Source organism: Lontra canadensis, unplaced genomic scaffold (genome assembly GCF_010015895.1).
Source record: "Lontra canadensis isolate GAN:19392208 unplaced genomic scaffold, GSC_riverotter_1.0 scaffold5, whole genome shotgun sequence".
Lineage (NCBI taxonomy): Eukaryota > Metazoa > Chordata > Mammalia > Carnivora > Mustelidae > Lontra > Lontra canadensis.
In genome coordinates, this window is record NW_022630999.1 from 24696678 (window position 1) to 24761005 (window position 64328).

Consider the following 64328-nt stretch of genomic DNA (forward strand, 5'->3'; position numbering starts at 1 on the left):
CATCCCTCCCTTATTTCTTACGGCCTTGAACTCTTCTCTGATACTTCTGTCAGTGTGTACTGTGTGCTTGATACATACCCCTAAACCCTAGTAAAATCCTGGAGCAATTTTGGTGAGATGGGTCTGCTCCTTTTCTGTCTGCCTCCTCTGTGCCACGGTAGTAACAAGCCTAGTCCTTCTGTCACCTTCCTTTCCTTTAAAGGAGGAAGTATATGCCCAGCGAAGAAATCTGTGCCTTCAGGGAACTGTACCAAAAAGGGAGGTGGTAATTTCCGGTTGCTTCCTTCTATCTGTGAAGAGCTGCCCTGAATCCACACTAGACCAAGCCCGTTGACGCTCCTGATAATGAGAAATGGATTACTTGCCACCAGCCAGCCCAAGAGGTGGGGCTAAAATCACCCCAGAGCCTCAGAACAGTTGCTTCAAACCCTTCAAGGGACGATCAGAGAAACCAATGACATGAGTTTATGGCAACTCTGAGGATGGCCTCATATTTCAGAGCACTAAACATTTCAGTCTTCCTGGCTGCAGGCTGGTCATTGGTGAAGCTAGGGGTGGATAACACGGGGTTCGTTGGTTCTACCAGTCTGCCTTTACAAATGTTTGGAGGGGCGCCTGGGTGGCTCAGCGGGATTAAGCCTCTGCCCTTGGCTCGGGTCATGATCCCAGGGTTCTGGGATCAAGCCCCGCATCGGGCTCTCTGCTCAGCAGGGAGCCTGCATCCTCCGCTCTCTGCCTGCTTCTCTGCCTACTTGTGATCTCTGTCAAATAAATAAAATCTTTAAAAAAAAAAAAATGCTTGGAATACTCTGTAATAAGAATATTGCCATCTTCTAATTTTCTAACCTTCTGAGGCCTACAAACTAGGAATCAGCTCCATCACGTAGGAGTTAAGTTCTACCAGCCAGAACTAGAAATACGACTCTACCTTCTTTTCCCACTCACTCAAGGGGAAACTTTGGAAGCTCACATTTCCCTCTCAGCTAAAGCATGGCCCGGCCTGCTCTCCCGCTGCCAAGGAAGCCTATAGCTAACGATTTAGAGCCATGATTCAATCCCAGCTCCTAGAGCTCTAGCTGGCTAATACAGCGCACCCAGGTGGGAATTCTGCCTTAAGCACTTCACCTAGACTCACCAGACTGCCACCTCGTACTGCCTGAGCGTCCCAGGGCCCTCCAACTCCCCAAGCGTGGCAAGTCCGAAATCCACACACAGTCAAGTCTTCAAACAGACTAAAGACAGAAATCCTCAAGGAAGCCAGGAACGGGAAGACCGCAAATGGAGTGAAGTGGGGAGAATGGTTTATATTTTTAAAGAACGTAGGCCTTAGTGCATGGTGTCTGGTAGTTGCTCTCAAGTCCACATTACTTTATAGGGATAGTTTGACTACCCCAAATTAGAACGCACTGTTTGCAACTTTACTTCATAACGTTCAGTGGGAGGAAAGGTCAGGTGCTTTCCTGGGGCTGTGTGACAAGGATGAGACCTTGCCATTGGCAGAGTTGGCATCAGAAACCAAAAGTTAGAGCTTCAGCTCCTGCTACAAAAGTGTTTGCAGCCTGCCTAGTTTTCCACAGGTGTTAAAGAAGCTGCATTTAAACCTGTGCAGGATCCCCTCCCTCCCTGTCTTCTGCAAGGTTGCTTTGTCTTACTAAAGCCCCTGGCCGTGCTTTTCTGGAGCAGTGACACCGCAGGCACGCCTTTACTCAGGGTACTTCACACTGCTGCGAGCGTTCACCTTCTTTGGATCACAGGTCTGAGCTGTCCACTCAGGAGCCACAGGAATTGGGCACTGAGCTTATAGACAGAATTCAGAAACAGAAGATGAGACCATTTCACTTACGGTACAAAAATTCCATCTTCCCTGGCTTGGGCCAGTGTGGCCGTGTGATTGTCAGGAAGGTGACTGGTAGAACTTAGGTTGGAATCCATGCCTGTAGAAGCAGGTCATTTGTATAGGAACATCCTGCTCTTAGTATCAGCAGCTCAACTTGGCTTCCTTTGTGTTAGGTTGCCTGGACAAATGTGCCTCACAAAGAAATCAGGGCTCATCCTCGAAGTATTCTTAAGTACGGTGACCTAGCCACGTTTGGCCAGGTCCTTCTTCCTCTGGCACGGTATTCCTGAAGCATATTCTTTCATTCCAGGTTCATTACCTTCTTGATACCACCAAAGGAGTTGTTAGACCATGAAATCTCATTGTGATGTTCATCACTAGAGAAAGGTGTGCTTAAAGGTAACACAGTATGCTCTGTTCAAAGCACTGAGGGAAGAATCGGTCATTACTTGAAAGAGGAGAAATGAGTTATCGGGTATAAAAGGAAAACAGCTTACTTTTTTCTACAGTCCAGGAACGTACTGGTACACATTCCATACATGATTTCAGGGCATGAATCCAAACTTAGATTTTCTTACATGAAGATAGCACCAAAGATCCCAAGTTGTAGCCATGGGTCTCATCCCTCATTCCCTCTCCTGTTAGGTGTGTCTATCATCATGGGACACACGCATGCAACAACGATCAGGAGTATATTGGGGCAGTGTGGGTGTCCTGTGGAGGCCTTCTGGATAATGTGCACATCATTTACGTTGGTTCTCTCTAGTTCCATTTTCATTACTAGGAAGCCTGAGGGGGAAAAGGATACTAACAGAGCCAGACTCCAATGGCCTCCTTTTTTTTAAATCCTCAGCTTTCTTTGTCTTTCAGGTACAGTAGAGCAGAGGTTTTTGGTTGTTTTTTTTTTTTTTTTTTTTAAGATTTTATTTATTTGACTGACAGAGATCACTGGTAGGCAGAGACGGAGGGGGAAGCAGGCTCCCGGCAGAGCAGAAAGCCCTATGTGGGCTCGATCCCAGGACCCTGAGATCATGACCTGAGCCGAAGGCAGAGGCTTTAACCCACTGATCCACCCAGGCACCTCCCAATGGCCTCCTTTTTATACTCATTTTAAATTAACTGAAACGGGAGAATGTTTGAGAGAATAAAGACTCCATGTATACTCTGGAGTAAGAGGCAGCCTTCGAAAGGACTGCTTTACTCAAATGGGGGTGCAGTGCGGGGAAAGCACACTAACGTTAAGTTTTGGGGTCAGTCTAAAAAAAAATCTCAGCTGTCTGGTAAGTTTTAAGAGGCTCATTTTTTCCTGATAGTAGTGTTTCTGGTCAAACACATCGGACATGCTGGGCTTTTAAAGAAGCAACCATTTATCTGTAAGGGAAGGACATCTTAAAAATTGAAACAAACATACCAATAGATATTTGCTCAATTACATCCAGCTCTGAAGGGTAGCATATCTGTTTCCATCAGAAAACAGTCATGTTGTGCACAAGATCCTAATAAGACTCTTCACCATTCCTCTACTCCTTGATCGTGGAGGGTCCCCTAAAAATCTTCCAAGGATTAAAGAAAAACAGGCTGTTCTCCAAAGGAAGCAATGTTACTTACAGCCGCTCCCTAAAGAACAACTAGTGACTGAAACTTAATAGTTAAAAAATAATAAGCTCTAAAACCTAACACCTAAAAAGTAAACAAAAGTTTTTAAATAACTAAATTTTTAAAAATCAAGACTTTATTGGATAAATGTTACACAACATTCTTTAACATTTAAGTCTTAGCATACTTTAGATGAGAAACAACTTTTGTCATTCAAGTCTACAAAATGAAATAGGCTTGTGAAGATGTGAAATACAGACAAAGGCGGCATGGAGCAAAGCTTAAATATTAAGCAACTAAAGCAATGAAAAGTGAAACAGCAACATGGTATGTCTAGATCTTAAATACCACCAAATTTCATTTATTAAAAAACGAAAACATGGTTTATAACAAAACACCTTTGAGAATTATGTCATGAGAAAAAATATTTAGATAACTTAAAAGAATTGGGAGAGATCAGGTTTTGCCTTTGTATTTTTATTTCTCAGTCATTTCCATCACTGCGCAAAGAATCCTAAAGCTTCGTTATTGTACAGTCACCATGGTGTGGAGTTACATGATTCTTGAAGTGAGCCTGAAAGGTACTGCTGGTGTTCGATCTCAGAAAGAACAAGATGGACTCCAGCCAAAGCCCTAGGGCCATGAAGAGGGGCCACAGAGCTACATGTAATCTTTAGAGCTCCCTGCTGCTCCAGTTCCTGAGCGGACTTTTTCAGATTTGATCAAATGTGTATAATGACTTCATGAAGATTTCCCAAAAGACTTTTGGATGTCCTCCAAACTTTAAATTACTTGCCGTGTAATTAGAATTGTATTAAGCTCACTAGAAGACTGTCTTCCTTTTCTTCTTGAGTTGTAAAAACAAGTCCTAGTCAGGTGTATCAGATGTTCTCCAGCTCTCACTCAGAATCTTTTCTTAATCCTGAGTGCGGATCAAACCTATACAGTAAGATTATGGAAAGTTAACAGATAATTGAGCCAAATGCTCAGTCATCTGTTATGTTGCTTCAAATGAATTTTATATTTTATTTTTTGGCATTTTCCCCCCCTTTTTCGTATTAAGTAGTCAATATGGTCTATCTTTCTGGTTTAAAAAATAAATCCGTATTGCCACTAAAAAACTTCAGTTTTATTAAAAGTACTGCACCATCAAATATAAAATGCCTTAAAAATGTAGTACTAATAGGTCCATCTGTTTTCCTCATGAAAGTTTTTCCATTCATTAAAAAGAAAAATTAAGGTTTTTCATAATATGTATTTTCCAAAGACAAGAAAAACATTATGGTCTCCATTAATAAGAATTCATGTTCCATGCATGAAAGCTCTTTATGGGTCTGTTCCTACTGCTTGTTCCCAGGGTCAAGTCCCACCTGACACCTGGGAGGATATCTTGCAGTTGGAAGGAAGGGCTCTCCATGAGAGAGGTCCACATCAAAATTCAGGAAAAAAGCCTTTCCACCACAGTAGAATTAAGAACTAGCTCTTAGAGTACATATTTTCACTCTAAGGTCAACACTAGCCTATCCACTTTGAGTCAGAATTTAAAAGGTAAGAATGCAGTTATGAAAATGTGCACAAAATGTTAAATACTGGTGGCAAATAAATACATCTTAATATGTTCTAACAAGCAAACGTATATTCAAGATAATACAGCCCTGTTTTATTGAAGAAAGAAAAGATCCAAATTCTCTGCGGGGTGGGGCAGGGCACTTCGCCATCCTTTAATAGGATGTTAGAAAATCTTTCCTGTTGTTTCCACTGGTACCCTGAAGGAGACCTTGGCCTCGCCTGGCAGCTGTGACACTTGCTGCGTTCACAGGAGAGCCATCTTAGAAATGCCTTTGCTCGTATCTAAATGGATTAACAAAACCTTGGAGAAAGCACAAAATTTTAGTTTAAAAAATAATTCATCATCTCTGTCATCATCCCATGCCTTTTAGGCCTGTCTAAACTGTACTGAAAAGAACTTCACATTCAGAAAAAGTTACGGTCAGTGATTCTTGATAAGTAAGATTCAAGTGAGTTCTCTGTGTGTTTCGTATCACTTTTTTCCTCCTCTCATGCATAACTTATTGCAATAGTTTTTTTATAAAATATTCCCCTAATACCTTTTCTTCGGTTTCATATAGCAAAATTTGCAAGTGCCCCTTTATAGACTGTTGGTTTTAACCACTGCCTTAACATTAACTTCTTAGTGCAGCTTTAAAAATCTGAGTCTCCAATGTCATTCAGTCCTGATGCTCTGGTGTGGTGTCATTATGGGACCGGTCCATGAAACCAGCATCCTGCTAATGTCTTTGTGCTGAAATACAGTAAAGAAAAGGAAGAAAATGTAGTTAAGCACAAGTAAATAAGAGAAAAATGATGTCCTCGTTCTTTAAATTCAGCCCTATTTATGGGGTCACACTTGTTTCTTAAAATCAGCTAAACTTAACCAATATTTGAAAAGACAATTTACTTCGACTCTAGACCAGCAGAAGCATTCATTTTATTTCCAAAGTACAACTGGCCAAATTCCACCATAAAACTGTTGTCACCTTCACAGAGTCAAGCTGCACTTGAGGTTTTTAAAAATCCTTGTTGATGAAGATTTGCCTAGTGAGGGTCTCTATGCTGCCCACCCCCTTCCGCCCCGGCACCCACATTCACCTCTGGAAGTCCGCGCCACTGCCAAGGGCCGCTCTGAAGCGCCAGTGGCCTTCCAAGCAGGCTGAAGCCGATTCACATACGAAACCAAGCCAGGCACGGGTCAGCTGCTGACCGTACCGTCTGCATATGTACAAAGAGCAAACGGGGGGGGGGGGGGGGGATAGAGGGTGCCTTCCCCAAGGTAGACACACCAGAAGGCATCCAGAGCACCATGTTGCTACTTGAAGACAACTTCTGTACACTAGACTGACCAATGTTGTCCCTTATTACACCAGCACACCAGATCAGGAACAGAGGCTCTCTTTACCATACCTTCAACAAGAAGGAAGACTAAGCAAAACATTTATAGAGGACAAGGCTTAGAAAAATTACTGCCAGATAGCATGACCGGAATTTCTGCCCAGCATCATCGACTTCCCTTTAATACCAAGTGGTAAGAACCCCACTGCAATCCTCTATCATCCTTGGTTAATGCCTCTCAGACCCAGTAAACTAAGTGCCAATAAGAGTTTAAATTCCAAAAGAAGTGATCGTGGAGAGAATGATGATTATTTTTTTGGTCAAACGTATTTTTAAACCAAAGATCTGTGGCGTGTTCAGTGGAGTAATAACTGACAAAATAAACACAGAATGCAGAAAAAGAAAAACCACCCCCGTCCTTCCCGATATTTAACTTCCAAAGATTTCAAAAGTCTTTGCCATTCTTCGCTAGAACTCTTGATCTTCTATTAGCTTCCTGGGTTGCCTTCCTGACTTACTGGATCAAGGCCTATAAAACACAGTAACGGGGCATTCTGCCATGTTTTTCTCATGCAATAGCTAGCTGTAAATACCCCACACATCAGAAAAGAAGCTGAATAGTCTTTGCCTCTGAAGAAATAGAATGCTTAACACCTTTAAATTTGATATTAAACTAAGAAACATTTACTTTTTAAAACTAGTATTATAATACTCTTTAGACCCACACAGAATTTTGGAAGTAAACTGAAAAAAAAAAAAAAAAAAGGTTAACAACCAATCCCATACATAATTCCATTTCTTTCTATTTATGACTCCGTATTTGGCTTCAACCTTAGTGAGGCCTATTCAAGTGGACAAGAAAGCCCAGGGTTGAAGGAGGTCTTACTATTCCTGTGAGAGGTATAGAGAACTAAAACACCATTCTCTCAAGAAATCATAAGGGTAGCTACCATCCCTACAGTACAGCTCAGAGTCCAGAATCTCCCAGCCTCAATCTCTGATCCCAACTGTGCCATTCTGACCCAGCTTGCAAATTACAGCTCCTGTGTCGTGTCAAGGCCCAATCGTGGCTCTTCGCTAGCTGCAAACACCACAGGGTTAAATAGCTTAATTCAAGGAAGCAAAAAGAGATCATAAGTTCAAAAGCAGCACAACAGAAATCCTTAAACCTTTCCATCAGTGTAAGAGCCCAAAATAAGCCTTTAAGGCACTATCCAAAGAGGTCTCGATAAATGCACTTTATTAAAGAAAAAAATTACAGCCCCTCTGAGTTTTGACTTTTCTAATGTAAATGACAATGGTTTTGAGGTTAATTCACTAAGAAAATATATATGTATATTCATATATGGATATATATATATTCTTATATATACACACATTAAGAATGACTAAGAAGTGGATATAAAAGCGACAAAGAAAGACTGAGATAGTGAAAAGATAAAGAAATCCACTCTCTGACTTCCCAGGGAGACGCAGTTGCTATTTGACATAGTTCTACAATCTGATACCCAACTTTCAGCACCCTAGGAAAAACTGTCATTTCACAGAAGCTCACAGGAGGCTAGCTCTACTATTTTTTTTCTTTTTAGCACAGTTGAAAGTTATTTTCACTCATTACAACTGTCACCTACATGAGGTACACCCAGCTACCAAGGTCAATGAAAACTACAGAAAAAGAACTAATGAATTCTTTTAGGTCTAGCCTCATCTACTTCAGAATGATTAAGTGATGACATGATGCCCTCTTCACTTTGTGGCAGGGCTCAACACAGACAGACCTGCCCGTCTCACTGTTAACTTCAACGCTCCCAGTCTGAATCCACAGTGGTCTGTCAGACACTGTAAGGGAGCAGCAGGACTCGTCACTGTCTGATGTAATAGCTGCCATTTGTTGAGACCTATGGTAGAAAAAACCAAGTTAACGAAAGTAGAGCAGTCATTTGAGTTCTTTTAAATCCATTTACAAAAAAATTTTAAAAATAAGACCAAAATGCAGTTGAAATTTCATAATGAATGTATTCCAGATAACTTGCTGACTTCACAGAAGGTGAAGCTTGGGTTATGAGAGAACAGACTTGAGGTGTGTGCACACCAGCATTGGCCAGGAGAGGGCACTCTCTGGCACAAGTCAGTTCAGCAGCAAAACACCTTGGGGGGTCCACACTAAGATGCTAACTCCCACATGATGTTCCAGCTAAAAAATCCCTTCTAGCCTACCACTGAGCTAGGGTTGGAGTGGTCCTGATCTTCGCAGTACATGGCGACAGCTGAAGTTGTCATCCTTGTCCATGCCAGTCACTTCATCAGTGAGCTCAGAGACCCTATCTTGCAGAATGACCAGAAAATATCTGAATCCTTGTCTGCTTTGCAAATACTCAGGGCCTGACCTTCCTGTGTGAGACAGTACCTGCTTGAAATAAGCTTGACAAGATAAGCTTTCTCACTTGGGCTTTCAGAACAGAGACTTCAAATACAAAGAACAATTCAAATGAAGGATTGCTGTTTTAAGCCTTAATTTTAACATATTTGCTTGTCGCCTTACTCCCTTATTTTAAGTAAAAACAATTCACATCAGAGTAGTCAACTCTGGGATCACTGATTTAGAGGATTTTTAGTCCTTATAATGAAATAATTATTTTTAGAATACTAGGGTACATCAAAAACAGTAACATATAATCATAACTTTTTTAAAAGGCTTTTCTGACGTTGAGAAAGAAATCTCATACACGTGATCTATAAAAATAATTGCTTCTGAATTTTAACTCAGAACAATTTTCTTAAATGAGATTTAATGAGGTTATTCACCCTTTTGTTCATGGAAAAACTTAAATATACTCTGTAAGTATATCTTACATACTTAAATATACAATTAACTGTAACCCAGCAGCAATCACAGAAGGAAAAAAAAGTAATCTGAGTGCATGAAACAATTTAACTTTGAACCTCTCCCTCCATAAGTAAAACTTGCTAGGTTTCAACAATCGTTCTAAATCTCTTCGGGACGGGGGGAGGGGGGGGTGGCCTGCTGGGTGGCTCAGCTGGTTAAGCAGCTGCCTTTGGCTCAGGCAATGATCCTAGAGTCCTGGAATCAAGTTCCACATCAGGTACCCTGCTGAGCAGGGAGTCTGCTTCTCCCTCTGCCTCTCACCCAACTTGTGCTCGCTTGCTCTCTCTCTCGCTCTTAAATGAATAAAATCTTTAAAAACAAATAAATCTTTTAAAAAAAGGAAGAAGGTCATGCTCTTAGAGCAAAGTTCAGCATTAAAAACTAAAAAGATTAAAAGATTACAGACATGTACCTGTTATCTTGCCAAACACTCTTACAAGTTTTCCCTCAATACAATGTAGTATCATGCAACCTGTTCTCATTCTGGTTTTCTAGCCCTCGTGCTATTTTTCTAACCACTTACTCTAATAAGGTTTCAATAGTTCTTCCCAGCCTACCAAGACGCCCCTCCCTGCTGGCTTCCTTGATAAAAGTTAAACTGGGGGTGGCAATCATATGTTTGTAATCAACAGCATCTAAAAATGAGCAATGGGTAAAGAGAACTACCTTCTGGAAAATATGGCCACAATGAACAAAGATCAAAGCCTTGGAATGTGTATTTCCCTCCTAACATGTGAAAACAATCTACTCAATCATACCAGTAGCAATAAACAATAAAAAAGAATGTTCAACTTAATATCCATTTTTTTGCCACTTGGCAAAAAAACACTAAAACACCAGGATCCCAAGGGAATACAGCATTTGTACAAATCAGCTAATTTATGCAACTTAAAGACTGACAGGCATAGCTGTGTGCTTCTGATCCCTTTGTAAAGCTCTCCTAAGAGGACCTCCACTCCACTGAGCCCCACCAGTGCAGATATATCTCCTGCCTCTGAAAGGATATGGGACGAGCCAGGCAGAATTCTGGGATGACAACTGGTCATTAGTACTTAACGGTCTGAACCAGTTACTCTTCCTCATTCATTCACAGGCAGACATCATTTCTCCTTTGTCAGGCCCTGTGCTTGGCATAAGGGAGAATAGAAACAGTAGAGGAATAGATTGGAGTTTATGCAATACATAAACGAATGAGGCAAGAGCTGAAATAGGAGCTGAATATAGTTCTCCCTTCGTTATAATCCTCATGACCTCCAACCCAGTGCCCTCCACAAATGCCGGATAAAGTTAATGCATTCTTCTAGATATTTATGAACAATCATACTACAATTATTGTAATCTCAGATAAGAATACATTATAACACTTTTCATTCATAAGGAGTATATGCCGCACAAAGATAAAAGCTACCAGGATGAAATTCCTATGCCATACACAGAAAGTGGTGGTTGTGGCAACAGTAGCAAGTTATTTCTCTAGGTCTTATGCTAGGCATATACTGCTTTAAATATTTAAGTTCTCACAATTACCTTATGAGCTACTATTATTTTCCCCATGTCACAGAGGATAACATTGAAGTAACCCAAGATCACACAGCTAGCTTGTAAGACACAGATCCAAATCTTCCCTTGAATCTAGGAAGAAATCTGGCTCAAGACCCTGTTCTGTACTTTCAACCATGTACCTAAAAAGTGAGAAAGAATGATTCTTTGCTCAAGGCACCTGGCTGGCTCAGTCGGGAGCATGCGACTCTTGATCTCAGGGTTGTGAGTTTTGAGCCCTATATTGGGTGTAGATTACTTAAAAACAAAATCTAAAAAAAAAAAAAAAAAAAGATTCTTTGTTCAATAAAAGCCTGGTATGGAGTACTGCTGGTCACTGGCAAGTTATATACTCCTAAGTATCCATTTTTATATTTTACACTCAACAGGAGAACCTTGACATTCCTCCAAAAACATTCTCCCCAGGCAAGCAAAAAACTTTGTTTTACTAGGGAATAATTATATCCCTTCTAGGCTCTTTCAGTAGTTGTTTTGTTGTTGTTGTTGTTGTTGTTGTTGTTGTTGTTTTTAAGAATTGGGGTGCCTGGGTGGCTCAGTGGATTACAGCCTCTGCCTTCAGCTCAGGTCATGATCCCAGGGTCCTGGGATCGAGCCCTGAGTCGGGCTTTCTGCTCAGCGGGGAGCCTGCTTTCTCCTCTCTCTCTCTGCCTGCCTCTCTGCCTACTTGTGATTTCTGTCAAATAAATAAATAAATAAATCTTTAAAAAAAAAAGAATATATTTGACACAGGGAGAGAGTACAAACGGGGAAGCAGTAGAGGGAGGGGGAGAAGCAGTTTTCCTGCTGAGCAGGCTGCCTGAGGCAGGACTCAATTCCAGAACCCTGAGATTATGACCTGAGCCAAAGGCAGATGTCTAACTGACTGAGCCATCCAGGCACCCTCTTTTTCAGTAACTTTTAAGTGAACCTTTGCTGGAGAGAACTAATGAGGGACTCTGCAAGTTACAAAGTTATCTTACACATTTCTTTTTAAAATGCCTTTGCTAAAATTTGACACACATTATAAGTTTGTAGTTTAAATGAAAAGGGGAAAAGTGTGATAGTAACAGCTTTAGCTGTGGCATATGTGGTTTTCCTTCTAGATAAAGGCCCTAGGGTAGAAAAAAATTGAGCTTTAAATCATAATTTCTGGTTAAGACTTAGATTTCTAAGTCAGTAGTAAGAAGCTGTCACATTTTTATGATATAGGGACGATTCCATATTTAAAATATGGCTGTGTTTTCATTTTTAATGAGGCCTTACAGAACTATCAGGAATTTGAAGAGCATTTTAATTCACATTTAAACCAAGTTTTAAGGGGCGCCTGGGTAGCTCAGTCAGTTAAGCTTCTCTGCCTTCAGCTCAGGTCATGATCTCAGGTTCCTGGGATGGAGTCCCACATTGGTCTCCCTGCTCAAGGGGAAGCCTGCTCCTCCCTCTGCCTGCCACTCCCCCTGCTTGTGCTCTCTCTGACATATAAACACATAAATCTTTTTAAAAAATAAATAAATAAACCAAGTTAAGACCAGGTATTTTTTAACTGATCTTTTTCAACATCTAAGTTTTAAGAAACTGCTGCACAAATAAAAGTGTCCAAAAGGAGAAAACCCCTAAATTAGACACCAAGGTATTAAAAGCCATCTAATTTATTCAGTGGAAAAATGAGAATCTGACTCAGAAACTCAGCATTCTGATAAATCCTTATAATTTTTGAGTCTATGTTTCTTTTCCTATACACCTTCCACAACCAAACTTAATTTGTGCCAGAATACATCTACAAGAAAATTCAGGTTAAGCAATTACTTTTTTTCCTAGAGATTAGATACATTAAAATTTAACATGATCCATCCCAAGATGGATTTAAAGACATGATATAAAAATAACTTAAGGTACGTGCCTGTGTGGCACAGTCAGTCAAGCTTCTGACTTGGTTTCAGCTCAGCTTGTAATCTCAGGCTCATGAGATCAAGCCCCAAGTTGGGCTCTGTGCTCAGCATGGAGTCTGCTTGAGATTCTCTCTCCTCTTCCTCTGCCCTTCACACTCGTGCTCTAAGTTTAAAAAAATAATAATAATTTAGGGATGCCTGGGTGCCTCAGTCGGTCAGGCGTCGGCCTTTAGTTCAGGTCATGATTTCAGGGTCCTGGGCTCAAGCCCTAAGTCAGCTTCTCTCTCTCTCTGTGTAATCTCTCAAATAAATAAAATCTTTTTAAAAAAACCAATTTAGCATTTCCTACCCAGTGTCATATAAAGATAATCTTAGAATTTTATGTCAAGGAATATTTGTTTTCTATTAACTATACTGACATTAAAAGTGAAAAAAGTGAGAAACAATACACAAACTTGAAAATACGGCAAAAAGTATGATGGTGTGTAGGTAAGTTCTGGAAGCTAATAATTCTATTACTAAAGTAATTTAAGTGGTTTCCGTGTTCATAAAGCTGCCCAAAACAATTGTTTTTGTTACTGGGAGGGGGTGGTTTTAACTTAAAATCCACTCATAAGAGACTTTAATTGGCAAATATAATCACACTAACTCATCTAAAAATTTTACCAAGAGGCAGTTGAAGCAGTTACAGTTCTTAAAAATGGGGTGCCATGGGGCGCCTGGGTGGCTCAGTCTGTTAAGTGTCTGCCTTCAACTCAGGAAGTCATGATCTCAGGGTCTTGGGATCAAGGCCCACCACATTGAGCTCCCTGCTCAGCAGGGAATCTGCTTCTCCCTCTCCCTCTGCCTGTCACTCCGCCTACTTTTGCCCTCTCTGCCAAGTAAATAAAAAAATCTTAAATAAATAAATAAATAAATAAATAAATAAATAAAGAGTGGCGCCTGAATGGCTCAGTGGGTTAAAGCCTCTACCTTCGGCTCGGGTCATGATCCCAGGATCCTGGGATCAAGCCCCGCATCGGGCTCTCTGTTCGGCAGGTAGCCTGTTTCCTCCTCTCTCTCTGCCTACCTCTCTGCCTACTTGTGATTTCTGTCAAATAAATAAATAAATAATCTTTAAAAAAAAAAAAAAGAAAAGAAAAGAAAAGAAAATGGGATGCCATTAGCATTGCATAGGACTGCAAGCTGATTATGAAGGAATCCTGGAAGCCAGGCAGCCCAGGTGCATGTTCCAATCACAGTGCTTCACCAAGAAAAACACTCCTGTGACTTCACTTCCAAATACCTTCTAGAGCAGTATCAGCCCCAATTTTTTTTTTAAAGATTTTATTTATTTATTTGACAGATAGAGATCACAAGTAGGCAGAGAGGCAGGCAGAGAGAGAGAGGAAGGGAAGCAGGCTCCCCGCTGAGCAGAGAGCCCGATGCGGGGCTTGATCCCAGGACTCTGGGATCATGACCTGAGCAAAGGCAGAGGCTTAACCTACTGAGCCACCCAGGCACCCCATCAGCCCAGAATTAAAAGATTCCTATCAAAATCCAAATTACAGACGGAAGGATGATGACAGGTGCATAACATGTCAATGTACTTAATGACACAGAACTATACACTTTGTAAAAAACGGCTGAAATAGTTAAATTGTATATTAGGTGAACTTAACACTTTTTAAAATACAAAAAAAATTTACAGTGTTCTATTAATATGACAGGAAGAAATTTCCACCTAAAGTCACAAGGAAAGGAAAAAAAAATCCTTGAGTCTATAAATATTAAGTCTCTTGAGCAAAGATTAAACAAAAAGAGTTGAGCTGTTTCTCCTCTGATCTTAGTGTCGACTATCCATGGTAGAGCCATCACAATATCCTAGAAAACTGAAAATACAGGAAGCATCTATACCACTAGGACTTTAAACTTTCTATTCCTTTATTCAAAACAGCAAAAGATCATATTAATTGCTAAAGCTTTTTTTTTTTTTTTTTAAGATTTTTATTTGACAGGGAGAGAGCACAGGCAGGCAGGCAAAGAGAAGATCAGCAGACTCCCCACTGAGCAGGGAGCCCAACGTGGGGCCTGATCCCAGGACCCAGAATCGTGACCTGAGCTGAAGGCAGACGCTTAACCAACTGAGCCACCCAGGCACCCCTAAAGCTTTCAGTTTTAATTCTACATAGTCTGTCCAGTGAAGGCATACTGTGAGTATATGCAAACTGTAGATACAGAATATGAAGAGCCTATTAACTCAGAACCAGGTAACAGTAACTGATTCAGCTTCACTGTTTTATTTTCTCCTGGCCATTGGCATGGTACCAGCCTCTTCTTTTCTTTGAACTGCCTATATCAGGCATTTCAATGAGAGACGGTCTTAACAGCCACCATGCTAATACAGTGTCAAGGCAAATGCTAAATATGCCCCAACTCAGAAATAAGGTCTTCAATCTCTCTGGCAAATTCCCTATTGGAGGCCTTCACTGGGCCCAAATCAAAACAATATCCTCAATCAAAACATCTGATCAACTTTTCTAGACTGTCAGTTCCTTCTCTGCTAGGAGTACTAAACAAAAATGAACTGATTAACACAGAAAAATTCACAATTTAAAAGGGAAAAACCTAATTTTAGATCCAAATTATAGATTTAAGGTACAGGCATACCTTGTTTTACTGTGCTTCACTTTACTATGCTTCGCAGATACTGGCCCCCTTTTTTTTTTTTTTAACGAATTGAAGGTTCAAAACTTCAGTGGCGGAAGTAACTGCAGATGTGGTGGAAACAGCGAGAGAACTAGAGTGGGAAGTGGAGCCCGAGGATGGGACTGAAGTGCTGCTCTCTCGTGAGAAAACTTTTAATAGAGGAGGAGCGGCTTCTTACGGATGAGCAAAGAAAGTATTTCTTGAGATGGAATCTACTCCTGATGAAGATGCTGTGAAGATTGTTGAAACAATTTAGATTTAGAATGTTACATCACCTTAGTTGATAAAAAGCAACGGCAGAGTTTGAGAAGACTGACACGAGTTTTGAAAGAAGTTCCTCTGTGGGTAAATGCCATCTAACAACACTGCATGCCAAAGAAACAAACTGTTCATGAAAGGCAGAGTCAATCGATGCAGCAAACTTCACCACCATCTTATTTTAAGAAACTACACAGCCACCCCAAACTTCAGCAAAAACTACCCGGATCCAGCAGCAGCCATCAACATCAAGACAAGACTCTCCATACCAGGAAGAGATTACCACCCACTGAAAGCTCAGTTAGCATTTCTTAGCAGTAAAGTTTTTTTTTTTTTTTAAATAAGGTATATATATCATTTTTTAGACCCAATGCGACTGCACAGAGACTGCAATATAACTTTTACATGCACTGGGAAACCAAAACATTCAGGACTCCCTTTACTGTGGTGGTCTGGAACCAAACCCATAAGATCTCTGAGGTATGCCTGTATTTCCAATACCCAATTCAGCAATTCTATATAAAGGAATCCTGTATGTAGGTGAAGGAATGCAAATGTGTATCTTTCCTTCAACATAACCAATATTAAGTACAACCTGCTCAAAACAAAGGTGCAAGTCAATATTTTGTATTAAACACTCAGAGGCACTAAGATATACATTTTAGTTGCACTTTCATACTGCCTGAAGTCTGTCTTCATATCTATATTCTTGTCTATTCTACTTAGTACTAATTTAAAATTACTGTTTATAGAATTTCCCATCAAAACCACATAGGATATATCAAGTCATGCAAATGGGCTCCAGACTATGAATTTTACTTTCTCCATCTCACTGACCTCTTTTATGTCTAGTTCCACATCTAAAATGAGTCAAAGATATCCCTTTCAAATGAACAGTCAGCATTCTATTCAAAAGATTCTGGGAAACTAAGAGAAAAATACTGATGCTTTAAATTTCTGAGCAATTCTAGAAATAAAGGCCTCTCTGGCTGTTACAGCTCTTACTTTCACTTGGTTGCTCCCCTTGCTAACTTTTTTTTTTTTTTTTTCCTTTTAGATCACTGGATATTTGGCCTAAACCTAGTTTTCTCTCTGCAAAAGGGTAAAAACATATTTGGTTATCACCAAAGAATAAATGCCTCCTTTCACCACTTTAAAGGAAAATAGCTATAACTAGCCAATTCAACTCTATCTCCTCCATCTGCAGTAAATACTGGATAAATTTAGCTGCTTAAGAAATTTCTATTTGGCATTATTATGTAGAGAAATTTGATCACTATGTAGCATATCTGAAATTAATGTAATATCATGTGTCAACTATACTCAAAATTTTTTAAATTTCCATTTTAATAAAACACTAATATGCGGCTATTGGATTAGTGTTTAGAATATGTAGATTTTAAGATTAAGAAATTTTTTGAAATTTTTCCTTAGTGAAACATCAGATGAAATATGCCAGACAGTTTAAAATGGAGGGATCATTTGGCTGATTTAATTAGAGATCATGCACATTTATGATTATGCTTCAACCTTTCCCTTAGTGATATGGACTATATAAAACCGAATGTTATTTTTGTATTCAACAATCATGACTTTATCCCCACGCCCAACCCCACCCCAACCAGGGCTTCCAAAACAAATGAAATTTGGTTTATGCCACCAGAGTGCATTTGCCAAAGCACGCACTTACTAGCGATATCCACTGTCAAACCCACTATGTTAAGATAAAACTCACCTGGATCATTACATGAAGCCTTGGAATTACATTATTTTAACTGACTTTTTGCTCCGCCTTGCTTAAATCTTTCTAAACCTTAGATTTCAAACTCAGAAATATCTGAACAAGTTCATTAATCTGAAAAAATACTCAATCTTTCAAGATACTTCCTTAAAACCCCTCAGTCACACCATGAACATCTTTCAACCTGTTATAATCAAAGAATTTTAAAAATAGTATAGTTGTTTCTGTTTGCAGGAAAGAATATGTTCTACTCAAGTGAAAGACATTGTTTTTTTTTCAATTGTGTGTTTAGTTATAATCAAAAAGCATTGACTGAGTTCCCCAGAAGAAATTCTACTTGCTTTTGCAAAAATCTGTATATAAATCATAAAAGCCTGTTAACTTTAAGGAAGCGGACAGATTATGGGTTTTAATCTCCATTAATCTGTTCATCATTTAATTCCATAGGTAACTAAGACATTTCAAATTGGATTACTTAGAATTACACAGAAAGTTGCTCTCTTTAAAATTTTCAAGTTTCCAAAGTGTCAAACTGATATTCTATCAAAATTCAAAAGGTAAACACAAAAAAATATGAAAACAACTTGAAAAATCTTGGGATAAACTTGCCTTCACGGGCAATCAGATATATTTTTCACTAACAGTAAAAAGCTAAAAATGGAAAATAAGTCAAATCTGAGGGACAGATGGACCATGTAGAAAAAGTGATATAAGTTACTAGCCCCAAAAGCGAGGATACCTGAGGCAGACCAGGCAAGAGAGACTGGTTTTAACTACCCAAATATAAAAAAAGAGCCATGTAATGAAGTAGTAAGGCTAAACATGAGGAAAATTAAACCCACACATTTATGAGAAATTGGCAGGAGGATGGTCTCAAATCTAGAAGCATATCAGACCTCTACACTGTAAAACCTCATTTTCAGAATATATGGGTTAATCACTTACTTGAATTTTATCTATGGTCAGGTAATATATTCTCTGATAGGACAAATAGGAAAATAAAGGTTTGATTTTTTTCATCTCCTCTATAAACTATTACAAAGAGTAACTTTCTACCATCTTGAAATTTTTCAAAGCTTTTTGAGAAACACACACAAATAATTTGGATTTAGTCGATTTTATTTACAGCTTTTTTTTTTTTTACATTTCAAAGCATTACACAATTACATTTTCTCATTTTCTGACCTGCAAACAGATACCTTAAACGAAATACTTTTTTAAAATTATCAAATTAGGTACATCCAAAATGCAACAATTACACATATGACAATTCACAAAGTGTAATTTACCAGGACGTATCCTAAGAATTTAGGAACAGCCAGTCAGGAGAAATCTGACCAAATTTAGCAATCAACTATTTACATATCCAAAGACAAACCTACCTAAACTCCCAAACCAGAAATTTGAAAGTTTTTGTTAAATCCCCATTAAACAAAAGAGTGATGATTCAAACCTTGTCAGCCTTAAAAGTCTTAACCCCAAAGACTGGGCTATTTCCACAGTCGGCAACTGAATAGCAAGCATCTCAGTTTGTCAAACACCTAGCTATCAAACTCTGGCGCCATTGTGCACATAGAAAGGCTAAGTATTCATTAATTAAAAAACAAGTAGTCATTAAATAGCCACACTATTCCCCGCCCCCAGCCCCCAAACCAGCTCATCAGCCCTTACTGCAATCCCAAATACGCAACCTGTGTCACACAGTGACCGGCTCTATGTTATATATATGTATGTATGCATATACACACATATACGTACATGTGCATATATATGAATATACACACATACACACAGTACTAGGTACAAATGGCCATTAACAGTCCCTGCAAAAATTCATTTTCAGTTGAGGCTATGGCTCCTATGCCTTGGGATGGTTTGACTTCAAAACTGAAAAATACTGCTAAAATCTCACTTCCTTAAGACAAAATTTGCTTGTTCTTTAAGCTTCTCAGTCTATTAAAAATGGCTATTAAGGTAAGTATAAAAAAAAGCAGCCAACTGAGTATAATTCCTCTCTCCAATCAGGCCAAGCTATTTCGAAGAAGTTACTCCTGACTAGACTAGAAAATCTGTGGCGCCTTCCAATGGTTCTTGCCTACCTTACTGTCCATGTTCACGTTTCAAACTGTGTCAACAGAGCCCGCACTTCAGGGGTCAGCTGCTTGGCAGCCTTAGCCGCCTCTGTGATAGCCTTGCGATACAGGCCCTTTCTCTTCTTATTAAAGCGTGACTGGAAGTTTTCTAAAAAGGGGGAGAGTTGCGAAAGAGCAAGAAAAGAGGTTGTTGGAGACCCAAACCATGAAATACGGGCCTCCTGTCGGACTAAAAGGCCGTTATCTTTCCGGCTCACAGTTATAGTAAGAATACGGGCTGGCCACCAAGGGAAGCCATAGATCTTGGCCCAAACAATGTCCCCTACACATATGGTCCTGCCATCTGGTGTGACGCATTTAGAGACGTTTTTGGAAAAGACTTTCATTTTCAAGGAATTACTGAGCTTTTTCTCTTCCTTTGAAGAGGAGGAAGTGGAGGAGGTGGAAGGTGCATGCATACTGCCTGGAGGAAAATCAAAGCTTTCAGAAGAACTACACTCAGAGTTGGAGGATTTCAAATCATCTGTGCTATCAATGCTACACACGGAAGCACTGGAAGAGTCAGATTTCTTTTGATTTAGGGTCATGTAAACAGAGAGATTGCTTTTGCTGCCCTTTTTGCCCAGTGTCTGTGGTTCATCCTGCTCACCAGGCACAAGCACTTCATTTGTGTCCTGAACCTCACTGCTGGCCTCTTCAGGGCCTTTTGAGGGACTCTGATTTTCTGAAGGGGCCTCACCTGCTGAGCGGGTAGAGGTGCAGCGAGACTGGGGCTTGGGTGCCATCTTGCCACTCCGCATTTTCTCAAGTCCCGTCTTCAAAGAAGAGTCATTTTCTTCATTCCTGTACCTTTGTGGTTTTAAACGAACCCGGGGTGGAAGGGAACCTGAGCTAGGACTCTGATAGCGACGTGTGAAATGGACTTTTGAATGTGCATTTTTGGATGCAGAGGTTTCACTTTGCTTCTTTTGTGCCTTTTCTTTGGCAATTTTCAACACTTCCCGAGCTTTTGCATGATCCATGTTCTTACTCTGGAGCACTTTTTTAGTACTTAACTGAGCTTTCGATGTATTTGCCTGAGCAGAAACTTTGACTACTCTGCCTCTGCTGTGAGCAATATTGGAAACCTTCACCACAGCATTTCTTTTCTGGCTTTCATTTTGGTTTTTCCCATCCACTTTATGGTCAGTTTTCAGTTTTTTGTTCACAGTAGTTACACTTTCGTTTCTCCGTTTTTTATCTTCATATTTAGAAGAGTCACTTGCACTACTACCTTTTCTAATTTCCTTTTTCTCTGCAACAACACTGGTTTTACACTTGTCACACAGGACTTGCCTGGGTCGCAGTTTAATAGCATTCATTATTGAAGTAGGTTCTTCCCTGTACATTTTTCGTTTGGGTCGCTTAATTTTCCGAGGCGGTGGCTGAGGTATTGACTGGTTATAGGTGTCCCTGATAAACAAAGGGGGAGGGTAAGGTGCTCCTTCATGGAAGAGAGGCGGTGGTTTGGAAGTCCACAGGCTTTCAGCCAAGCCTGGCTCGGGAGGCGAGTTGGGAGAAGGGTCATCGGGAACAGCACCATTCACTTCACGCTTGACTTCTGTCCCTTCTTGGAATGTATTACTTTGGAGCTGCATGGCTTCAGGTTTCTCCTTATATTCCCTTTTGGGAAACACTGTCACAGGGATCCCATGGGGCCCAAACCTTGGAAAGAAATCAAAGAAAAAAAAGAAGCTATTAACTCAAGGTCTATGATTTAATTTCTTACATTGAAACAATACTCGGTGTTTGTACATATGACCTTTCCCGAACTCTTATTTCATACTAAAGAATAAAAACATAAAAATAAAAACCTACTGACCACCTCCCCACCAAAATCGAAAAGCCCCTCATTTCTTATTGGTCCTACATTTTAGGTATAAACAGATTACACATTTAAGTATGAAATCAAATGACCGTTCTAAGCAGCGCCAGAAGAGCTGATATTATTTAAAATGGACCTTTCAGTCTTAGATCAAAAGGCATTCTATGAGACAGTTTAACATTTTATATCATTTGATATTACATTTGCTGGACTTTGGACAAGTCCAGTAAATATAACTATAAATATACAACATACATAACTCCCTCTGGTTCTAAGAGCTTTCAAAAGCTTCACAAAACAAATTTAGCCTTAACTACCCAAAAACACTGAATCAATAAAATCCCATCTCAACTTCACTTAATCACTAAAGATCCAAAGACCAGCTACCAGCTGCTCCCTAACTCTTAAAGCCTTTCATCTACCTCCTTCCCCACAAAACCACAAAAATGTGAAAAATTCAGATGCCCAAATTACCACATGAGCAGACAGGTACAGAGCTGTGGCTAACTTTTTAAAAAATGTATCACACATTAAGAAATATTTTCATATTGTAATCAAGTAATATTTATGTATGTATACAGGCACGCATATATACATATACACACAGACTTAAGCCGAAGTTTCACTAAATGTTTAACCTTATATTATGTGATATATTTTTTCCCTACTACTATTTCATTTATTTTTATGCTAGCCAGACTCAATACATGGATTTTAAAACTGGTCCAGACCCAGTTTGCAAAGCACTAATATAGAAGACAAACCTTCACAATTCTCAGTTTCCAATAAAATAAGGGTCAACTTAACCTTGTTTGTCATGTAGACTTAGCAATCACTGTGATTTAATCCTCCCGGGCTAACCATCTTAAAGCTAAAATGCTACACTGATTCCTTCACATTAAAATAAAATCACACTACCAAATAATTTCACCATGTGCATGTTAACACGTTAACTTTAAGCACAATCTGATGCTGTCTGAAGAGCAGTGAACACAGTTCTGTTTCTCAATCCCTTAAGGCAGCAAGGATTGGCTTCAGGTGGTCAGAACTCCTAAGATGCAATGTTCTTGCACGTCTTTTTCTAATAAATGAGTCTTAGGTTCTCATTCTCTGGCATATGTCCTTATGTCCCCCAAAAGGTTCAGCATACCTTTGTTGGGAAGAAATCTTTACATTAAGTTTTAAGGCTATAAACACACCTAAACTCAGACGGGGATGCAGTAAGAGCCAACACCACCAGTTCTGTTTCTCATATCTATGTTTATTCTTTCTCTGAAGTCATCTGTTAGTTTGGTGATCACAAACCAACAGCTTGTAAGAAAATACATATAAGCCACAAAGGAAGAGAAAAACTTTTACCTAGGGTGGGACAGACTTGAATATGGGCTAGTCCACAAAGGATACCCTCTTCTCTACATCAGATCTGCAAAGTGGCTTTCTATTCTAGCATAGGTCTGGTACTTAAATGTTTGCTTCCTATTTACCTGCAGGGTAATTTGAGCATTTAGCCTTTTCTCGTATGAACAAGAGAGGTGAGATTTTTGGATTTTCACATACAGGTCCACCAAACAACATACCTTATCTGAGGTGAGACCACTACTGATACTAGCAATCAAATTTCTAACTCTTAAGAGGCTATTATTTTGCCTCACTGCACTTTCACATGGGGCAAAATAAAAAATAATAAAAAATTTAAAAAAATTTATTCACAGCTGAATACAAAATGCCCATCCTCTTATTAGGCATTAGGCGTAACTAAAACTATAATCCCCCTAATGTCGGAGGTAAAGTTTCACACCTGTTCTTACCAACGTTGTACCCATGGTGTTACTAAATGTCTCTCGATGCAGTTCTTGTATGCATAAAATGGGCTAACGCTACTTTTTCCTACCTTAAAGGATTCAGGTAAGGGTTAACAGGAAAATGCCAGCCATTTTCTTGACTAAAATTTACTTCATTTAATTAATCTAATCTTACTTTTTTATAAATTTTTTAAAAGATTTTATTTAATAGAGAGTGAGCGAGCTTGCAGAAGTAGGCAGAGAGGCAAGGTGTGAGAGAGGGAAAAAGCAGGCTCCCTGCTGGGGGGACCCTGGATCATGACCTGAGCCAAAGGCAGAAGCTTAACCAACTGAGCCACCTATGAGCCCCATTTGATCCTATTTTAAACTTATTTATTAGACTTCAGGATCATTTCTCTATCTTAATAGCCTCAAAAAGAGGATGAACTAGTCAATTATTTTAGAACTTTATACCAAATAAGCTGTGGAATCTACTATGCTCTCCCTCAGGAGTTTAATAAAAACATTAATTTCACTTCTGGGGTTTGTTCCTTGCCTTTCCCTCTAAAGCATATAAAATACAAACATTAAACATTTTTAAGTAACACAGGAAGGCACTTCATTGTGTCCTAATAAGACACCAAAAAGGGGGTGGGGGGGTAGCCAAGCTAGTAACTGTGGGTGGTAGATATATGGCAAAAGTAGAAAAATATTTTTCTACTTTTCTAAAATATTAATAATAAAACTTTCTCAGAGGAACGCAAAGATTAAATCACCTTAAGGAGAAAAGGGATATCAATGTACTACTCCATCTTAGTAATCATGCTGTCTTCCTAACATGGACAACACTTAGTATTATGATGGTGTTTTCAAACTAATGGTGAGATGTTCTGTGAAATCAATTTCCAGGTTCACAACTATGATTTAAAAGTTAAAAATCAGAATCTAGGGGAACCTGGGTGGCTCAGTGGGTTAAGCCCCTGCCATCAACTCAGGTCATGATCTCAGGGTCCTGGGATCGAGCCCCGCATCGGGCTCTCTGCTCAGCGGGGAGCCTGCTTCCTCCTCTCTCTCTCTGCCTGCCTCTCTGCCTACTTGTGATCTCTGTCTGTCAAATAAATAAATAAATAAAATCTTAAAAAAAAAATCAGAATCTACTTATATGTAACTGCAATGAAACTGTTTCATATATGCATGTATATACACTTCCATATATAAAATACATTTGTAACTATGCTCAAAATTTTGCAAACCATTAATTTATGAAACTGTAACCTTAATAAGAATATAAAGTAGCAACAAAACTACACCCTCTCCGGGCACCTGGCTAATCCAGTCAGTAGAGCATGTGACTGGATCTCAGAATGGTGAGTTCAAGCCCCACACTGGGCATGAAGCCTACATATAAAAAATAAACAAAACCTATGTTCTCTTAAAAAAAAAAAAATCTCAAAATCTAATTTCTCAAGTGTGTCCTCTAAAAATCTGCAACACTCCATGGTGTTTGAAAATGAAGATTCCTAAGGCCTGCCCCAAGACTGAATCATAAGACCCTCCCCTGGTCGGAATGCAGACTTAAATTTTTAGCAAGCATGTTTGCTTTAGGTTTTCCTAAGGTGAAGGTATTTACGTCTCATGTGAATGCTCACCGAAGGGCAATCTCAGCAGAGGAGGATTTCAATCATTCCAGAGGTGAAAGGCTGACTAGTCCCCCCTTGCTTGAGCTTTACGAGAAGAACATTTCATAAATTCTTTAAGACTTGAGTTGAGCAGTAAGATGCAATAGCATCTGTCCTCTTTGCTCCACCCCTTCTACATGCAACATGAAGGTATTTATTATCAGTGACTCATCCTAACCCTTACCTATTTTCAGTATTCTTTAACTACTATCCAAAAAATTCTACAGGAAAAATATTCAAGTATTATGACTTAATTAAAAATAATGTCTGGGGAACCTGGCTGGCTCAGGCAGTGGAGGATGTGACTTGATCTCTGCATTGTGAGCTTGAGCCCCATAATGGGTAAAAAGTTTTCGTAAAAATAAAATCTTTTGGGGAGCCTGGGTAGCTGTCTGTTAAGCATCAGACTCTAGGGTTTCAGCTCAGGTCGTTATCTCATGGTTGTGGGACTGAGCCCATGTTGGTCTCCCCACTCAACAGGAGTTTGCTTGAGATTCTCTCTCCCTCTGCCTCTGCTCCTCCCCACCCCAACTCAGCTTGCTCAGTGAGCACTCTCTCAAAATTTAAAAAACAAAATAATGAATCGATTTTTTAAAAAACCCTTAAAAAATAAAAATAAATATGGGCGCCTGGGTGGCTCAGTGGGTTAAGCCTCTGCCTTCTGCTCAGGTCATGATCTCAGGGTCCTGGGATCAAGCCCCACATCGGGCTCCCTGCTCAACGGGGAGCCTGCTTCCCCCTCTCTCTCTGCCTGCTCTCTTCCTACTTCTGATCTGTCAAATAAATAAATTTTTAAAATCTTTAAAAAAAAAATAGATAAAAATACCTTCTGAGGAAAACCAGATGAAGTGTACCAGAGATCTCTGGTACAAAGTCCTGTGAATCTATAAAATAAAGTTTTAAAACTAGCTACCTTCTTAATTGAGGACTGATGATAGCCAAAATTTTGAGGAGGAAGAATACTGGGGCTTAATAGCCATTTTGTGCAAGGCAAGAGAAAGAGAGAAAGGATCCTCAACCTAATGTGAAGGTGAAACAAATGTAATATAGAGTATTTAATAAGCTAGAATTCAAAAAGTGACATAATTATAGTTATGATAAAAATATTTTCTAGTATTTAGGTTCCACTTTAGGTCTCAATTTTATTGATGATTCTAGATTTGACTAAGTTAAGCTTTTATTCACCCACTGATAAAATTATGGTATTTGCTTAAGATTTCTAGCATTACCAATTATTCCTATACCTAAATAAGTAACACTTCTTGGAGTGAAAACTATTATCAAAATTCCATTTCCACAGGAATACTTCAAACAAAACAAAAAATGTTTACCAACAACTCTTACCTCTTATGCTGAAAGTTTTTTTCTAATGCTGATATATTTAAAAAAATAAAAAAAAATGGTGATGTATTGTTTATCAGCATTCACTTCACAGCAACCTCAATCACCTTATCTCTGACCTAGGATTACAATCTTTTCCTTCCTCTTTACAATAGTTTAATAGTGCACAACTGATTCTCTCTTCTTTCAAATTCTGGTTGCCAAGCTCCAATTGTAAGAGGAAATTCTTCTAAAAATATTTTACAGTAAAAAATAAAGAAACAAAAAACTAAGGTATTGTATCTCAGGCAAGCAAACAGGTCCTGAAGAATCTGACACCCAAAAAATTCAGAAGGGTTAGTTGTGACAGCCCCATTGACGAGACTTCCCTCCAATAAACAAAAATTAAAAGAAAGCTTTCCTTCCCAAAATTATGTTCTCTTAAAGAATCTACAGTAAGCAATATTTATATGCAATTAACCACATGAAAAATAATAATCCAGATTCATTTCAATTCAAGCAGTTGTTTCAGAAATAAGTTCTTCCTTAAATTAACAACAGGTTAAATCTAAAGGAGGGAAAGCTATAAAGCAAACTTATTTTGGTTCACATGCCATCTCTGGAGATTGGTTATTATGTCAAAACTTAATATCAGGACAAGTGAAATTAATAAGCTGCAAATAGAAAATTTTACATAAATAAAAGTGTATATCTAAGCCCCCCAAAATTAAAAATTCAAGCCCCTATACACACTTCTGGGCATTTATAATCAAAAACACATTCTCCAAGAGATATTTGGACACCCATGTTCACAGCAGCATTTTTCACAATACCTAAAAAGTGGAAACCAAGCCACCCATCAACAGATAAATGGATAAATAAAATGTGGTTATGTACATACAATGAAATATTACTCTGCCTTAAAATGGAAATCCTGTCACATGTTACACATGGATGAGCCTTGAGAACATTATGCTAAGTGCAGTAAGCCAGAAACAAAAAGACTGTATGATTCCACTTATATAACATAACTGAAGTAATCAAAATCAGAGAAGAATTTGGTGGTTGTCAGGGACTAAGAGAAAGGGGAAAGGAGAGTTCTTTAATGGGTCTAGAGTTTTAGTTTTACAAGATTAAGAAGTTCTGGAGATCTGTTTTACAATGTGAATGTACTTAACACTAGTTACTGAACTATACACTTAAAAATGCTTAAGATGGGGGGTGCCCTGGGGCACCTGGGTGGCTCAGCTGGTTAAGCGGTCTGTCTTTGGCTAGGGTCATGATCCTGGAGTCCCAGGGCTGAGCCCCTTGCTGGGCTCTGCACTCTGCAGGGAGCCTGCTTCTCCCTCTGCCCCTCCCCACTCATGTTCTCTTTCTCTCTCAAATAAACAAATAAAATCTTAAAAAAAAAAAAAAAAAAAGATGGGGGGGGTGCCTGGGTGGCGCAGTTGGTTAAGCAGCCCACTCTTGAAGTCAGCTCAGCTCATGATCTCTGGGACCCATGATGGGAGCCCTACATCAGGCTCCAAGTTCAGCAGAGTCTACTTAAGTTTCTCTCCCACTGCCCCTTCCCCTGCACGCCCTCCCTCTTTAAAATAAATAAATCTTTTAAAAAATGGTTAAGGGGCTGCCTGGGTGGCTCAGTGGGTTAAGCCTCTGCCTTCAGCTCAGGTCATGATCTCAGGGTCCTGGGATCGAGTCCCACATCAGGCTCTCTGCTAGGCAGGGAGCCTGCTTCCTCCTCTCTCTCTCTCTACTTGTGATCTCTCTCTGTCAAATAAATAAAATCTTTAAAAAAAAAAAAAAAGTGGTTAAGATGGGAGGGGTGCTTCCTGGATGGCTTTGTCAGTTAAGCATCCAACTACTGATGTGTGCTCAGCAGGGTATCGGCTAGAGATTCTCTGTCCCCCCACCCCACCTCTCCCTCTGGTCTCTCTCTAAAATAAGTCTTTTTTAAAAAATGGTTAAGATGACACATAGTAGGTGTTTTTTACTTTTTTTTTATTTCAATTGTGTATCTACCTAACATAGAGGGGAAAGTCTGATGATAAGCAGTTTATTTTCATGATAGTAAAGGAATGATTAGTACAAGGGATATAACAGTAACTACACTGAGGAGAAACAGGACAACAACGTGACCTGAGGGAGAATCTAAGTGAACATCAACAATGAGGGTAGATGTGGAACCCGGATAATACCACATCACCTGTATAACCTGATCCTCTGATGAGCAATTATCAGAGACCTAAACTGAGGAACAATCCCTATTCCATATATTCTATGGCAACTGAATGTAATACATGATCATTTACTGGAGGAAGAAAAAAACTTTAAAGGACATTATTGGAAAAACTAACAAAATAATGAAATATGGGCTGCAAATTAGGTAAAAGTATTCTGTTTCTTTCATTTAAAAACTATACTTATCTTAAGAAATAAATGCACAAGTATTAAGGGGTAAAAGAGAATGCTGTATGCTACCCACTCTCAAAATAGTTCAAGAAAAAAAAATACATTGAAAGAATAAAGCAAACATGACAAAATGCTAAAAATTAGTGAATCTAGATAAAGCTTATTTTATTACAGGGTGCCTGGGTGGCTCAGTCAGTTAAGCATCCACCTTGGCTCAGGTCAAGATTCCAGGGTCCTTGGGATCAAGCCTCACATCAGGCTCCCTGCTCAGCCGGGAGTCTGCTTCTTCCTCTCCCTGCCACTCTGCCTACCTGTGCTTTCTCTATCAAATAAATAAAATCTTTAAAAATAATAATAATAAAGCTTAAGAGTTTTCTGCTGTGTGAAATTTCAAAATAAAGAGGTTTTCAGTATTAGTTTTGTGGGTTTTTTTTTTTTTGGTTTTCAATTAATTTTAAAAAATATAATCTTAAATTTAGTTCACCTCAGCTCCACCGAAACATTTTAAGCAAAGAATGTTTATAAAAAAAGAAAATTTGGGGGCACCTGGCTGACTCAGTGAGTAGAGCACAGGCCTCGATCTCAGGGTCATGAGTTCAAGCCCCACACTGGGTGTGAAGCCTACTTAAAATAAGAAATTGAAAAAAAAAATGTTCTACTTAAGCAGAAATGCCAGCAAACACACCTCAAGTACCACTAGGCACAAAATCTATATTCAGACACAACTATGTTAATTATTCAGAGGGTATAAAACTAAGTCCCAGCCCTAGAAGCCAACTTAATAGGCAAGACCAAAATGTAACACTCGTTGCCAAAAGAGACTACAGACTTTAGAGGGAAAGGAATCACTGTGGATCAGCGATCAGGCAGAGCTTCACAAGGAAGGACCACACCTAGAAGGGCACAGGTAGATTGACTGAAAAAGCAAAACAGGGAGTGGTAAAGGGTGGTTCTACATTTCTGAATGTTAATAACCAACTTTCTGGTTTAAAAAAGTAGTTTAATAAAGTGAAACACGGAGTAGGTGTGGTAAAAAACAGCTGATGACCAGATGCATTAGGAATCACCAGTCAGTAACCTGATTCCCCCCTCCAGGAGGCAGGTAAGAATTCAGAGGCTTAAGCAATAAAATAAAGATCATCCATCTGGCAGAAAGAGAAGGCATGTTGGAGAGGGTGTTTGTTACGAGGGAGGGCACTGCTAATGAGGGTTTATGAAAAGTGTGGTGAATGGAAAACACTACTCTCTTAAAAGGAGACCAATGAAGGCTTCTGATTATACAATGATGGAATTAAATGTGTCTCAATCACTTTGTTAAAAACAAGCTCAGCTACGCTGGCCTGGTCCTATCATTTAGTAAGTGCAAAGAAAAGCACAAAATTATCTTCCTTTTGCAAACTTTGAAATGTGTCATTCTCAAAGGTGAGTCCTTGTCAATGTTTTAAAAGCATATGGGAAGCAGAGACACTCTAACGACTAAATTTCTCTGAGACTTTTTCTTTAGGACAAAGCCCGTAACTTCTTCACAAGCCATCTGCCCCAAGGGGTTAGTGGGTAGAAAGATTAAGAAACATTCTATACCATACATTATGCAAGCATCTCCTAGTTATCTCATTCCCCAGTAAAATATAAACGTTATCCTTCTTTATTAAAAGGGTAAAGTTATACCTCACAGATATTACCTGAAGCTTCCACAAATCATTTCAAGGTATTTTAAAGATAGATTATACTGCAATGCAACAGGACTCAGGTTCAGCGGCCAAACAAATGACATTAATTAATTCTGCCACTTAGGAGCTACTTCTTCAAAGTCTTAAGAGTTAATACATACAGCACTTACTGTGCGCCAGGAACTATTTTAGTACATACTTATTCACATTAAATCATTTAATGACCACAACCCTTTTAGTTAAGTATCTGTACTATCCCCATTTTATAGAGAGGGTAAGTGACCTTCCCAACAGCACATAGCTAGTAAGCAGCAGGGCCAGGGTTGAACCCAAGCAGTTAACACAGATGCCAGGTTCTCTGCTGTTGCTGCTGCTCCTGCTGCTACTATTGCCTCCCTTCATTTCATCAAGTGACTCAATCCCTCTCCTCCACCTCCACTTCCCCACTAAGGGAGTGCAGGAGCTGACAGGTCCACATGCTCTTTCTCCCATGGAGACAGACAGGCTTCAGAACTTAGAATTTTTCTGGTTTTTGAGATAATAAGCAGCCTATCATCAAACACATTAATGCTTCAACAATGAAATGAAAAAACATTCATACTAAATGGGATATATAGATATAAGAGTCTCACAGAAATTCAGTCAGGTTAGGTTTCCCCACCAAAAAAGTTATAAAAAATTCAGTTTTCAGAGCTTTTTGGACATTGGAATTGAAGTTAAGTAAATTCAAAGAATTGTCATCTACATTAATTAAGAATATATATCAACAGGGGCACCTGGGTAGCTCAGTCTATTAAGCACCAAGTCTTGGTTTCAGCTTGGGTCTTGCTCTCAGGGCCCAAAGATCAAGCTGCACCCCAGGGCAAAGTCTGCTTCAGAATCTCTGCCTCTCTCTCCCCCTCTGCTCCTCCCCCACTCACAGGCACTTATGAACTCTAAATTTTAAAAATCTTTAAAGGAAAAAAAAAAAAATGCATAATTGCTCATCTTAGGGCCCAGTACACAGTAAGTAGGCACAATATATGGTAATTATCAAAGTTAAAGTGTATTCGATTTTATTAACTGTGACTATGGATGATGTTTTTAATTAAAAACTCCCAAGCACTGTAAGAGCAATTTGCAGGAACTATGGGTACCCAAATGTGCAAGAAGGTAGGGAGGATAACTTTATCAAGATAAAAACAAAATATGCGGGGCGCCAGGGTGGCTCAATGGGTTAAGCCTCTGCCTTCGGCTCAGGTCATGATCTCAGGGTCCTGGGATCAAGCCCCGTATCCGGCTCTCCGCTCATCGGGGAGCCTGCTTCCCTCTCTCTCTGTCAAATAAATAAAAAACCTTAAAAAAAAAAATGCACCAATTATGACCCAAAATACCAAGAAATATCTTTTAAAAGTAACTGATGGGGGGATGCCTGGGTGGCTCAGTCAACGGTTAAGCAGCTGCCTATGGCTCAGGTCATGATCCCACAGTCCTGGTTCAAGTCCCACACTGGGCTCCTTGCTCAGCAGGGAGCCTGCTTCTCCCTCTCCCTCTGCCTGCCTGCCCCACCCACAGCCTCTGTCGCTCTGTCTCTCTTTCTGACAAATGAATAAATAAAATCTTTAAAAAAAAAAAAAACTGATGGGGGAGTAAGGCTGCATAAATGTTTTAAAATAACATCTTTTTTTTTTTTTAAAGATTTTATTTATTTATTTGACAGAGATCACAAGTAGGCAGAGAGGCAGGCAGAGAGGAGGAAGCTGGCTCCCTGCTGAGCAGAGAGCCCGATGCGGGGCTCCATCCCAAGACCCTGAGATCATGACCTGAGCTGAAGGCAGAGGCTTAACCCTCTGAGCCACCCAGGCACCCCAAGATAACATCTTTTTAACCATAAAAATTTACCCCATCTTTTTAGTCTATCTAATCCTCTTTTATAACATCATGGATAGCTTTTGGGGGAGGGCAAGGGGTTAAACACTAATAATTTAGAGTTTAAGCTCCCAATCATGTACGTTCAAACAGTCCTCTAAAAACTTACCTGGATAACTAGGTTTAGAAATTAAAAAGTGGAGACAACCATAGATAGAGACAATATTTATACTTCAATCTTTTGAAAAGTACAAATAGTAATAACATCTGTATGGTATTCAAATTATTATTCCTTACTAGTAAATTCTTTTTAAAAAATAAACATCCAAAAAATTGTAATTGCCACAACATGGCAAAATATTTTTAAGAGCACACAAATCTAGACCTCACTTTTGTATATCACTTAGAGAAATATAGTTGACATTTTCCTAAGAAAATGAACACTGATATAAAAGGATCTAATTATTAATGTAAACAACTCATCAGTTTGCAAATTCTTCAACAGAATTCCCTTGGTCCTGGCTCCAAGATACCAAAAAGCAGTTTCACATTTTTTATGTTTCCATTATGAATTCTAAGTACTTTTAATATTTCTTTTATATTATGTTTAATGGAGCCCACCACACAGGGGCCTAAATGATTTCTCAACAGACTTTTTAAAGAAAATTTAATCAATTTATTTCTCTATTCCAAAACAGTCTGTTCAACAACTTACAGTTTTAATCTTTAAAATTATTTTCCAACTCAGCCACCCAGCACTTAACAAATGCTGACCTTGTGCTCAGCGAGCTTCAAATCGGACATTTTGTGATTCCTTTCTCAACCAGTGGACTCCACGATTGCCAGAGCCAGGCCAACCAAGGCAAAACATCCCAAAACCATGTATAAATTAGAAACCCCATTTCCAAAAATGCCCAAAGTGTTCACTAAATTAAACTGAAGGGCAATCATATTTTAAAAGCAAGCAGCTATTGCCTGGTTGAGAGAGGAACAAAGAGTTGTATCATTTCTACCTACCAAGGTAACACGCTCCACCAAAATCACAAGCTAAATGGTAATGGTAAAAATAAAGAAGTATATTAGAACAGGACTGTTTTCAAATCATAAGACAACTGCATATTGTTCAAAAAGGGCATCTTTATCTACTAATATCTTGTATTTTAATGTAAAATAATGTAAACATAAATCATGCATTTTAATATAAACATAAAATATGTAATTTTAGGCAATTTACTAATCTCTCTGAGCCTCAGTGTCTTTATCTGTGCAATGGGATTAGTGGAATTTACTTTATTGGAGTTCCAAGAAAGTAAACTGAAAACAGTGTATTAAAAGTGCCCAGTGCCAAGTTTAAGAGTAGGAACTATATAGTAGCTATTGTTAATTACATTAAAGACTGGCAACCTTCTTAGATGATGGGAAGATGCAGAAAGTGAAAATCAAATATTATTGGAAGAATGAGTTTTAAAAGGCTAAACACCACTATGCTATTGTAAAGACTAAGGTAACTGTTTAAAATTGGCCCAAGGAAAAAAGATGAAAGTTATGAACTACTAAACTCCTAGCAGGCAACCAGATTTCAGAAACCTATTTGCAAGTCTACCATTTCTATAATAAGGATCTGGATCTGCCACCCAAGTGGCCCATCCCCCCACATACTGCTTACTTTTTAATTATATCCCAATCAAAATTAACCAATAACTTCTAAAACAAGTTTAACACATTTATGGTCCTACTATTTTGGCAAAACTACTCCCTAAAAATTACTTCTCTCCAAATATGGTACAAGGATCACCTGCATCAGAATCATCTTGGTTAAAACTGCAAACTGCAGTGGAGATCAGAAATCTTAAGCACATATGTTTAGAGGAACACTCCCCAAAGTATTTAGCAAAATCATTCTATATTAAAACCACCCAAAGTGTAACTTAACCTCCACTTACTTTCTTGCAAGATCTGCCACTAGAGCAAGCTCTGTTCTGCTGGTAATGTGTGCCTGAATTAATCTGGGAATTTGGGGAGAACAGGGCCAATAAATATCAAGAAATAAGGATGCACTTCATAGGCACAAATAAGTACTTAGACCATCTTTCATTTTTTAGAGAAGATGAGCACAAACTACATAAAGCTTTTAATAGCCCCCCACAGAATCTTATGAAGTTTAAACCTAATTCCATCAAGAACTCTGCTTTAAAAGAGTGCACAGTGAAGTATGGTCTGTCTTACACATAAAAGGCTGAAAATTAACCTCATTAGAAGCCCCAAGTCCATTAAAACATGCCTAGCATAGTTTGTGTTTGTAACATTTGGTTATCTAGTTTATAAATTGAGTTTTAAAATCTGTTTTTAATACCATGATGTTTGTTACAGGATTCTTTACACTCAAACTAGGTTTTTAAGGTCCAACAATTCCTCACCTCAAAAAAAAAAAAAAATCATCACAGTCCAACATGCTATGGAAGAGCACACTTTCAATATAGCATACACACTGCTTTAGTAGTGGGTGTCCTCAAACTGTCTGGGTCAGAAAGTGATTGACACTTGCCTCTGTGCTATCTTACTGTGGGAACCCTTCATCAACACCTTAGGATATAAGCAGAATAATCACCAAAAAAATTTTGTGTTAAAAATGTACAACTCAATACAAGCATTCAAGCATACTACTCGATGACCTAAATTCTTGACCTGGATGCTTAGTATAAGCTACTAATACCACTACTCACTGCTTCACCAGAATGGCTGTATATTTTTCCCACCAAAAGTAGAGCTATTGCACCATACGTTTCATGGTCTCTGTAAAGAAAAAAAATCATTGTCTTGGTTTATATTTTCTTAAAAAAACAAGTAACTTTTCTACAAATTGTTTTACAAACTTAGTGAAACCTAAAGTTTTTTAAAGAAATCACCTCAATTCTCTTTAGACACACACAAAAAGTATTTGAAAAAGGTCAATTCTGAAATAGAACTAGCTACAACCTTTAATAAACAAGTACCACAAATTAAAATTCACAAGTTTTTATGCATAAACATTTACTTCATGACTCCTCAATTCATATCAAATACAAAAAAAATGGAATTCAAGAGAAATTTTTCAGGATTTCTAAGTGGCTTTAGAACTACTTTTCAAGATATTGTAGAACAGGACTAAACAGTTGAAATGATCGTTCTGTGTAGTTAGAAACCATAGGTCCCAGTAAATACTGTTCCTTAGGTATGGACTGAGAAAGCGGACACTACGTTGTCAGAAACTAGGGCTGAAGACTTTTACCCTTCGCAGATAATCTTGACTGGTTAAAATTTTTCTATATTTGGAATTATTAAAGTTGGATGTGTGTTTAAGGAATAGATCTAGAGTAGATAGTGTTTAAGGAACACATTAGGAACACATTAAGGAACACATTGAACACATGTAGATGTGTTTAAGGAATAGATCTAGAGCAGGCAAAAGATGTTCTATTATTTCTACTAACCCAAAATAAGAGATGAGAGGTTTTCAAAAAAGAGGCCCTCAGAGGGCTGTGGTTGTTGCCCCTCCAGTTTGCTCCTAAAGGAAAAGAACTATTTTTAAAACTTACGGAAATTCAACCAATGGGATATAATTGAAAAAAAAAATCTAAAATGTGGGAAATTCTGCCAAAGTCTATGGCTTAACAAACTTCAAGGAAATAAACAAAATGGCAAGAGAACTACAAATGAAAAATTTATGAAACTCATCAACCAATTGCAATGTATAAACTTTACTTGGATCCTAATTTAAAACTTAGATGTTGATTGAAATGTTAATTCTGAGATACTGTGAAATTTTAACACTGACTGGCAGGCCATAGGATGACAAAAAGGAACTGCTGTTGTTACTTTAGTTGCAATAAAAGAAGTACATTATGGCTTTAAAATCCTTATTTCTTCAGAGCTCTATACCACAATTCTTATGGTGAAGAATGTATTTAGGATTTGCTTCAAAATTATCCAGTGGAGGAGGGCATATGATGAAACAAGAACGACTAATAGTTGATAAATGTCAAAGCAAGGATCATACATACATACATGGAGGTTCATTTCCCATAATAAAAAAACAAAAAAATCATGGTACCAACCACTGGTTTACAATAACATGAAGGAATGCTTATTATAGAATGCTAAAAGAAACAAATGTGCTTATGTCAAAATTTCAAAGCCTAAGGTTAAGGAAGAAAAGGGAGTGAGAAAACCAAACTGAATTTGTGGGTGAGTTGATTATTTTTATCTGCTTGTATTAGATATTATCATTACGTGTTGCTACTGAGTTCAGGAGTAGGCAGGTAATTCAAACTAACTACCTTAAGAGAGCTGGGTATAAAACACCAGTGGAGGAGCCCAGAATAAACTAAAAAAATGAAGTGGCTCAGTCAGTTAAGCATCTGCCTTTGGCTCAGGTCATGATCTCAGGGTCCTGGGATCTAGCCCCTCATCAGGCTCCCCACTCAGCAAGGAGTCTGCTTCTTCCTCTTCCTTTGTGCTCTCAAGAAAATAAGATCTTCCAAAAAAAATTTTTTTAAATAAAGAATGCCTCAAAGGGTTTTCATTTTCAAATAAATCCTATAAAATCAGTTTTTAATCAGATATTCAAGTACCTTCATTTTTAGGGTGACCATATCATTTGTACAGTAGCCAAAGCAAGCTGCTTTGAAGGCATAAGGAATAACAATCAAACTGGGATGGTACAGGAAAACCAGACCACCTGGTCACCCTATTCACTTTCTATAAACAAACTGAGGAATGAAGTTTGATTGATTGTTTGGGTTTGTGAACCGCCTAAAGTCAAATGAATTCACCCCATAAGAACTAGAGAGACTGGAGCCCAAAAGAGGCAAAGAGATTTGCCCAAAGTCACAGTATCAACTGGAGAGCCTGGCACTAGAATTCAGACCCCAACTATTTAATAAGTAGTACTACCACCTCTTTTTTTTTTTTTTAATTACATATGTCCTGTTTCTTTTTTCCACGAAAAGAATCTCCTCAAAAATGTGTTCTTCAATCAAATAACTAAAAATAAGGCAAAAAATAATACAATGGCAGGAAGGTGAAGAATGGCAAATGCTTACAAAGCCGTATATTTTTATAGGTCAACCTATATATATATATATACATATATATATATACACACACACAAACATACACACATACCCTTATAAACACTTTTTTCTACATAGTGAACAACTCTTCCAACTTTAAAAGACATTTCTGTACCACGGATAATGTCAGAATAAAATAATCAAAAAAAAAAGCAGTAACTGGCCCTTTTCCTTAAGACTAAAAACAACCATACACATACACGGAGGCACTTAGTCTCCCAAATGTTAGTTCTCTTCTGGGTTCCTCACTGAATAGGCAAGAACCAGGACTTCAGACGCTGCTATGTGTTCTGCAATATACAGCTCAGGAAATGGGGACTCTGCAGAGCAGACGGTCTCACGGCTATTACCTGACTAAAGAATCTGCTTGGTTCCAATACTCATACCCTTTGTATTATCCCATACAGCTACTGAAGTCAGAATAGGCACTAAATTTCAGAAATACGCAATTTTTTTACTGTTTAAAGGAAAATCTGCCAGCCCAACTTTCTAATATGAAAGGAGAAAAGGGGAGCGCCTGGGTGGCTCAGTGGATTAAGCCTTCTGCCTTCAGCTCGGGTCATGATCTCAGGGTCCTGGGATAGAGCCCCACATCGGGCTCTCTGCTCTGCAGGGAGCCTGCTTCTCGCTCTCTGTCTGCCTCTCTGCCTACTTGTGATCTCTGTCTGTCAAATAAATAAATAAATAAATCCAAAAGGGAAAAAAAAAAGAAAGGAGAAGAAGTATAAGCTTTAGAATCAGATCAACCTACATCTGAATCCTTACTTTGCCATTTATAAGCTCAATAACTGGCCGATTTAAATGAACCTCAATTTCCTCCTATATAAATGAAAAATATCACCACGGTTATAAAGACTAAAGCAAGTGGTACAATGTCTGGTACATAATAGGAAGCTCTTGTTATTTTTACCCAAAGGTTTCATTAAATGGCCAATTTATATAGGATAAAAACGGTTTTTAGCTGATTACTAAAGTCATGGCAGAATCTATAAAGAGGATCTCCTGGATCATCATTTAACCCCAAAACTGCACATCAAGTACACAATGAAGGTAAATGGCAGATTACAAAATATATGGGTAGATCTGTTCTTCCAAACTGTAGTACGAAAAAGAGATAACCAACTAGTCATCATTAGCCCAAAAATAATTCCTTCAAATGCTAATTTTAAAAACACCTTTGTGTGTTGTTTCTTCACCAATTCCACTATTGTTACCTCCCAAATATAAGCTTCCAGCTGCAGGGACTATAACTCATAACATTTAAAATACTAGGAAGGTGCCTTACACACAGATGTGCTCAATACTGTTGAATGAAAAGTTGATAAGGTTTCCTTAACAACCATTTTAAAAAGACTTTAATGACAGAGACCCTTCACTTCAAAACATTAAAATGCAAAAGGTTCATAATAAAAAAAAAAAGCTCCCTCCACCTAAGAAATTTTCAACTATAAGCAGCACAGTTAGCAAAGCAGAACAAAACTCAAAAAATAAACTGCAATTTATTAAAGAAACTTTAAAAAAAAATAAAACACCAACACAATGAGCACCTCAACAGAGGAAAGAACTATCCATTCCATTTCCAGGAACAACTTACCTTTTTTCACCTTCCTTTTGCAGATTTGAAATCCAGATTCTCACACAATCACTGGCCTTCACTTCTGTTTGATTCAATAGCATACACACTACTGAGTCTCTCTCTCCTTCGCTATTAAATACATCAGTAGAAAGCACACTGGTCTTATTCTGCTTTCTAACTATGAAAACATAAGTGCAAAGGTCCTGATCCAAAATTCTCAAAAAAAGAAGAAAAACAAAAAATTTCTGGAGTTGAACAATTTCATTAGTAATTATAGAGGTGCCTGGCTAGCTCTGTCGGTTAAGGGAAGGACTCTTGGTTTCAGCTATCATGGGTCATGAGATGGAGCCATTATAGGGCTCCACACTCAGCGGGGAGTCTGCTTAAGATTCTCTCCTTCTGACCTTCTCCCCCACTTCACACTTGCTCTAAAATTAAAAAAAAAAAAAAAAAAATTAAAGAAGTGGGGCGCCTGGAAAGCTCAGTCGCTTAAGCATCCACTCTGGATTTCATGATCTCATGGGTCCTGAGATCAAGCCCTGCTGTGGGGGGAGCGGGGAAGACACACCTCCCCACTAGGAGTCTCCGTGGATAGTCTTCTCTTCCTCTGTCCCTTCACCCAACCCCACTCTCTCTCATATAAATAAAATCTTAAAAAAAAAAAAAATTATAAAGTCTCCCATCATTTCCCTGCCCAAACATCTTAATTCAACTTGTATTTATTTTTTTCATGGTCTCTCCTGCCCTGTAACTGCCTCCCATATGTATTTCAAATTTTTCCCCCCAAATGTGAAAAAGACGACGGTGTCTTTATGCGATGACAAGAGTTAAAAAATAAAATATACTGGGCATCTGGGTGGCTCAGTGCTTAAGCGTCTGCCTTCGGCTCAGGTCTTGATCTCAGGGATCTGGGATGGATCCCATCCCTAGCCTCCCTGCTTGGAGGGGAGTCTACTTATCCCTCTGCCCCTCTCCCTGCTCATGCTCGCATTCTCTCTCAAATAAATAAAGTTTTTAAAATAAAATAAAAAATAAAACATATTAAAGTAAGCTGTTTCCAAACAGGTGAGATACCCATCAGAGTGTGTGCTGTTGCAGGAAACAGAATGGAGAGCCGTGAATGGGAGTCTCTGCACTTCATATCTGCAAAAGAAGAGAATAAAAAGGTTAACTTAACTCTAGACTTAGAACACCTTTTTTTACCCATTTAAAGCAATGCCCACAAACATTTTAAATCAAAGATGAAAATGTGCTAAGCCAAAGGCTTGGGGGTGAATTCCACCTTCTTGCCCTTAATACATAAACTGTATCTACAGTACCAGTAATCAATATTTGAACATTCCTGTATCACATCATCCTAATACTAAAGGGTAAGAAAATCTTAAAACTATCATTTTAATTAGCCAACTGTGCTTCCCTACAGCAGTCACCTAAGAGTAATTAGTGCTAACAGTAACAGTTAAGAGGTTCACTTCTAACAAATACTCTTCCCCCATAAGGAGTGACAGTTAACCTTTTGGGAACCCAAATGCACACACCTCTTTCTCCAACCTCGCTAAAGGTGAATTCAAGAAAAAAAAAGTGCCTCGCGAGCAAGCAGTGTCCCCCGCCCAGTACCAGGTTCTCGGCAAAACTCCTGCATTCTGCATTAACCCACCAGGCCACCGGAGTGGGTGCTCCAGGGCCAGGTCGCGGAAAGAGCCCGGGGGTGTGGGCTGCGCTCCGCCAGCGGGTCAGGTACCCGCGCCCCACACCTGGTAACACCTGCCCTCACAGGCGCGCACCTGGGGCGGAGACCGCCCTCTCCCGGCCTCGCGCGCCTGCCCCCACGAGAAGAGCGCGCCCCGCGCCGCACGGGACCCGAGGGCGTGCAGGCGGCGGGAGCCCCGGGTGCAGGGGCCGTCCTGGCTCGCTCCCTCCCTGGGGACAAGGGGGCCCGGGGACGTGCTGGGGGCTGGCGCGGTACCTTTTGGACAGATCCATAAGGACCCCGGAGAAGAGCTTCTCCCCTAGACGGAACGACACGACGAGCGCGTCCTCAATGATGTGGTCCAGCGTGACCCGCACCTCGGAGCCGGGAATCAGCTGCGACACCGCGGAGTCCCCACCCGCCGGCGGCACGAGCGCCGGGGCTGCGGGCTGGGGCAGCGGCGATTCCTGGCGCTCCTCGGGAGCTGGGGGCTGCTCGGGCGGCGGTGCAGGGGAAGGTGGAAGGTCGGGTCTTTCCTGAGGCGCGGCTGCCGCCGGCTCCGCCACCCGGGCAGGCAGCTTCTCCTCAGCCTCCAGCTCCGGCCCCGCCGCCTCCGGGCTGCGGGCGAGCTCCCCAGGCGGCGGCGGTGGCGGCGGGAGCGGCGGCTCGTCGGCCTGAGGAGAAGACTGCTGCCCGTCGGCCTCGCCGTCCGGCACAGATGCTTCCGTTGCGGTGACCGGGAGGGGGTCAGTGCCGGCCTCGCTGCCGGGGATGGGCTCCATCTCCGGCTCGGCCTCGCCGGCGCCCCCCTCCCCGGGGGACGCTGCAGTCGCTGCCGCCTCTGCAGCTACGGCCGCCATTTTCTTCCTGGCTTCTCCCTCCTCCAGCTCGGGGTGCAGCAGCAGCGGCAACGCTGCTTGGTTCCCTGGGCCTTCCCCTCCCTCCCTTGAACAGTTTCGTCCCGCCCTTTCCCTGATGCTCGTTATTGGCACAGCGCCATTGGTTCCGTCCTACACCCCCTCCCACACTTGTGACACACCATTGGCCAGATGGGGGCGTCTATCACCCAGTCAGTCCCTCCCTCCCATACAGAGTAGGAACTTCTCATTGGCCGGATGAATTGTCAAATGTTGAATCTTAGAGGAGGAGCGAGGGAACGGGGGAAGTCACAAAAGCGGAGCCATATACTTATCGCCTCTTTCTATTGGCTGGGAGAGGAAATAAAGTTTTACGGTTGGTCTACGCTCTTGCCCATTATCAGTCAGGCTTTCAGAGGTGGGATAAAGGAGAGAATCATGTGGCGTGCTAGTTCTTTCAAAGGCGACCGAGGGGTGGAGTAACAAGGGAACGCGGGAGGGGAGCCGCTTCCCAAGAATCCTTGCGCGGAGGTCCCTTAGAATAAATGTTATTTCTAGGCACGGACCTGCTTGCGGCCGTGTGTGGGTACCACAGCCTTCTTTGAGAAGGCCAACTAAAGTTTGAAAATAATTGTCGACACTGTTTTGAGCGCCTACTAGGCTAGGCACTGTGCTAAGTGCTGGGGATAGAATGATGTGCAAGACATTCTCTATAACCTCGTGACAGACACTCCAGCCCCCACACGAAGAGAGTTTTCCTTGATTTCTATCCACTTTCTAGGAACAATGCACTTACTTATTTCAAAGTAGGAAAATGCTAATGGAACGAGGAGGGACACCATGCATACTGTATCAAGCTGATGAACGTCCCAGACAGCAGTCCTGAGGCACTGGAGTTGCATATGAATATTGTTTGCTCTCCAAATTGACTGGAAAGTGGACGCACCTGGTTCCTTGTTTAAGCCCTTTCCTTTCCTGGCCTCTTTTATGCCACAGGTTCAAAAAGCCTTTCTCTTCAATGTCCTGATGCTCCTATTTCCTTCCCAATTTGAGTCTCTTGATTTGTTATGTCCAGAAGAATCTACTGAACCCATTTATTTCAGAATACACCTCAGAATCAGCCTATTCTCCAGAAGAGATTATAAGAACAGAAATGAAATTCTAAATAATTATAGTTAACATTTATTGAGCACCTTCTCTATATGAGGGTTTAGTACAAACCCTTAGTAGAGCATCTCCCTTAATCCTTATGCTATTCCTATGAGACAGGTAATATTATTATACTCATTTTACAGATAAAGAAACTGAAGCACGAAGAGGGTGCCCGCTGTCAGCTAGTAAATTTCAGAGAATTTCAGGTTTACATTGAAAGGACTGAAAATGGCAAAAACTAAGTATCACCATATATTCTGATTATTTCAAGCCATGGGGCTCTTGGGAAAAGCCAATAGGGAATCCTAGCCACTGCAGGTTTAGCAACTCCAAAGTACTGGAAGAAAATTGAATTATTGAGTGTCCACTTTGTCCAAGATTTTCCCTTAAGCTCTCATTTTAAAATCCTGTGAGTTAAGTCTTCTCCTTCTATTTCAGATGAGAAAACTGACCCTTAACCAGGTTAAAGATCTTCTCAGAGGTCACACAGCTAGCAGCAGATCCTACCCAATCCAACTCTGCCAAGTGTGTGACTATTCCACTCACTCAATCATTGAACAAATAATTTATCTCCTGCAGGCCAGATCCCTGCAGTAAACAGAGATGGATCTCACCTTACAGGGCTTTCACCATGATCACTTGCTCTATAATTCACCATAGTCAATTAATTAAATATTATATATAGTTCTATGAAAATCCTAGAGCCATGCTGAGTCCCCACATAATTCTCAGAAGGAAAAAAATATAGTTCGGGTCCTGGGCCCTGATTAACTCTGGCAGTAATTTATTGCAAGACTGCAGTTAATCACTTAAATTAAGGATTTATGGCAAATTGCGGCATACCAAGTCCTCCTTCTAAATCACCATTTTCACCCTGGAACTGAAGAACCTCTCCCCGGTCACTATGCTCACTTCAAGTATAACCCCTTCTGCTTGTCTTTCAAGGCCTTCTCTGTTCCTTCTCTGTCTTTCAGATTTGTTTTCTACTATTCTTCAAACTTACTAATATTGGAAAGATCTGGTCATGCATCTTTCATCCATTTATTCAACAAATAAATGTTGAAGGCCTACTATGTGTCAGTTAGTTACTGGCTAGCCAGGCCAGAAGCATGCAGAAAGAACATGAGAAACTTAGTAGTTGGCCTCCTAGAGCTTATTTTTCTAATTAGGGAGTTAGAAAACTAGCAATGAATAAATAAGATGATTACAGACTGTGACAAATACCATAAAGGAAATAAACAGAATGGGGTGATAAGCAGTTGTTGCTAGCAAAGGAGCATAGGGTGTCTTCTTTAGGTAAGGTGGTCAGAAAAGGTGTCTTATCCTCTGAGGATAAGACATTTTAGCTAAAATACAAAAGATAGGGGTGTCTGGATGGCTCAGTCAGTTAAGCATTTGCCTTTGGCTCAGGTCATGATTCCAGAGTCCTGGGATCGAGTCCACATCTGCTGCTTCTTCTCCTTCTGCCATTCCCCACCCCGGCTTGTGCTCTCTGGCTCTCTCTCTCTGTCAAATAAAAAAATAAAATGCAAAGGATAAGAAGGAACCAGTTATTGACACTGTTGGACGAACATTTGTGTCAAAAGGAACAGCAAGGGGCGCCTGGGTGGCTCAGTGGGTTAAAGCCTCTGCCTTCAGCTCAGGTCATGATCCCAGGGTCCTGGGATCGAGCCCCGCATCGGGCTCTCTGCTCAGCAGGGAACCTGCTTCATCCTCTCTCTCTCTCTCTGCCTGCCTCTCTGCCTACTTGTGATCTCTGTCAAATAAATAAATAAAATCTTTAAAAAAATAAAAAAAAAATTTTAAATTAAAAAAAAAAAAAAAGGAACAGCAATTGCTAAAGTCCTGAGGCAAAAGAGGGCTTCGCTTATTCCGGAAACAGAAAGACACTAGTTGGGTTGAAGCGGAATGAGCAAGAAGATAGGAAGGTGAAACAGGTTTGGAAAAGAAGACAGGAGCCAAATCCTATTTTATGTACTGCAGATATAAAAACAAGAGATTCTACCCTCAGGGAGTTTCAAGTCTAAAGGGAACCTAACTTTTACATGTGCTGTTGTCCCTTAGTCACCCCTGCATTCAGCCTCTTCCTGGCACAGAATCAGCATAGAAGAAGCCCTTGGCATTTGTGGAATGGATGGCCACATGCTATTTGGGACTAGATGGATGGTTAGATGAATGGATGGAGGATTGGGTAGATGTTTGGAAGGTTGGATGGTGTCTTGGTCCAGTCAGCCTGCTAGAACAAAATGCTACAGACTGGCTATTATAAACAACAGAACAGGCTTAAAAACAACTGAAATGTATTTCTTACAGTTCTGCGGGCTGGGAGTACAAGATCAGGGTGCCCCCCATGGTCTGGGTGATGGCCCTCTTCCAGGTTGCAGACTTTTGGAATACTCATATGGCAGGAGGGGACAAGGGAGCTCTCCTTGACCTCTTCTAGGATATTAATCTCATTCATGAGGAGGACCCCACCCTCATGACCTAATCATCGTCCAAAGACCCCCCCCCATCTCTTAATATTATCACTTTGAGGGTTTAGGATTTCAACATATGAATTTTGGAGGTACACAAACATTCAGACTGTAACAGATGGATAATTGGTTGATTGGACAGATCACTGAATGGATGGACAGATGGGTGGATAGATAAATGGCAGTGATAAGGAATACGACTGACGACTCAAGTGGATCCTCACTGTCACAAGCAGACTTTGATCTTTATCTCTGTGGGGGTACTACAGTTTCACGGCTAGAAACTCAGAATGGAAGTGAATGAACCTGTATGTGACTCCCCAGTTGGCCTCTGATGAGCTGTATGACCCAGGCATGATCTTGGGCTCGTTGGTTAATCTCTGCTTCCTCATTTATAAAATATCCTAATAATAACTACATAAGGGTGTGTTTGTTTTTAAGTTATATAAATACATAAAGTGCTTAACAGAGAACCTAAATCATAGTACGCACATCTCAGGCTTTTTTTTTTCATATTTTATCTATTTATTAGAGAGAAAGAGACAGAGATAGTGAGAGAGATAGCAAGAGCAAGCACAGGCAGGGAGAAGTGAGAGAGGCAGGCTCCCAGCTCAGCAGGGAACACGAAGCGGGGCTCAATCCCAGGACCCTGGAATCATGACCTGAGCCAAAGGCAGACACTTAACCGACTGAGCCACCAAAGTGCCCCAGTCTTTTTTTTTTTTTTTCAGTTTTATTTATTTTCTTTGGTTATCTCTACACTCAGTGTGGGGCTCAACCTCACAACACTGAGATCAAGAGTTGAATGCTCTTCGGACTGAGCCAGCAGGGCACCCCTAGAAATTATTCCATCTGGTGTTGATCACATTTCAGGGCTCCGACTCCCAATAACCAACCTTGTGAAAGACTAAATAAAACCCAAACACCAGGGGCTTGGTTCATGGAGAGGTTTAAATATGGCTAATTGTGGTTTGTTTTTTGTTTTTTGTTTTTTGTTTTTCTGGGCCCACTCTCTCAGGAAATCAAATTATAGACAAAAAATAGCATGGGGAGAAGAGACTCAGGGCAAAAGAAACGAACTCACAGCACATGTCTGCAAAGCCACGGTGGCTAGGCGAATCGTTCATCCTTTTAGGATGATTTCTATCCAGTGACCAGTATTTCTCTTCTAAAATCAGATCGCCTACTCTCAGATCAAGACCTCGATGGATAACTACTGACAAACATGTCAGTAATTGGCTCTCTCTCCTTGTGTCTCAATGGTTATCAATGTAAGAAGGGATCTGTCTGGGGTTAAGCCTCTGCCTTCAGCTCAGGTCATGATCTCAGGGTCCTGGGATCAAGTCCCACATCAGGTTCTCTGCTCAGCAGGGAGCCAGCTTCCCCCTCTCTCTCTGCCTGTCTCTCTGCCTACTTGTGATATCTCTCTCTCTGTTAAATAAATAAATAAAATCTTAAAAAAAAAAAAGAAGGGATCTCTCTGAGAATCTGCTAGAAGCTATTTTACATATTGTGTGATCCCGTTTACATAGAGTACCAAAATAAGCAAAACAAATTTATGCTGGCAGAAGTCAGAAGAGAGGTTATTCTTGACCAGGGAAGAGGGACATTTCAGCCAATGAATAAAAGGGAATATGAGTAGGGTTTTCTAAGATATTGATAATTTTCAATTCCTTCATCTACCTATTATTGGGTACATAGGTATGTTCAGCTTATAAAATTTCATCAAGCCATGAACTTATATGTGATTTTCTGTATACAGATTTATTAGTTACCTATCACTGCTATTGTCTGACACATCATACCTTTATCGCAGTGTCTGTGGGCAGAAATTCAGGCATAGCTTAGCTGGATCCTTTGTTTCAGGTCTCTCTCAAAACTGTAATCAACATGCCAGCAGGGGCTGCAGTCTCACCTGAAAGCTTGACTAGGGAAGGGCCCACTTCAAAACTCACGTGATTCTTGGCAGGATTCTATTCCTCGGTTGCTGTTAGCCAGAGGTTGCCCTCACCTCTTTGCCACATAGGACTTGTTTCATCAGAGCAAGCATATAAGAAAAGTCAGAGAGAAATGGAGCAAGCAGGAGAGAAATCACAAGCTTTGATATCCCAATCTCAGAATAGGCATCTCATCTCTTGTGCGAAGTTCTATTCAGAAATAAGTCACCAGGGCACCTGGGTGGCTCAGTGGGTTAAACATCTGTCTTCAGCTCAGGTCATGATCCCAGAGTCCTGGGATTGAGCCCCGAGTCGTGTTCCCTGCTCAGTGGGGAGCCTGCTTCTTCCTCTCCCATCCCCCCTGCTTGTGTTCCCTCTCTCGCTGTCTTTCTGTCAAATAAATAAATAAAATCTTTAAAAAAAATAAAAATAATTAAAAGAAGTAAGTCATCAGGTCCATCCCAACCACAAGGAGAGAATATTATATAGGGCATGAGTTCCAAGAGGCGGGGATCACTGAGCACTAATTACCACATAATTTAAAGGTTTAAAAAAATGGAAAGGAAAAATATTTGAGATGTTTCCCTAAATCTTCCCCCATACCCACACACTCATCCACAGACTCTGTTAAATCCTCTTGTTCAATGTGGATGCTTTACATCTCATACCATCTGCCCCCCAGTAACAGATCCACAACTCTGGACAGGCAAGTGGAAGAAGCCCTCCTATTACAAAGGTCGATCCTAATATGAAGAACAGTTCCTATAGGGAAATCCATCATTGAGTTAACCATTTAGTAATTACCTACTCTGCTCGAGGCAGAGACCGCAGCCAGATGAGCCGGGGGGACGATCAAAGGTTAGCTCCATTTCTCTCTGACTTTTCTTCTATCAAAGCACAGCAAAGGTGGGCACTGTCCTGAGACATTTCCTCTGCTGTTTTTTCACATGCGCCCCCTCCCTTCTTTGTATACTTTCAACAGCTGCCCCGTCAGCAAAATTCCTTAAAAACAGACTTCAAAGGACACTACTTTGGAGGGGGTGGTTCTAGGTTGACCATCCCAGTTTGCCTGGGGCTGAAGGGGTTTCTGGAATGTAAGACATTCATCATTCAAAATGGTACAGTCCTGGGCAAGCCATGATAGTTGGCCAGACTTCATGCCACGTGTCTTGCAGAAATGAACGTTGATCCTCACAACAACCCAAAAGGAAAGGGAGCCTTAGAGAAGTCAAAGAAAGCTTCCAAAGCTGGAAACTGGGATTAGGATGGGAACTGGACCTGTCAGTCTCCAAAGAATGTGCTCTTGGCAACTTGGATCTCTTGGCTATTTTTTCTGTTTCCTTCACCATCCCCTGGGATCTGGTCCTTGGGTAAATAGCATATCGATGTGCACTTTTTGTCCAGTTTTCTTGTTTGAAACCCACAGATTAAACCTGACCTTTGATTCTAAACACCCCTGATTGTACCTACAATCTCAAAAAAATTCTACAAACCTTTTTTTTTACTTGACATGTCTCTCATTTGGGTTCTCGTACCGCTTCAAATATGGTGGCTCTTAGACTATCAGACTCTTATAAAGACTTCATGTTATAGCTTCCTTAGAACAGTGTTTATCCACATAATGATACTGAATCTTTATCATGTGCTTACTTCCTATCAGGCATTAAATCAACTAAACTGTATTATACCCTTATGAGAGACATTCCATAATCATCACCATTACAGATTAGGAAACCAAGGCACAGCGAGGTTAAGTAAATTGCCCAAGGCCTCACAGCTAGTAGGAATAGGTATCAGATGGGGCACCTGGAGGGCCGAGCAGGAGAAACCATGCTACTCTTGGTCTCAGGATTGTGAGTTTGAGTCCTACATTGGGTATAGAGATTATTAAAAAAAATAAAAAAGAATAACAATTAAAAAGAAGAGGTATCAGAAAGCAGTACCTATTTGCACATTGATTACTAAGAGCCCCTATGTTTTCTCTGGGAAGACTATAGTTTGCTCTGATAACCTCAAGTGAAGCTTTTCCGAAAAACAGATGAAAACTCAGCTAAAGAGGCACATATGATATGAGAGCCAACCTTGAAAAGCCCCCACCCCATGATCATTTTGATAGAATTGCGGCTGTGTCATGACAGTTTCTGTCTCCGTTTCCTCATCTGTAACATAGGCATGATAATTATCATCTCTCCCTCAAACAGTTGCTGTGAAGGTTACATTAAATTGGATCATGTTGGTGAGGTGATAACAGGTCTTATCTCTCAGAGCTCTAGAGGCGCCCGGTGGGAGCATGGAAGTCATTTGGTGCATCTGATAGAAATTCAGAGCCGGAAGCAGGGACCAGGCACTAGCCTTAGCATTTATCGAATGGCTTTTCCCTTCCAAACGGCTATTCCAGAGTTTACCCCTGGACTTTTCTCTGACTACACATGCAAATACAGTTCTATGCATTCATTCTTTTTTATGCCAAATTCCTTTTGTTTTATTTGTATTTGTTGTTTTAAAAACAGCCAAGATTTTTTAGGAAGGAATGTGTGTTTAGCTATACATAGAAAACAAAAAACAAAACAAAAAACCGTGTGATGTCTGTCTTGTGTATCACTGCACCTCCCTCGTGGATCACCATGCCTGGCATATAGCAGCTTCCAAAAAATATTTGTACAATTCATAAGCAAATGGCCTAAGTAAGTGAATAGTTATTTCTAGGGGGTAGAATCCCTGTGGGTTTTTTTTTTTTTTCCCGTTCATCTGCATGTCCCAGTTATCCCAATTTTCTCATTTTTCTATAAAGATCATGTATTTAAGAAATGTTTCAATCCTTACTTAACAAATAAATACAAAACTAAGTGAATAAAATAGGGCCTAGGTAGTCTTGTAATGGGAGGATTCCAAACACGGAATCGCTGGACACGGTGTGCAGAACAGCAGGCCCGAGTGGGTTGTCCAGGATCTAATGGGGGAGGAAGGATAAGAGAGTCCACATCCCAGCCTGCAGTTACCATTCTCCTTTAGGTCACAATACATCATATTTTACTCTGAAGTCTTTGCTGGGTGAAGGCGAGAAAAAAGTCCCAGAAGAATTTTTCAAGGGTCTAGTGTAAACGATTCATAAGGAATCCTCCGGAAGCGAAGGCCAGGGTGTTGGGGGGCGCTGAATTGGAGGTGGTGCCGCTCCCGACCCCGCCCCACCCGTCAGCTAACGTTCCGAGGTGACACCCCCCCACCCCCGAACCGGTGCGAGTTGGCTCCCGCGTCCAAATCTGAATTCCTTCCAGGCTTAGCCCACTCTACCCTGGTCGGCGGATGCTGACGAAGAAGGGAATAGACAAGCCAATTTAGTTGTCGTCCTCTCTTTGTTCCTTGACCTTGAGGCACTTAACGCAGCCGAGCCTGCGGAGCAGGGAGCGGGGCAGAGTTCTGGAATGAAAGGCAAGAGACCTTGGAGGGCTTTTGGAGCCCGTATTCGTTTTCTTTGCTTTGGTCACCATAGTGACTTTTCTCTGAAGCCTCAACCCTGTGGTTTTTGCTCGATATTCATTCATAATAAGGCCACCCCTGCGTTTTCCGCCCACTGGGGAACACAGCTCTCCCGCATTTGCAGTCACATGGCTGTTGTGCTGGGCCTTTAAACTGTGTGTGTGTGTGTGTGTGTGTGTGTGTGTGTGTGTGTGTTTACGCACGCGCGTGTGCAGCACGGCGCGGTCCTCTGCTCTGCAGAGGGAAGGGTAAGAGTTGGGAAAGAATTCAGATCCCTTCTGGTCCCGTTCCCATTGTTTCCAGAGAAGTGACTTGGCGAAAGTTTCTCACCCCTTCAGAGAGAAACCTCTCCTAGAACAGGAGCGCCCTGACTCCTGAGCCTAGTGCTCTCTGCACTCCGTCATCACACATGGAGGTGCAGGGCCATGGTCTCATCCCAGGTTTTCTAATGTCTTGGCCTTTTTGTGCCAAGCGCTGGGGTCACACTTCCTGGGACTGCCACTAAAGGATACAAAAATTTATGGTAACCAGATTGTGAGCCTCTAGTGCAAGCCCAGGACTAGAACTCCCATAGTAAGACAAAGCACTTCCATTTCCAGGACAGATTTGCAAATAAATTAGTTCATTTAATCCTCAAAATCACCCTGCAAAGTGATGACTATTATTCCCTTTTAAATTGAGAAAACTGCGGCTTCAGAGTAGTTTAATGGATCAACTTGGGAGTCAGAGGTGAATTTGAATCCTAAACTCTGCAATTTGCTAATGATGAAGAACGGCGTAAAAGCTCATCAGTATAGATACTGACTTCAAATTCAAGGAGATCGAGTTTCCCTACCATTTCCCTGCTGTGTGACTTTAGGCAAGTTACTTAGCTTCTCTGAGCCCCTATTTTCCATCTGTAAAAGCAGCATAATAGAATGCATTTCACGGGTCCTTGTGAGGATTAAATAAAGCAATACTCGTAAATTACTTAGCACTGTACCGGACACTTAATAAGTGGTTTCTATTATTCCAAAATTAGGAAGTACTCTCCTGCTAGAACTGCTGGTCACAGACAAAAAGAAAAAAATCTACATCCCACATCCAGGCTCACCCAGAGCCCAGTGCCTTCCTTTGTGTCAGCCAAGGAACCCAGTACTTGAAAAAAAGACATTTCAAAGAGAGGAAAGTGAATTTGAAAGATGCTTTTCATTGCTTGATTTTGCATTTTTAAAAGATTCAGACTTGGGAAGGGAAGAGTTGAAATGAAGTCTCCCTCTAGCGTGGCTTCCTATACTCTCCAGAACTATACAGGGCGGCCTCCAGCCTCTTGTGGTTACTGAACACATGAATTGCACCTGGTCCAAAACGAGATGTTCTGTGAGTATAAAACATACCGACCTTGAAGACTTAGTAGGAAAATTTTTAAAAACGTTCTTTCTTTTTTGTTTCTAAAAACATTTTTAGAATTAATTTCACCCGTTTCTTTTGATGTTTCTAATATGGCTACCAGGAAATGTTCAGTTCTGTCTGTGGCTCACATTGTATTTCTACAAGACAGAGCTGCTACAGCTAGAAACATGCAATTCCAGCTCAGCGCACCTGTGTGGGCCTCTCTCCTTTAATTCTCACAACAGTATTGTCTGGAAGATATCGTTATCTACATTTTACTCCTGAAGGGCAAACTTAAGAATGCCAACCATTCATTTTGCCAGGTAAGGTCACCAAAACCCACTATTATTATGTACTATCATCATTTCATAAAAGACTGTGTAATACCAACATCACTGAGCATTTCAATGGCATAAAAGAGTATGTTGCCCCCCACAACTGTCTCGCAATGAAAGCAGCTGGCATTTCTCAAGAGCTTATTATTTTAAAGGCACTAGGCTAATATATGCTTTAGCTCTTTCAGTTCTGTGAGACCCATGAAGTTGGTACCATTACTATACCCATTTAAAAGATAAGAAGACTGAGGCTCTGAGACCCACCGGCTAATGAGTGGAGGCTGTAGGATTTGAAGCCCCATCTGGTAAATTCCAAAGGCTTGTTCTCCACCCGTTGTGCCTCCCATGATAGTCCCAGGAAGTGACTGCAGTTGTATTTGGCTCAGAGTTTGATGAGATATTCTCTTTGTGTTTTTTTTTGTTTTTTTTTTTTTTAGAATTCTATTATAGGGTTATACCCTTTCCCTCTTAACCACACCCCAGTCTGTACTTGCATTTGGGGAAAGAAAATTACAGTCAAAGGGACACACATATTTCACAGGAAAGCGGCACATCTGCCTTCATTCTGCATGAATATGGAAGAGGGATTTCTATCTATCCAGCCCCTTCTCATTTTCCCTTCCAATGGGAAATGCCAGGAAGCTCTGGAGCCCCAACTAATCCTGCTGGGAAGGCGCTGGTGCCCCGGGTCCAGTGAGGACCAGGCTGCGGTTGGGCTGCTTGCCCCCCACTCATCCACAGCTCAATGGGCCTCTTCCCCGCAGTGGGAGACCAGGTGCTGCGAGGGGGACATGACTCTACTCAGCCCCTTTTCCACCTGACAGGGGATTTGCAACCAGGTTTCCCTTGCCTGACTTGGCTGCCTCCCAGCTTTCAGCTTCCAGAGCACACTCCTCATGGAGATCACGCCTGACTTCTAAAGCTGAGGGGGAACCTGCTTGGCATTAACCTTCTCCATGTACAAATTCAAATCCCAAAGTTGCGGATTGGCAGGGTAGGGGATTGGGGAAGCTGGCATTTTAAAGCTACAGAGTAAGAGGAAGCCATAATAATCATGTCTCCCAGTCTGGTTGGGCTTTGTTATAATGACTAGTACTTGCTAGGAGCTTTGCAAACATGGTATCACTTAGACCTCCTAGCAACCTATGAGGTCTGTCTCATTCACCACACAAAGGAGAAAACGGAGGCTAAGGGAAGTGAAGTGATTTGCTCAAGGTTACAGAGCTGCTAATGGTTGAGCCAAGACCCCAAACCTAGACTGTCAGACTCCAAAGGTTAGAACTGTGACCTACTTTGCTCAAGGTCACCTCATAGCTGATAAATGACAGAACCAAAATTCCAGTTAAAACAAAAATGAATAACACGGGGCGCCGGGGTGACTCAGTGGGTTAAAGCCTCTGCCTTTGGCTCGGGTCATGGTCCCAGGGTCCTGGGATCGAGCCCCGCATCGGGCTCTCTGCTCTGCGGAGAGCCTGCTTCCTCCTCTCTCTCTCTCTGCCTGCCTCTCTGCCTACTTGTGATTTCTGTCAAATAAATAAATAAAATCTTTAAAAAAAAAACCAAAAACGAGAGAACACGCTATTCCCAGCAGTGTTGTAGAGATTTAAAAATGATAATACCAAAAATGAGTCAGGGCGAGGTGAGCATTCTTTCAAACACTCAAGCCTCTGATTTGATAGTTCACTTTTGGAAAAGCAGTTTGAGGGGCACCTGGGTGGCTCAGTCGGTTAAGCTTCTGCCTTTAGCTCAGGTCATGATCTCAGGGTTCTGGGATGGAGCCCCACTTCAGCCCCTCCCCCTGCTTGTGTGTCTGAGCTCTATCTCAAATAAATAAATAAAATCTTTAAAAAAAAAAAGCAATCTGATAATTATACAAGGACCTTGACTTTTCAATTCCATTTCCAGGGAAGCAATTTTTTTTAAAGATTTTATTTATTTATTTGGCAGAGAGAGAGAGCACAAGTAGGCAGAGAGGCAGGCAGAGGGAGAGAGAGAAGCAGGCTCCCTGCTGAGCAGAAAGCTGGATGCGGGGCTCCATCCCAGGACCCTGAGACCATGACCTGGGCGGTGGAAGGCAGAGGCTTAGTCCACTGAGCCACCCAGGCACCCCTAGGGAAGTAATTTTTTGAAAACTTTATGTATAAGGAAGTTTTCACTACATACTTTATTACGAGGGGGGAGAAACAATCTAAATTTCACCACAAGGATTGGTAATAAATTATAATATGACCATTCCATGGTATATTACACAACTTTACAAGTTGTTTTCATAAAGGTTTGCATTAATGTAAAAAATGTTGACCTAGTCTAAAAGGATAGAGTATTACAACAATGATTAAAGACATAAAAAAGAGCGCCTGGGTGGCTTAGTCGGTGAAGCATCTGCCTTCGGCTCAGGTCATGATCTCAGGATCCAGCCCAGTGTTGGGCTCTACTCTCAGTGGGGAGTCTGCTTCTCTCTCTCCCTCTTCCCCTCCCCCTACTCAAGCTCTCTTTCTCTCTCCTCTCTCAAATAAATAAATCTTTAAAAAAATAAATAAAGACATAAAAAATCCTGGGAATAAATACTCTAAAATATTAATATGGCCATGTTTGAATGTTAGAAATCAAAACCACTGTAATTTTTCTTCTATATTTTTGCATGATTAAAATTTTCCATAAGGATATTTTTCCTTTAATGGATAAGTATTGGCCACTATAAAGAGTATTCAAAAGTATGTGCTCTGGCCTCTGTAAGCCATTCCAAGAGAAGAAAAATCATAATGAATAATGTCAATATATTTGGAATGAGTATAAAGCAGCTCAAAGTGAATAATTTGAAGAAAACATGATAATTTATCTGGACACTGCACTTTCCCCTCTCCTCTCTACCCCTTCACTTGTTCTTTCCTTTTCATCACTGAGCACTATATGAAATGACAGATCTTATTTACTTATACACTTACTTAATTGTTGTCCCTTTGGTACAACTCCCTCACTGCCCCCAGCCCCGCACATACAACTGTCTCTGGCAGTCAGTAGGCCCAATAAAGATTTGTAGGAGGAATGAACTCACTCTTACCCTAACATTCACCTAAGGCCAAAGTGCTGTTAGGTCCACTTAAAATCAGTAGTTCAAAGAAGAGAAATTGAGAAGGGAAGGGCAAGAACTTAATTTCAGAATATGTCTGATCCACCTGGCAGCCCACAGAACCATTGCCAGCCTACAAAGTGTCAGGGTACCCATAATAAATCATTCCCATTGCCAACTTTACTAAAGGAACATTCCATTGTTAGCCAAAAATGCTAAGAAAATAAGTACCATATTTGGAATGTTTACTTGCCAAGGATTGATGTATTAATATCATTTCCTCTTCATAATGACCCGACGGATAGATACTATTATATTTATTGAAGAAACTGGGTTTCAGAGAGGTTAAGTAATTCCCAAGGTGGGTGGTGGAGCCAGGATTCAGAGTCATTGCCATGGCTTTCATTCCTGCGTAAGCATAAGAAAATGGAGATTTCCAGACCTCTTATAAGTCACCAACTCAGGACTCCCTAGAGTGCGCCCCTGGGATGTATTGAAATGTCTCCACAGTGACCTGAAACCCACAAAAAGTTGAAGACCTAGACCTAGTTCAGTCTTAACCCTAAACCCACCTTTTTAATCTCTCACTTGTCTTGATCCCAGTACTAATCATGTTTTCTTACTGCCCCAGAACAATCTTTGCTTGGGAGAACCACGTGATGGTGTCACGTTCAAGACGTGACTTTGTACTTGAAGTAATAGACACAAGCCCTCCAGCTCAGAGGATTCTAAGAGAAAGGGTTTTAAAAAGCCAGGCGATCTTCTGAGCCCAGGTACATGCCTTTCACTCAGCCTGGATGGAGCACTATGCCCTCTTCCCCGCCTCTTTGCGTCCACCATTCATCTTCCAGATCGCAACTTCCACCTGATCTTATGAACTACGTACCCGCCCCTCCCCCACACAGCTCTTTCTGTTTATTCGGTTGATTATTTCCTTGTTTCCCCTTGCATTAGACCAAAGAAAGCAAGGACCAGATCTTGCTTTGCTCATCTTTAAACCCTAGCATGCAGTAGGCACTTAATAAATAACAGCTAACCTTTACAGATCTCGTACCATGTGCCAAGTCTGTAGTGAGCACTTCATATATACCAACTCACTTAATCCTTACAATACCCTGTTGCCCATTGCACAGATGAACACATGAAGGCACAGAAAGACCAAGTGGTCATTTCAATGTCTAAAGCCTCAAATACACCAAACTAGTCAATGGCAAAGCCCAGATTCAGACCCAGGGAGTTGAACTCTAAAGCTGAAACTCCTGATTAATTCGTGTTAGGGTGGTTGACTGATTGATGGTTAATTAACAGCTTGTGGAGCCGTCACACCAAAGGTCACTTGGTAGAGACCATAGCTAATGCCTGACCCAGGACAGCTGATCAGAGTATCCCAGCCATGGGGCCAGGGTACCAGCCCTCAGAGATGCAGCATACCCTGGGAAAGAACAGGCTTTGGGAGCAGCCTTGAGATCACATACTGGTTCCATTACTTCCTCTCTGGGCCTTAGTTCTCCCATCTGCCGCACAGGTTAATAATTACTACCGTCAAGGAATTTTAGGAAGACCAGACAACCTAGTATGCACGAAACCATCTAACATGAGGGATCACACCAGGCAGAGTGACCACCACACACTGGTTTCCCTTCTTTTTTTTTTTTTTTTTAAGATTTTATTTATTTATTTGACAGACAGAGATCACAAGTAGGCAGAGAGGCAGACAGAGAGAGAGGAAGGGAAACATATTCTAATAAGGCTCTAGCTTTTTCCAACCAACATTCTCCAGCTGAGATCCAGAGGCAGCTGTGTCCTCTGCTCCTGTCTGCCTGCTCCCTCGCAGAACACTCCCCTGCTATTTCTAGCTCCTCTCTCATCAAGGTCCTTTCCCATTTTCCAAGGTAGCTAGGATACAGACTTGTTAGGCCTGGCCCTGAATTCTCTGTGGAGGCCAGAGCAGGGCCTTGGGCAGGTGGCCACTTGGGGAAGCTGAAAAGGACAGAATCAATAGAAACCAATTTGTCCTGAGAATAAGAGCAAGGCCCACCATGCCCCCTGCTCTGACAGCAGCTCAGAATCAGAAAGGGGTAGAAAAGAGAGGGTCTTCTTTCTCCCTTCCTCCTTTCCCTCTGTCCTTCCTTCCATCCTTTCTTCCATTCTTCCTTCTCCCTCCCTCCCTATCTTTCTTTTTAGATAAAAGTCAGTGTTTTTAAAAGGACTGGAGATTTGGGACTCCAGATGACCAGATATTGGACTAGGACCCATGACCAACTAGGAAGAAGAGTATCTTGGGAGGAGTAGGCTGTTGTGGCATGTTTGAGCATAAGGAAAAATCAGAGTCAAAAGTAATTCCTGGGGCGCCTGGGTGGCTCAGTGGGTTAAAGCCTCTGCCTTCGGCTCAGGTCATGATCCCAGGGTCCTGGGATCGAGCCCCGCATCGGGCTCTCTGCTCAGCAGGGAGCCTGCTTCACTTCCTCTCTCTGCCTGCCTCTCTGCCTACTTGTGATCTCTGTCTGTCAAATAAATAAAATAAAATCTTTAAAAAAAAAAAAAAAAGTAATTCCTCACGGGTCCTTGATTTGCATGGCAATGCAGGCAACTGGCAGAACGTCACCTGCTAGGGCAATGGGCCACTTATTTCTGAAGTCCCCCTAGAGCTCCGGTGAAAACAGGCAGATGGGCACATGGAAAGATTCCAGGCAAAGATCTAGATCCAAATGTCCCCTCCTTGGGGAACCTGGGTGGAGCGGTTGGTGGAGTGTCCTGCTCTTAGTTTCAACTCAGGTGGTGATCTCAGGGCTGTGAGATCGAGCCCTGCATGGGGTTCTGAGCTCAGCATGGAGTCTGCTTAACAGTCTCACCCTCTGCCCCTCCCCTGCTCTCCCTCAAATAAATAAATCTTTAAAAAAGAAACATTTTTATAACAAATACATGCACATAATGAATAATTCAGACTACTCAGAAGAGTAGAGGGAAAGGTAAGCCTTCTTTCCATCCTAATTCTCAGGTTCTTGGGTAGAACTACTATCCTTGTCTTCTTCTTCTTTTGCTGCTGCTGCTGCTTCTTTTTTTTAGTAATCTCTACGCTCAACTCAAGGCTCAAACCCACAACCCCAAGATATCAAGAGTCGCATGCTCCACCAGCTTAGCCAGTCAGGAACCCCAGGACTATTGTTGTCTTTCCCCCAATGTATTACATACCTTAAGCTCTCCTAGTCCAAGTATTTCCTTCCCCATAAATTATATCAATTGCTAAATATCTATGGAGCCTCTTCTATGTGTCAGACAGTGGACTAGACACTGAGGATACCATGATAAGCATGCAGACACAGTCCTGGCCTCAGGGGCCTATAGGCTAGTGAGGAAATGCATAATAGACAAGTAATTGGATATGCATAATTATTCAACCATAATTGTGAAAAGTGCCATAAAGGAAAATTATAGGCATATAATATGGCTGGCCAAGGAAGTAACATTTAAGCTGGTGTCTGAAGAATGAGTAGGAATTAGAACAAAAGGGAAAAAGTGTTCCTGCCAGGGAGAACAGCATATGCAAAGGTCCTGAAGAGGAAAGGTGTTTGGCAGGAGAGATTGGGGGAAGGCAGGTGTGACAGCACAGAGTGAGAGGGGGCTTTGAGGTAAGGTTCAAGGGCAGGCAGGGCTGACTCAGGCAGCGATCTGGAAGATCTGGCAACCAGCCCAATGCTTTCCAGAGTTGTCACGTAACAAGACCCTATACCAAGCACTTTGGAGAAAGCAAAACCTTCCAGAAGTTATTTGAAAAAATAAAATATAGATAAATGAAACAAGGGCCAAGAGCATGGAATTGGACCAGGTGGACAGAACAGAGTTCTCAGGTGGGTTAGGAGTCAGACTGGGAGGTTTCATGAGGTTGGAAGTGGAGGGAATGTAGTTTGGAATTAAATGCTTACTTATGTGTGTCCTCAGGAAAGCTGACAATTTCTCTCTATCTTGGGTTCCTTATCTAAGTGCAAAGATGTTATGAGGCAGCAGAATAGGGGCTAACATGATAAGAAAAATTTGCTTAATTTTTTTAAATTCAAATTTTGAGAAAACTGTAAATTCATATGCAGTTGTAAGAAATAATACAGAAAAAATCCCTCGTACACTTCAATGTTAGCATGTTACAAAATCATGGTATAGGGATATACCCAAAAGAATTGAGAAACTCACAAAAATCTTTTTCCCTCTTGTTTTTTTTTTTTTTAAAGATTTTATTTTTAAGTAATCCCTACATCCAGCGTGGGGCTTGAACTTACAACCCCAAGATCAAGAGTAGCAGTCTCACGGACTGAGCCAGCCAGGCACCCCTCTCTCTTGTTTTAACTCCTACTCATTCTTCAGATGCCAGCTCAAATGTTATTTCCTTGGCCAGCCATGTTATATGCCTCTAATTTTCCTTTATGGCACTTTTCACAATTATAGTTAAATAATTATGCATAAGCAATTACTTATCTACTGATGCTTTTTGAAAGATTTCTTTACTTTTAAAGAGAGAGAGGGAGAGTGTAAGCATAAGGAGTGACGGGCAGAGAGAGTCTTTTTTTTTTTTTTAAGATTTTACTTATTTATTTGACACAGAGAGAGTGAGAGAAGACAAGCAGGCAGGCAGAGGGAGAGGGAGAAGCAGACCCCTGCCAAGCAGGGCACCCGATGTGGGACTCAATCCTAGGACCCTGAGATCATGGCCTGAGCCGAAGATAGTCACTTAACCAACTAAGCCAACCAGGAGCCCCCAGAGAGAGTCTTAAACAGACTCTGTGCTGATGCAGGGCTCGATCTCATGACCCTAAGATCACGATCTGAGCTGAAACCAAGAGTCCAACATTTAACCAACCGCACCACCCAGGTCAGGTGCCTCTATCTATTGACACTTTCTATTGAGGTCTATTGAAAAGGGTCTTAAATAGATATTTGTACACCCATGTTCATAGCAACATTAGTCACAATAGCCCAGAGATAGAAGCAACTCACAAACCATAAGAGACTCTTAATCTCACAAAACAAACTGAGGGTTGCTGGGGGATAGGGGAGTAGGGAGAGGGTGGCTGGGTTATGGACCCTGGGGAGGGTATGTGCTATGGTGAGTGCTGGGAATTGTGTAAGACTGATGATTCACAGACCTTTATCCCTGAAGTCAATAATACATTATCTGTTAACTTAAAAAAAAAAGCAATTCAAATGTTCACTGATGGATAAATGGATAAACAAAATGTGGTATCAACACACAGTGGAATATTATTCAGCCTTAAAAATGAGAGACTTTATAATAAGTGAAATAAGCCAGTCACAAAAAGACAAATACCATATGATTCCACTTACATGAGATACCCAGAGTGGTCAAATTCGGAAAGACAGAAAGTAGAATGGTAGTTGCCAGGGACTCGGGGTGGGGTGGGGGAAGGACAAAACAAGCATTATTATTTAATAGCTACAGAATTTCAATTCAGGAAAATACAAAGAGCTCTGGAGATTGGTTGTATAACAGCATGAATGACGTGAATGAATGTACTTAACATTACCGAACTGTGCGCTTAAACATGGTTAACATGGTAAATTTTATGTGTATTTTACCACAATTAAGAAAACCCCTATAGTGTAATACCACTACCAGGATACTGACAGTGACACGGTCTTCTCATTTTAGTTAGATTTCCCCAGTTTTGGGGCACCTGGGTGGCTCAGTCAGTTAGGTGTCTGCCTTTGGCTCAGATCATGATCCTGGGATCCCAGGATCAAGTCCCTCATTGAGCTCCTTGCTCATCTGGAAGCCCACTTCTCCTCTCCCTCCGCTGCTCCCCCTACTTGTGCTCTCAAATAAATAAATAAATAAATACAATCTTAAAAAAAAAAAAAATTTCCCCAGTGTTACTTGTACTTATTTGTATGTGTGTATTAACTCTATACAAAGTATCACGTGTATGAATTCCTGCTTCCACACCATAGTCAAGATACAAAATATTCCATCACCACAAGGATCTCTCGTGTTGCCCGGTTGTGACTACACCCATCTCCTTTTTGCCTCCCCTTTTCATCCCTCACCCTGCAACCATTCATCTGTCCTCCATTTCTAAAATTGTGTCATAATTTCTAAGTGTTACATAAATTGAATCATACACTAGGCAATCTTTTGGAATCGTCCTAAATTCCCTGAAATACTTCCAGGCTGTTGCATGGGTCAGTAGTTTTATTCCTTTATGTTATTAAGTAGCATTCCACGAGGGGCAGGTACTTTTCAGTGTGTCTGACTGTTCACCTACCGAAAGAAGGCTGGGTTGATTCCGGTTTTTGTCTATTACACAGAACAGACAAAACGCCATGAGCATTTGTATATGGGCTTTTTGTGTAAACGTAAGTTTTCTTAAGGGTAAATGCTTAGGAGTGCTACTGCTGGGTTATGGGGTAGTTGAATATTTAGAGTATATTTTCCAGAAAGTGCTAACCCATTTTCCACAGTGGGCACACCATTTACATGCCCACTATTAATACAAGAGTGAGGATTCTCGTCATCCTCACCAGCTTCTGGTGTCATCACTAATTTCTACTGTAGCCATTCCGATGGATGTGTAGGGATAGGTCATTGTAGTTTGGCTTTGCTCTGTTTTGTTTTGTTTTGAAAGAAAGAGGGAGAGTGAGAGCAGGGGGAGGGGCAGGGGGAGAGGGAGAGATATATATATCAACATATAATGTATTATTGGTTTCAGAGGTACAGGTCTGTGATTCATCAGTCTTATGTAACACCCAGTGCTCATTACATCACATCCCCTCCTTAATAATGTCCATCACCCAGTTACCCCATCCCCTCACCCCCCTCCCCTCCAGCAACCCTCCGTTTGTTCCCTATAATTAAGAGTCTCTTATGGTTTGTCTGCCAGAAAGAGAGAATCTTTTTTTTTTAATTTTTTTTTTAAGATTTTATTTATTTATTTATTTGACAGAGAGAGAGAGAGAGAGATCACAAATAGGCAGAGAGGCAGGCAGAGAGAGGGGGAAGCAGGCTCCCTGCTGAGCAGAGAGCCCAATGCGGGTCTTGATCCCAGGACCTGAGATCATGATCTGAGCTGAAGGCAGAGGCTTTAACCCACTGAGCCACCCAGGCGCCCTGAAAGAGAGAATCTTAAGCAGTCTCCACACTCGGGATGGGCTCGGGATGGGCTCACTCTCATAACCCTGAGCCGAAATCGAGTCTGATGCTTAACTGACTAAACTACCCAGGCCCCCTGATTGTAGTTTTAATTTGCATTTCTTAATAGTTAATGATGTTGGATATGAAATGTGCTTGTCATCTGTATATCCTTTCTGATGAGATTTTTTTTCATGGCTTTTACTAGATGCTAATTGGCAGATTGTTTATATTTTTACTACTGAGATTGAGAGTTCTTTCTATATTTTAGATACTAGTCCTTTGTCAAGTATGTGGTTTGCAAATATTTTCTCCCATTGGGTATTTTGTCTTTTCATTGTCTTTGCATGGGCTTTTATAGAACAGAAGTTCTATATTCTTTTATTTTTATTTTTAATTTTTTTGAAGATTTTATTTATTTATTTGTCAGAGAGAGAGCATAAGCAGGAGGAGTGGCAGACAGAGGGAGAAGCCTTGCTCAGTTCCCATCTGAGCAAGGAGCCTGATGGGGGGACTCGATCACAAGACCCTGGGATCATGACCTGAGCCCAAGACAGATGCTTAAACAACGGAGCCACCCAGGTGCCCCTGAATTCTGCTTTTTTATGTCAAGTCCAAGAACTCCTTGCCTAGCCCTAGATACTGAATTTTCACCTAGTTTTGTTCTTAAAGTTTTACAGTTTTAGGGTGCCTGACTGGCTCAGATGGGAAAGCACGTGACTCTTTATCTCAGGGTTCTGAGTTTGAGCCCCACATCAGATGTGGAGCTTACATAAGTAAATGAACTTTATAGTTCTGCATTTTACGCTTACGTCTAGGACCCATTTTGGTCTAACCTTTGTATAAGCTGTGGGGTTTATGCTGTGGTTCACTTTTTTATCTATGGATCGCTGATGAGATTAAGACGCATTCATTCAGGGTAAAGATCAGACTATCTACATTGAACAATCAATAGCATGGATGTAAAAAAAAAAAATCTGCATTAAAACCCTCCGATGGAATGATTTACAACTTTCCACAGAGCAGAGACTAAAATCACCTGTATAGATATAAATCACCTGTTATATATAATTAGTCAGAAATACAATGCTTGAGCTTTTTCCCATATACATGAGAATTGTCTAAAACAGGTCTTCCGCAGCTGCAGCGCTGCCACCGTGGTCCTTGGGTGACTTCACAGATCTGCAGTGCCCCACAGCTTCCCTGCCACTCCTCTGGCTCCTGGGCTGAGCTCTACTTCCAGGCAGCAATGCGAAACTTACGCCACGGTCATAGCCGCTGCTGATGGAACCACCAGAGCCACCCTGGTTTTGTGGTTTGGCAAACTATTGGCCTCCACCACGACAGGGGCCAAAGCTTCCGCTTCCAAAGCTTCCCCCTTTCCTGGGACCAAAATCTGAAGATTGATTGTAATTGCCCAAATCATTTTAGCTTCCATCACTTCCCAAATTTCTTCTATTATTGCCAAACCTATTATAGCCATCCCCATGGACACCATATCGACCACCACCATGACCACCACCAAAGCCACCTCAATCGCTGAAATTTCCTGCACGACCAAAGCTCTCACGCCCTCAAAACCACCATTACAATCACCACCAAAGTCTCTAACTGACTTCAAGGTCTCCATCTGGAGGAAGCACTAGCCTTTGCTCAGTTATGTAGGATTTCCTTATTTAATGGATGTGGTCACTCATCACATGGTATTTCTCTTTTTTCCCCCAGATTTATTGAGATATAATTGACAATATTCTGTGAGTTTAAGGTGTACAATGTGATGATTTGATATACATATATACTGTGAAATAAATAAAGTATTTATTTATTTGAGAGACAGAGAGGGAGAGAGAGCATGAGTGGGGAGGAGGGGCAGAAGAAGAGGGAGAAGTAGACTCCATGCTGAGCAGGGAGCCCAACATGGGGGTTCATCCCAGGACCCTGAGATCATGCCCTGAGCTGAAGGCAGATGCTCAACCAACCGAGCCACCCAGGCATCCCTGTGAATATCCATCACCTCAATTACGTTTTGTGTGTGTGTGGCAGGAACATTTAAGATCTATTTTCTTCATAAATTTCAAATACACAACACAGTTTTGTGAACTATAGTCACCACACTGTCCATTAGATCCCCAGAATTTATTCAACTTATAATTGC

The 64328-nt window shown here is 40.8% G+C and overlaps 1 protein-coding gene across 11 annotated transcripts; it reads right to left on the reverse strand.

Annotated features, from left to right (window-relative positions):
• Positions 1–4488: 4488 nt before the first annotated feature.
• Positions 4489–41297, reverse strand: PWWP2A (PWWP domain containing 2A). Of its 11 annotated transcripts, XM_032851695.1 has the most exons (6): positions 40642–41296; positions 39750–39818; positions 20154–21118; positions 8101–8220; positions 7273–7429; positions 4489–5735 (listed from the first exon to the last, which is right to left on the reverse strand). In XM_032851695.1, the coding sequence occupies exons 1-5, from the start codon at positions 41223–41225 to the stop codon at positions 7290–7292; spliced, it is 1878 nt and encodes a 625-aa protein (XP_032707586.1). In that variant the 5' UTR covers positions 41226–41296; the 3' UTR covers positions 4489–5735; positions 7273–7289. The 11 variants fall into 11 exon arrangements, with proteins under 11 accessions (XP_032707586.1, XP_032707587.1, XP_032707589.1 ...); XM_032851696.1 differs by lacking the exon at positions 39750–39818 and having other exon boundaries at positions 40642–41295; XM_032851698.1 differs by lacking the exon at positions 7273–7429 and having other exon boundaries at positions 40642–41294.
• Positions 41298–64328: the final 23031 nt, after the last annotated feature.

Excerpts from the sequence above, each read along its gene's own strand:
- PWWP2A (XM_032851692.1), bottom strand. The coding sequence starts at position 41,225 with ATGGCGGCCGTAGCTGCAGAGGCGGCAGCGACTGCAGCGTCCCCCGGG. Across the intron at positions 39,819-40,641 it reads CTTATGGATCTGTCCAAAAG|ATATGAAGTGCAGAGACTCC; the intron begins GTACCGCGCCAG and ends CTTCTTTTGCAG. Across the intron at positions 21,119-39,749 it reads AACAGCACACACTCTGATGG|GTTTGGGCCCCATGGGATCC; the intron begins GTATCTCACCTG and ends TTTCTTTCCAAG.